The sequence below is a fragment of the Bactrocera oleae genome, chromosome 4, assembly GCF_042242935.1.
Source record: "Bactrocera oleae isolate idBacOlea1 chromosome 4, idBacOlea1, whole genome shotgun sequence".
NCBI lineage: Eukaryota > Metazoa > Arthropoda > Insecta > Diptera > Tephritidae > Bactrocera > Bactrocera oleae.
In genome coordinates this window covers 42,738,730-42,810,818 of record NC_091538.1, presented here as the reverse complement: position 1 = coordinate 42,810,818, position 72,089 = coordinate 42,738,730, and the positions used below count along the sequence as shown (strand labels likewise).

The 72,089-nt window shown below is 33.8% G+C and overlaps 3 protein-coding genes across 3 annotated transcripts; all 3 read left to right on the top strand.

Annotated features, from left to right (window-relative positions):
- The first annotated feature begins 15,919 nt into the window (after positions 1-15,919).
- LOC106615720 (MIT domain-containing protein 1) lies at positions 15,920-17,805 on the top strand. Its single transcript, XM_014232048.3, has 2 exons — positions 15,920-16,675; positions 17,074-17,805. Exons 1-2 carry the CDS (start codon positions 16,140-16,142, stop codon positions 17,681-17,683), a joined length of 1,146 nt encoding a protein of 381 aa, XP_014087523.2. The 5' UTR covers positions 15,920-16,139; the 3' UTR covers positions 17,684-17,805.
- Positions 17,806-28,452: 10,647 nt separating this feature from the next.
- On the top strand, positions 28,453-40,921 carry Lst (Limostatin). Its single transcript, XM_014232046.3, has 2 exons — positions 28,453-28,879; positions 39,795-40,921. Exons 1-2 carry the CDS (start codon positions 28,859-28,861, stop codon positions 40,221-40,223), a joined length of 450 nt encoding a protein of 149 aa, XP_014087521.2. The 5' UTR covers positions 28,453-28,858; the 3' UTR covers positions 40,224-40,921.
- Positions 40,922-47,092: 6,171 nt separating this feature from the next.
- Positions 47,093-48,220, top strand: LOC106615722 (fibrinogen-like protein 1). The gene is made up of 2 exons (XM_014232049.3): positions 47,093-47,817; positions 47,877-48,220. Exons 1-2 carry the CDS (start codon positions 47,108-47,110, stop codon positions 48,013-48,015), a joined length of 849 nt encoding a protein of 282 aa, XP_014087524.2. The 5' UTR covers positions 47,093-47,107; the 3' UTR covers positions 48,016-48,220.
- Positions 48,221-72,089: the final 23,869 nt, after the last annotated feature.

Below are 72,089 nucleotides of genomic sequence, written 5' to 3'. Positions count from 1 at the left end.
TTTATATCTTTGCTTTCGGCTTGGTTATGGCAGTTTATAGGTTATCGATTAATGGCGTTATAGGGGCATGGCAGTGCTCCGACTACGCCCGTATACAATATCATCCTCCGATTCGACCAAGGAACACCGCTTGCACAGACAGACAGACGGACAGACAGTCAACCGGATTTCAAATCATTTCTTCCCCTAAAACATTTATCGTATGTACAAGTATATACTTGTATCGGGTATTTTCGAGGTATAGAACTTTAAGGCATTACTGTTCAAGATGGTGACCGATTTAACAGCTGTCAAGTTATTTATTCTCTATTTGGTTTGGCAATTCATCATGAATAGACTCACGCCTGAACAACGCTTGCAAATTGTGCAATTTTATTTCGAAAATAATGGTTCTGTGCGGAATACGTATCGCGCATTACGTTCATTTTATCGTCGGCTATGTCAACAAACAAAACTGGCGCATTTAGAGTGATGCTAATCCTCAAGTGTATGTCGAAACACCGTTACATCCAGAAAAACTGACTGTTTGGTGCGCTTTATGGGCTGGTGGTATCATTTCAATTGTGCTCGGTAGAGAGCCATGATTACTAACTTTTTCATTCCTAAATTGAACATCCATGATGTCATGGAGCTGTGGTTCCATCAAGACGGCGCAACATGTCACACAGCTCATGCCACAATCGATTTATTGAAAGACACGTTTGGTGACCGCCTAATTTCACGTTTTGGACCTGTGAATTAACCTCCAAGATCTTGTGATTTAACACCGCTAGACTACTTTCTGTGGAGTTATGCAAAGTCATTGGTCTATGCGCATAAATCACAAACGCTTAACCATTTAGATGACAACATTCGTCGTGTTATTGCCGATATACGGCCACAAATGATGGAAAAAGTCATCGAAAATTGGACGTCCAGATTGGACTACATCCGAACCAGCCGTGGCGGTCATATGCCATAAATCATATTTAAAATGTAATGCCACAAGATTATCTTTGGGATAAATAAAATTCATATCAATCGACCTCTAAATAAACACCCGTTATAACTTCATATCTATCTTGATTATTTTGAGGAGATACAAACAACTGTTAAGTAAACAAAACTATTAAATTCGTTGTTGTTACATATTGCGAAAGTATAAAAACGATTTATTAGAAAGTTAATACAAAAATTTTGTATATTTTCTTTTGAGAGGTAATCGAAATGACTTGACAACTCAGTTAGCGACTGGTAAAGTTTCCACAAGCACACAGTGAATACCACTACTAATTCACAAACTTAACGCACAATGAAAGTACTTAGTAACTCATCAAGAATTAAGTAAAGCAACAGTGCGCTGTCGCTGATTTAAAATGATTTGCATTTTATAGAATCGTTTATTTACAACAAATGTACGATAGCAGCAGACGGTAGCCAGTAATAGCCGCGGACGATAAACACTAAGCCAATAAACAACTAAGGGAGCATTATATTAATACAACAAAAAAAGAACTCTTTGAATACCCGCATAGAAATAATGATAAGGAATAGACTCAGCGAAAAAGTGCTCAAAAGCGCTGCCTAGAATGAAGTAGAAAAATAGAAAAATCTAATATTCGCACGCAGAAAATCGATACAATGGACTATTTTATGGATGGAAATTTTTGCAAAGCTAGCCCAGACGATTAAATGTAAATATTATATTAATAATAAAATGATAATAAATAACAAATTATTTATATTTATTCTAAAATTTAAATAAGTGCGTGAAAATAGCTGTGGCTGAAAAAAGATTGTGCTATGTTGAGAAAATTGGTAAGTAAATAAACAAGTCTAAATTTTTTTCAGCTTATCAAAGTAGAATGTGAGGGAAGTGCGTAGTAAAAAAAAAAGTATTGTAGTATATCTTTTTGTATGAAAAACTCCTTGCAAATCTATTTTAATTCAGGTAAAGAAGATAAGAGGGAGTCTAAAAAAGAAAAAAAAACACAGACCAAAAGCTAATAGTGCTATCTTAAATATAGCCGAGGCTGGGAACTCTAAAGAGAAAGGGAAATCTGACTTTAAGAGATATGTTGGGAAAATTGAATAATTATTGAAAACACAAAGTATCGAATATGAACTACTTTCAATTTTTAAGGCACATTTTCAAAACGGTTCTAACTGAGAATATGCACCGCTGTCACATTGGGTTTCTTTCTGAATAGAATATTTTGGAGTGCCTCGACAAAGTAAACAGTATACTTCTTTTTATATTTGTTTACAGAATATTGGATCTCACTGGATTTCAATCCTTTGTACTTTTCAATTTAATATAATTTGATTAATTTAATTTTTGAATTCCAGATTTTACTCAAATTCTGTTACCGTTTATCTAAGGCAAGGCTCAACACATTTTTGTGACGAGTAGTGGGTTTATGAATATGAGATGGAAACTGTCCAACAATATAGTGAATGGCGCTCCAAAAAGGGAGTCGGAACCGAAAAACAAAAATTGAAGTGAGAAAAATTGAGGATCATCGTTTTCTTTTAGGCGTGAAGAACGTCTAAGTAAACGACAGGATTTGTGGGCAGAAAACTCATGAATAATTCCCAGTTACAGTTTTGCATTATCGTGGCTGACTTTTTGGCTAAACACGAAACGAGTCAGCGCCCCGTATTCGATGAATTTGGCTCCCTGAGACTTTTTAGTGTTTCCGAAACAAAAAAATGCGCTTCAGAGAACACAACATGAATCCAATGAATATCGTTCGCCAAAGGTGGATCAAGCGATGGCATGCTTGTATTGGCAGAAAAATAGCTTATTTGAGAACGATAATAAAAATTTTTATTTAAATACGTAAAAATTGTTTTTTTGTCGGGTTAAATTATATCAGATGATAAATGGTGCTCAATTCAAAAAAATGCTTTTAAATGACTTATTAAACAACACAAAACTAAGGTTTGCCCTAATCTATTATATGAAAGACCTTAGCCACAATTTGGCAATATGTAGGTTAGCTAATCATCGAGTCTCCAGTGAGGTTGAATAAGAAAGAACAAAATTTGGACATCTATAAATTTATGAAAAGAAATTAACCACATCTCTAGTGAATACTCTTTATGAAAGATGTGTTTGTTTCCTGTTGTGAAATACTGCTGGGATGTGCAGACAATATATTGCTCTGGAAGCATTTAGTTATGTGTGTAAAGGTGTATATGTAAGTTGTTGAAATAACATTTTTCACGCCTCACCGGCATGAATGAGTACTTATTAATAACAACTACAAGCGAAAATTAATAATTCAAACAAAGTAAGTAAACAAATTGATATGATTTCTGCAGATATATTACTCATTAAATTTCGCCAATATTTTTACTATGCAATTGATTACTTTTTGGCGAAATATTTATTTAACTCTTACCATTTTCTCTTCTACTAGAGAGAGTAACTCTATAAAAAATTTTCCCCTAAAGGTTTTTATTTCTTGAGTTTGCATTTTTGGGTTGTTTGCTTACTGCACCGAATTGTTATTGTTTTCACAGCAGTTTAACACTTTCACGCTAAGCGCGCTTACTTTTCACTGTTTTGTACAGTTCATCAGCACCGTTGGAATGTGTTGCGATCAAAGAGAAAAAGGGGGTGGATGCATGGTATGGAAGCATTTTGCAATCCAAAAGCTTTTACTAAAAGTCACGTTTTTGTTTTTTTTTTAAGGTGGTTCAAGCGAGTTAAACCAATTTTGATTCGAACAAACAAAAGACTTAAGCAGCGAACTTGTTGCAGCGAGATAAATATAATATTTACAGATTACCAAAGCGAGCGGAAACCAATCAAAAACTGTTGACACATCAAAGGAATATTTTATTTTGCTACAACAACATATTACACATATATACAATATTATATATATTCACCAATAATAAATTAAAAATAAATATTAAGGGATTTCCGTAAGCCCCATGTAGCACAGAGTTTTCCTTAAGGTCGTGCGTTAAAACATAAAATTCATCAAGATAGATATAGGTTGATATTGTAACTTTTACCTTATTTGCTTACGAAATCTCATATCTTAGCAACTACTGGACCAGTTCCATCCAAATTTTGTAAGTAAGATTCCCTTAACATCCTTATGTTACAGCTTGAAAATGGGCTCCATCAAGTTCTTGCACTTTATGGTGAAGTGGTATTTTCCTTCCTACAATGTGGCTTGCTGCTAAAATTGAATAAAATCGGTTCAGTACTTCCCTTAGCCTCCATATACTTAATATGTTGATTTTCCAGCTTTCGGTTGACTGTCTATCATATATTATGTATCGATCAAGGTGTAAGATATGTTAACAGAATTAGCTCTTCGTATTATCACTAATATGCTGCATTTTTGAAAAGGATATGAGCGAAGTCGGACCATATAATAATTTAAATGAACATGTTTTTCGACCAGTACTCTAGAATAGATGATGATCCTGTGCGGTTCTTGGGATTAAACAGGTTTCGTTTTTATTTTTAATCCCATATTTTGGACGGAAATTTTAGAGATTTTGAATTTTTAATGCATTACTTGCAACCCTGATACAAACTGCAATGATTGGGTTATACTTTTCAGCCTAACGGTATTTTCAAAGTCGGTCGGAAAATTTTCTCCAAAAATGACTTCTTTTTGGGAAGCCGCTATATTGTCAAAAAGTTAGACTAGTCCTTCGTTCATTACCTGTATTTATCTATAATAATAATATTTCCTTAGGTTTCTGGATTGCAGATAATTCTAAGCAGAAAAATCTTACTCACCGCTAGACACCTTTCTTTGGAGATCCTCCAAATATTTGCTATAGAGATCTGATTTTAACAATTTTTTCAAAGATTACATTGTTGGCTTAAAAAATAATCCATGCCAAATTGCGTGAAGATATTACGTCAAATAAATAAGTTTCCCATCTAAGAACTTGATTCCGATTATTCAGTTTGTATGACAGCTATATGCTATAGTGGTCCGTTCCGACAAATGAGCAGCTTTTTAGGGAGAAAAGGACGGGTGCAAAATTTTAGATCGATAGCTTAAAACTGAGGGGCTAGTTCGTATATATACAGACATACAGACGGACAGACAGACGGACATGGTTAAATCAACTCAGCTCATCATGCTGATCATATATGTCTATAATAGGGTCTCCGGCGTTTCCTTTTTGTTGTTACAAACTTGTCTAGTAGATTCGGAGATATATGATTTCACCTAAATGTAAGCGGTGCCATTTCCATCTTCCAATTTTGACCCCGGCTCGAATAAAGCCCTCTTTTATCATCTTGTGTGTAAAATTTAATGTCCCTGGCGCATTAAGTTATTGATTTATCGCGCATTTAGTAGTTTTTTCCAAACCCGTATAGGGGAGAGGGAGGGGTTATAATCCGATTTCATCCACTTTCACACTGTCGGTAGGGCGTTTTTGGGCGTGGTCCGACTACGCCCATCTACAATACCAACCTCCTTATGGTGCTAAAGATGATGTGTACCAAGTCTCTCGGTCGGACAGTCACTCGGATTTCAACTCGTCTCGTCATCCTGATCATTTATATATATAGATATACCTATATCTATCTCGACTAGTTTTAGATAATAAAAATTACCGTGAGGTAAACAAAACTATTATACTCTGCAGCAACATGTAGCAAGAGTACAAAAATTCTTTCGTCTTAATGCAGAGCATGTGCGGAAATTTACCGATACGTTAGGTTTACTGATACGTTAGGTCACGCATATTAGCTTTGTGAATACCTAGCCTTTAGTCGGTTGAGGCGGGCAATTGAAATTTAAGAAATTTCATCGCCGATTTGTAGCTTTGTGCTTAATGGAGACTCAGTTAAGAGCAAACTGAGCCTAGGGGTGGCCTAGTTTTGAATCCAACTAACTCATATTATGCCATTTGTTACTAAGTAGAAGTTTTCAAAAACTCATAATCTAATTTTTTAGCCCAATTCCCATTTTATGAATAGCACCCATTGGTGTTCTCAATAGAACATTTTCACAAAAATAATAATTTAAATGGAATTTTTGTCAAGGGAACGGCTTTTTCATAACTCTTAAAGTTGCTATACTTTTATTTGTTTAGCGAATTTCCTAATCGAAACAAAAACAAAGCGCAAAGGAACTTTTCCATATTAATTAGTAGCTCTGACGACGCGTTGAGGCACTAATTAAATTAGAGTAACGAAAGTAAAAACAACAACTCGCTGGTTGACAAATTTTCCGTTGACAAACAATCAGAGCCAGAAAACATTAGCTAACATAAAATTTTTTGAATAAACATGCCGTCAGACTAATATTATGTATTTACTCAAGTGCTGACTCGCAAGGTCGTTGCCGGCTTGAGTAATCTGCGCTTCAACCGAATTTAACTATGAATATTTATATTTATTTATATTTTCGCCAGCAATTTGCGTATATTAATTGCTTATTACAATAAAAAAAAAATTTTAATAATAATCACAATTATCGTAAACAACAAATAGCTGTTATGAGTGTAATGCACATTTTTAACCTCTCTTTTGAAATTGGCGAAAACAAATGTTAGATTTCAATACGAATTGTAGCACACACATATACAGATATATGTATATACAAACATGTGTATGCCCATTAATGTACATCACTTGAGGTGTACCTGCTTGCGGACATGTTGGGTGGCGGGCGTTCACATATTTTGCTCTCATTTAGAATAAATACGGCATTTGAGCAGCTGCAGCAACAACGCAAATAATTGTAGGAAAAAAGGAATTGCTAACACTTCACAGCAATACGCGAATAAAAGCGCTTACTTAATGGAACTTATATACTTGTACACACATTAATACAAACATACACATAGTATAGCGGTGATTGGCTTTTGCTTTCGTTTGTTTATGAGTATTTAACTCGGGTGTACTGCTATGCTAGTGGGTATATAAAGAAAAATATGCGTTGGTGGACTATTAATCAGAACGCATTTGGTTATCAAAGCACATCAAACTCAGTGAAATAAAAACAATTTTAGAACTCTGCGAAATCGCGAAATTATTCTAACTAACTTGTGATTTGAAGTTCCGAAATCTATCAGTGAAATCCTTGTGTTTAAAGAACGCTGCTTTCAGAATATAATTACATTTTGATCATGAATTTTAAAGTGAGTTGAAAGTTGGATTAAATGATACAAAGTTTTTAGAAATCAAATATTTGAGTGTTATGTTTCTATAAAATCACAAAAATATTGTTTTGATTTTGAATAATAGAAAACAAGGATTTGAAAATTATATTCTATAACTCAAAAAAGTTTCATTCGCTAAATTTGACAATATAAAAATGGTTTCATAAAAATATAGTATGTACTTTTATTGAAAAAAGTATTAAAATCTGTTGATTTAAATCAATCGATCTCAATATTTTTATAAATATAATAAAAGCTGCATGGATTACGGTATAAAATAATTGTTTGAAAAAAGTATGCGCATCAAGTGATTAAAATTTAAGAATCTGAATATTTATTTCACTAGAAATAAATAAAAGAAGAAATATATCTATTAATATATCCATATATGCTGAATTCACAGAAAGCTAATACCATATTTTCACCATTTCAGATATTATACGCGCGAGCTTGCCTCACTTTTCTGCTCATTTGTGCCAGCAATTACATTACCGTTGCGGATGGCAAGGCCACTGTAACTTACTTGGACGGCTATCTGGATACGATAGAGCACGACTATATAGTACCCTATCAACAACCGATTACCGACTATCATCTGAGTCGCTTGCGTCGTGGCTACTACTACGTTGAGGACGGTTATATAACAGCCATACCCGAGTCTCTCCTGTACGCAAATAGACGTGTGGATACCGTGTCGTCTAACAGTGATGGCGTAACGCCGAGTGCTGCTAAAAACAAGCGTACGAATGGCAAGCGAAAGAAGTTATTTGTGCCAAATTTATTCGGTTGAGGAATTAGTGGAAGATGCTAAGAGAAAGAGAGAGCATTGCCGTAAATATAGCGGAAAGTTTGCAGCTAAATTATTTATTACACCCTAATGAGAATAAACGATGCCAATGGTGGCTCCTGCTCGTGGCTATCTTATTTCCCCGCTGCATTTTTTCGCTTGGCACTTTGAGATGATAGACTGAAGTATATTTTAATAGTTTTTTTATTATAAAATATTTTTTGATTGTTAAAATTTATATTTCGTTGTTGGACAATATTTAGTTTTAAAAGCATATGCACCTGATTGTATTAAGTTCACTTATTTATAGCAATATCAATAGTATTATATATATTATCTCTTAATATTTTAGTGTACAATTGAAGCTATATTGACTTCTTTATTGGGAATGTAAAATACCCATTTAATCTAAAAATAAAAATATATTATTTATACACTTATAATTGGTGTATTATTATTAGAACATACTGTAGTATAGTATAACAGTTCTTCTTTCCTAATTGAGTTATGTAGCAGACTGTAGACTGCCCGAATATCTTTTGCAAAAGCTTTATTAAATTCGATAAATGTGGTTTCGAACGTGTTTTGTGATATTTTTCACAAGATAACTTTTCTCGATAGCTGGCAGCTCTGTAAAAAAATGTTAAACTTAAATCGCTTTTTAAATGTCTTTTGACTGAACCCAGTTTGTAATATGTTTACTTTTGGTTAGGAGTCACCTCTGCTCGAAAATATTTTTTTAAATTACAGCTTCTCCAAATACTAATACCTTATATTTAACTTTGATTTATGTTCACTATGTTTGGACAAATTTTCAAATATTTGGTTCAGTTTTTATTTTGTCAACTGGTGATTGATTTCAAGGTTTTCCTAATTGAAGACTTTCCGAACACTTGTTTTATTAAACCTCAAAGTTAGCAACTCTCTTCCAAAGTATCATAGGCTTTAAAAATGCATTAAATACATCCAGAAAGAGATGTATCCCTTAAAGTAAGTTGTACTTTAAGCGGCAACTCTATTCCTCTATTCGTCCAGCATTACACTTCATATTTTAAAATTTTCTTGAATACTTACCAAACAATAATTCTTATTAGTAAATATGTTTTATGTTTTACGTAAGCACAGGAAGTTATTATTCAATCATTTCGCTATTACTAAATAATAAATAACGCAAATATAATTTCTTATGCAAAACAAGCTTCGCTTAACGTCAAATTAACACTTCCGTAATCTAACAACAGTTCTATTTACTATCCACGGGCTTGTAAGCTTTAACTTTATGCCTTATAATATAATTTAGAATAAAATTTACAAACGATGTGGTTTACAAGTAAATTGGTCGATAAAGTATTATAAACAATATTTGTTAATGCCTTCATTCTAAACTAGGCGAAATGGTAAATCGATTGTTTGTAGTACCAAATTATGCTAAGCTATTGAGTAGATATGGTGGAAGGACAGAAGTCATACTCAAGAGAGTGACTAATAATCAATGTATAATAGTGATACCGATGCCATTATGTACGATCAAATCGCACATAGAAACTAAATTCAGTAGGTGAACGAAATAAAGTTTGGCTATTTTGGGTTCCGGAACGCTCAGGAAACGATATAGCAGAAAAAGTTGTGAAAGAAGCCGCCTCGGTTTCCCCGATGGGACTAGAGCCCTTCTTCCCAGTATCAATCCTTCACGAATGTTAGGTTTTCTAACGGCTTAAGGATAAAATGAAATAATGAGAAAGTATCAGTGGGCATAATATACCTAGGGTCGCGGTGCATATCCTCCCCCTTTATCTATCTAAGCTATTTAGTTTTATTTTTAAATTGAGTCTGGATTTTTGTTAGTTGAAAGACCTCCGCTTAACTTCAATTAGGTATCTTAATAATTGATTGGTATTTGGAATCAGTCGTAGGCAAAAAGCCTCTCACAATCGGTGTATGCTCCGAACAGGCTGTTAGTTGCCACAGATTAGAGGTACTATTTGTACTAAGTGTTATTTCGGTATTTTCATAAATGTTTGACTTATAACATGTTAAATCGAAATAATCTATACTTCGTTAAAATATCTTCTTAATATAAGAATTATTAAAAAGTCAAGTTGTTTGGCCGATATCAATATAATTGGTATATGGGAATTAGGGACAAATTATAATAATATTTAACTTGTATCCTTATTTCCACACCACCATTCAAGTATATTAGGCAACATATTCTCAAAATATTTTATTAAGATATCTTACATAACTACCAATATATATGGATATGTAATATAATAAGCAAATCACAGTTTAGCAAAATGTCTGTTTACCCACCGATATCTACCACATAGAGAAACTAAATAGAACAAAAAGCAATTTATTCGATAAACTCGATATTCGATAATGTAAATTTAGTACCAAGTCAGAGTAGGTTAGTTGTATCTAATTATTTCGATTTTGTTTTTTTTTCAGTTCTACATAAATACCATAATATTACTGAGGTATCCCACAAATAACCAGTCTGTGTTATCCAAAATAACTTGAGGACCTATTTCATCCACTTTTCACACGAAACAATATTATGATACGATATAAAGTCATCCGGAAGAATAGAGATATTCATATTCAATATAAAGACTCCAGCAGATTGTGTTGTCCGTAAAATTTGTTCAAATCGAAATGTCATACCTGAAAACCTAAAATTGTACACCAAAATAATTTTTCAATCTTTTATATAGGATACTTTTTGACTCAAAAGATAGCCAACGGATATGAAGTCTCTTGTTGAAAAATTGGTCAGCTCTACCGATATACATTTTATGTAACTTTTAATTTTTGTAACGTTGTAAATGCGAGTATTTGTTTATGCCAGAATACTTCGTCTTATTCCAAAGAATAGATTTTACAGGTATTATGTTTTTCAACCCCTTCTTTTTCTGTACTAAATTACAGATATAAATCTTAATTTCTTCTTAGTTATGTCGTTGGCATTTTGAGAGCGTGGCAATGGTCCGATTCCGCCCATTTAAAATACCAACCTCCCTTGGGTGCCAAGGAATATGTGTACCAGGTTTCATCGAGATATCTCAATTCTTACTCAAGTTATCGCCTGCACGGACAACGGATAGACATTTTTAAAATATGGAAATGGCTTAGGAGGTGGGGTTTAGGTTTAGGTTTAAGGAACGCATCTCTCTGAGAATAATGTGAAGTCGGATGATAACCCCGCCCACTCCTCATTTAACGCTTTTGTTGAAATCTATTAAAAGCGCGTTAACTTACTAAATAAATATGTCTAAAAAACTAAATTTCGCATCCTATATAACACAGAAGCGCATCATAGGATCCAGTATCAAAATAGAACTATTGGCGAAATCCTATAAATCAATAACTACTCAACAAATTGGTTACAATCACGCCTGAGAAATATCGCAATTTTAAATTGCATATGATTCTTTCACTTTACAGTAAATAAATTTAGACCCAAAGATGATAACGATTTTTGCACGAATACTTCATTCAAGCTATTCCATCTCACTTCTAATTATTGTTAAAATTGGATTTAAACTTTTGGGTAAAATCATGTCAGTACTACCCCTAGGTCCCATATTCCTAATATAAGACTTAAAAACTCCCGGCGGGCTTAATACCGTGCATATTGGTTAGTATGTCAGGTAATTTAGCAAAATTGTATTATATTTCTGTATATATGCACTTTAGCATATATCTGCCATACAAACTGAACAAATTGTTCAGATCGGACCCCTCTAGCATATAGCTGCTATGAAAATGGACCGATCAAAATCAAGATGAAGGCTTTGTTCCTTGCAAATTGTGAGAGTGTAAAATGTTTCTACCTAAAATTAAGTATTTTTTTTATTTGCAGCTTTTCGTTCCAAGGTGTTACTTTTAAATCAACCTCTATTGTCCCCTCACTCCTCCCTGCCGTTTGATAAAAAATGTAATAAAAATTCTATGAGGGAATGCCAAAACTCTTACTCATATCAGTAAAAACAAATTAAATTGTTTATTGTCTTCTTTTGTTTGCACTTTTCAAAAAAAAGTGCAAAAACACTTCCGATTTGAAATTATGCGTCTACAAATACATATGTACATATTTGCAAATGTATAAGTAAATATAAATTTAATTTCACTATTCACTAGTATTTAGTAATGCAAAAAAAAAAAGAAATAAATATCATCGTTTATAAATATGTGACAAGAAAGCAGATGGTTTTAGGCGTACCCCCAAAAGTACTGTAGAGAAGTGCCATAGTAGCAATATAGGCGCCAAAGTATCAGCAAGCAATCATGTCAATGAAAATTTAATTAAATTGTGTTCTTTACGGAGCGGTTATTTATTACTCTTAATAAATAAGAATTGCTTATATACATATATATACGTATTTTCTTTTAAAACTATCTCGGGTTAAACATGTGTTAAAATGTACTCTCTTTTGGTAAAAACTTTCTTGCTTCGCTACTGTTCCTTCCTAATTCAATATTAGTTTACTAATTAATTGCCAATTCGCAATTTTTTTGGTTTAATTGCCATTGTCACATATTTCTGCCAATAATTGAATCCTCACAATACCATCTGTATAGCAACTGAAAAAATTTGTATTGTTGTATTGAAATTAGTTGCCAAAGCCGCTCTTCCCAGCCATGGAAGTCTATAAATTTGTTCCGTCGTCATTGTATTAGCGTACAGGTGTCTCCTCCCGTTCAATTCAACAAACAAGTAACATAGAATAATAAAAACTAACAGTTAATTATTTATACAAATTTTAAATTAAAAAAAAGCTCTTCGATCAGGCTCAAGTTTTTCATGTTTTCGAAAAGCTGTATATATTAGCCGAGCGGTTTTCGAACTACAGAGAGCACTAGTTCAAAAAACACAGTATTGAGAACGTATTTGAAGATTTACACGAACGTTAATGAGCGCCCGAGAACCCTTTGCCAATTATCGACCACTGACTAACAAAATTGAAAGACGAGGAAATATGTCTAAGAGCTATTCATACGATTTATTGACACATTTATTTTTACTGAAGCCAGAAGTTGCCAAAGACATGGGGAGGGATATGTTACGATGCTCATTGTCGATAGCTCATAGCTCTACCTCTTTGAATACTATGCAATTTTTGGGAGCATGCAAAGTTCTTGGTAATGACATGGACCAGCAACTTGCAGCTAAATTCGATCCTTTAGGTCATGGGGACAGTAAAATAGTAATCTGGGGTGTTATCAGGGTGGCTACCTTTAGGTAGTCGATGCAGATCAAAGCTCCCAGAGAGCGGTGAACATCACTTTTCCGGGTATAAGACAGTATTATCTTTCTTAGAATTATCAGTATTATCTTGTTTCAATTAACTTTGCCTTAGTCGCAATCATCATCAATTTCGCATCAAAAATCGAAAAATTGAAACCTGTTAAACCAATTTTTGACAGTCGCGCTCTTTGAATTCAATTTTCGGTATTTTCCTTCAACAAGCTAGAATCAAATCACTGTTAGATATTGATCTTTTCCATTTTCTTTATAAAATTCCGCGGAAACAGCCGCTACCACAAGCGATCAACCCAAAAGTAAAGGTCCGCGTCAGTTATCGTCAGTCGTCCGAGAATGTACTGCACTATAGTTTCTTTGACGATATAGCGTCCATCAGCTGGGTAGGCTAAGTACTTCGTATTAATTTCGTATTACCAAGGAACTCGATATTCTATAAGTATAAACTGGCATCATTAAACAATGAATGTAGAAACTTTGCAATCGATTGCTGGTAATTGTAATTAAAACCTTGTTTGATAATAGGGTAGTGCGGAGATCGGCTGAAACCGACTTTTCTTTGAAAGTTTTTGCTGGTTGTTGTGACCACTCAATTAATTATTAGCAGTAACAAATTAGGGCTGATTTGTCGGGTGAGATCATAAGGAGAGCACATGAAGAAAGGAGCAGAGCATATATTTTTATGTTGGAATCAAGTCTGGATAAGTAGGATGAAATGTGTAATATATGAAACGCAAACAACTTTATAGATAATTCACGGAAATCATCTTAGATTGTGTGTGTCTTGAGTTCGCGAAAATATTCCAGCAGCTATTGCTGAGAGTTGGTAGGCACCTTGAAAAGAAACATGTAGACCTTGTTGCGTAAGTCAAGTTCAGAGGAAATTAAGGCATCTGCACCCTGCAAGCTTCTGTCGACTATACCGGTGTTTCTTGGCATATAATCGTCCACCCTATGGCCTAATATAAAATTTAAGTATTTGCTCTCAGTACTTTGGTCGCGGTTGCATTCATATGGGTTAGTATTTTAAGTGCAGATGTAGGCTATCGGAAGCGACATTTCAATTGTACCGTTCACTTAATTTACGAATTACATGTGAATGAATTAATATTTTTAGATTCCATTACCTTAATTTAGAAAGGTGAAATGTAAGAAAAATGTCACTGTTAGAATATTTGTTTATTTAATGTGAATACAGTTGACTACCAAGTGAGTATGCAAAAAAAGGGTTGGATATTAAGTGAGCAAATATAATTAATAACTAGTAGGAGAGGGCTAAGCTCGGGTGTAACTGAACATTTTATACTCTTCCAACTTGCAAGAACCAAAGCCGGCTACCGTTATATATCAAAGCTCGAGAATCATTCAATTAGGTATATGGGAGCTAAGAGAAGTATTGCCCAATTAAATCAGTTTTTGACATACAGACATATTATTATCAGGAAATACTTCTCTCCGAATTCCAATTATATATCTCATACATTGAGCGATAATTTCGGTAAAAAGCCAACCATCGACACTGGGATTCATATTTTCTATATACGGGGCTTGAACAGTTGTGGCCCGATTTTGACAACTTTTATTCTTAAGATGGCATATCTTAAAGGCACTCTTATTGCAAGGTTTTATTTTAAAAGATTTATTAGTGCTTGATTTGAATACTGGAATGTTAGAGTCATATGAAATTTTAATTTGTGCTATAGGGGAAGAAGGCGTGGTTGTAATCCGATTTCGCCTATTTACACTGTAATATACACATATTCAGATAATGTTACTTATAAAATTTGGTTGAAACCAAATGGGTGGTACCACTCATCGTTAAATTTTGGTATTGTCTCCTATACCATTCAAAGTCTCTGATTTGTTTATTTATTGAGTTATCGTACTTTTAGCAGTTTAACCGTTATATAGGGAGTAGGCGGGGTTATCACCCGATTGCACCCATTTTTACACTGTGGGTTGGGCTGAATGAATTTGGTTATTATAGGTTTAGAAGATATGCACATCAAGATCAGAAGATATTCATATTTGTGTTTGATTAATGGCGTTTTGTGGGCGTGGCAATTGTCCGATTACGCCCATCTACAATACCAACCTACATGTACATGTGTACCAAGTTTCATAAAGATATCTCAAATTTTACTCAAGTTATTGCTTGTACGGATAGACGGATGGACAGACATACAGTCACTTGGAATTCAACTCCTCTTGTCATCCTGATCATTTATACAAGTATATACGTATATAACTCCATATCTATCTCGATTAGTTTTAGGTGATACAAACAACCGTAATGTGAAAACTACTCTGTGAAACACGTTGCGAGGGTATAAAAACCAAAAAACATAAGCAAAATCGGTTAGAAATCTGCGTATACCACTGTGCGACAATTTTATGACAACACAAACCTTTCCAAGCTGGAAGAAATTTTTTGTGAAGTTTCGATGGGCGCTATTTCGGCGAACAATTAATTCACCAAACTAAAATAGTCATTTTGAGCACTAATTGCAAAAATTATTAAAAGGTAATATAGACTTTTTTGTTTATAAATATATAGATCTTTAATTTTAGTGGGCTAAGTTAAAGTTAAAAATATCGTTTTAACTTACCGGACATCTTTTTCACAGTCGAAGCTGCTTCTAGCATAAGTCCGACATATTATACTATATTTCAATCATAAATCAGTTCACAATTTTCGAAAATAAAAATTATTTCGCATTCACTTAAATAAGCACATAATGTGAACCCTTTATAAGTCTCAATCCGACATACATATAAAGGAAATTATTTTAATAAATAAAAGAACTGTCAAAGCTTTATTTGAAAATGTAACAAAACAATTTTGGCAAATAATGGTGGAACACAATATTAGAAACTTATTAATAATAAAAAAATATACATAAATTTTTAGAATCAGAGGTTGGTGATCAAAATTTATTTATATACGATATGGATAAAAATAAGGAGACAAAATCGTCGAAAGTTATTAAGGATGTGAAGGAAAAAAAGAGCGAGCAAAGAAGCGAACGGGGTTTAAAGACCGAACATGAAAGTAGGAGAGAACATGATCGCGAAAGCAGAAGTGAGCGTTACCCGAAATCAGATCGCGACAGCCGAAAAGATCGCGACAGGAAATATAATTGTGAGAGTAAAAGTGAACGCAATTCACGCAACGAATTAGCGCATCGAAGAGAGCATGAATCAAAAAGCGAACGCGAAATGAGAAATGTCAAAAGTTTGAGGGATATGAGAGTTGTTAGAAGCGAGCGCGAATCAAGAGATACGAAAAGAAGCAGTGACAACAAAACAAAGAAGTCTGATCACAAAATACTGATGCAAGACATTAAAGAGCTGATAATGCGTGCGCTGGAATGCGAACTAAGCGGTCACACTTTAGAGGCACGAATGCTATACGAAGAAAGTCTTGTAAAACTGAAAATCTGTTCGGCCAACGAACAAAACGAAGATATATTAGATAGTTACAGGTATACATATATATAAATATTATGGCCCTAGTAAATCTTTACATTGGTAAATATTTATTTGCGATCATTCTTTTTGTTTCCCGTTATTGCTGATTTAACCATCTTAGTCTCTTCTGATCTTGCGAGTTGAGAAAGAGAAAGTATTTTCTTCTTGATATGTCCAATAGAAAAACTTTCCCGTTTGCTCTGTTAAATCCAATTGAAAGCTAGAGATTTTTCGAACGACTAGTCAGCTCAGTTCCCGATCTTTACCCCTTTATGTCTTAAAAAATTTCGTACAAAATATAACTATCTTTATATCGTAGAATTTATATCTCATTACTCCCAATCAGAGCTAGATGGTCTTTTATAGTTCTTTTAAATAAAAATATTTTCTTATTTCCAATTTTTACTTTCAGAAAATACCTCAGTAGTTACGAAAAGCACGTGCAGCGTCTGCGTGATCAAATTGAACAGAACATGTTCAGCTGCAAGATAACCGAACATATCGTCATCCCGGAGGGTTCACGCGGTCGAAGCTATGAAAAGCTAATCGGTTGCTATTTGAATGAAAAAGTATCGGTGGTGCATATTTACGAACCATGTCTCACTCAAAGCTCCCATCTGGAACATTTTATTAACTTTGTCGAAGTGCTTGTGAAGAATTGTTCAAATTTGATGTATTTGCGTGTAATTACTCGCGCTAGCCCTAAATCCAGCAATCTGCAAATGGATGTGTTACATGATTTGCGTGAAGAGTTGGACGGTGGCAATATTTCATTCAATTATCAATTCGATGAGCAATTAAAGAAGCCGCGTATTGTCTTCAACACTGGGGTAGTCGTACGCTGTAGGCGTGGTTTACATATTTACAAACCCTTGAATAAGTACTACAAGTTGGGCCTGTACGATTTTGACTTTCGTCGTTGTGAAAGCGCCGAGGTGGATATTTATCAAGGCAAACCATTCTCGGAATCTATTTCGAAGGCGGACAGAACGGATCTAGTGGAGACTTTGTTGCACGCATAACAGTAAAACGAATTGGAATTTTAGAAATTAGTAAAGTGATTCGAAAGAAATTAAAGAAAAAAATAGAAAAGTACAAATAAAAATAAAAATCAAAGTAAGATAAAGAAAGCTGCAACATAGAACTGTGCATAATATTTTATCAATATGACTTCATGAAGTTCTAGCTTTAAGAAATTCGTAAGTATTGAATTGGTTCAAAGTTGTAAATATAAATACAGGACTTCGAACCGATGAGTAACTTTAAAATAGAGGTCGCCCTAACATATTTTGCGCTTCATCAAATTTGCTCAAAAGTTACTAAACGGCGTAAAATTAATGAAGAGAAAAACTTCAAATTTTGAGAGCTATTCTGATATTTAGTATGAGTATACAAATGATATCGATGATGCGGTTGATTGTGTGGCTAAAAAAATACACCCTGCAAAATCTGTAGCTATATCCCACAATGATCCTGCATTTTAAGTTATTTCAGATGCCGTAGAAGATGATGAAGATGTTGGAAAGCTAAAGTAGCCTGACATTTTTGATTCTAGTGATAATTAACGAAAATCTACTTGTTATGTGGAAAAAGCGGTATACCGACGACTATCTAGTCAATACAGATTGAAGCGGTTCCGCAATTGTAATTGAAATAACAAAGCGAAAAAAGGAAAAGCACATAAACTGTATTTTTGAGAATTTCATTCCATCTTTTCAAATATTTGAAATTCCTTATAAAAGAGATAATATAAGCGGCTGGGACTTTTCGTTCCAACCGCGTTGCAAATCCACTCTTTGCCTGGCAAGAAAGTATTATTCAAACGAAGTCGAAGATCAACGGTTGAAGGCTTTATCGAGAATAAATGTTATACTACTAGATAGTATGACAACGAAGTTATAAACTTGAGTTCAAGCTTTGTGTCAATTAGTATAACGAACGGTGGTGGGAAAATAAATCATACTGAAATGCTTTGTCCAACATGGATAGATTAGATTAATTGGATTAAATAATTCAATGTTTCTGATTAAATGGTATATCGCCAGGTTTGTAAAAATCTCTCTCTCTTCTCTAATTCACAAAACGTCTGCAGTTTTTGAAGGAAATGGCTTTCCCCGGCTTCTTCACAACACGCCAAAATTTTTTGGATTTAAGCATTTTCAACGGGATAAGGTTCAGAGAACTGAGTCGGCCAGCTCTTGAACTCAAATTCATTTCGCTGCTAAGTGCTTTATAGATTGTAATAATCACTAAATTAATCAATGCTTGGAGCTTTTGTGAGAAGGCTGGTTAAGCGGAAATTTTGTAATGTGTCATTTTATTTACTTCTGCGTGATTTATAATTTCGTATGGTTAATTAGTATTATTAATTAATTTTAATTAACAACAAACTTTTAAAAACAATGCGTATATTAAGTATAATAATAAAAGGAAAAATTCAGTAATTATATATGGAACAACAAGAAATAACAAAAACAACCAAGAAAACATCCAGAGTACAATCTTTCGTAACTTGTCCGATTTAATAATCACGAAGAGGCGCCAGAAACGCACACCTGAATGTGTCCACAAAATTATTGATTTAGATTCGAAGCTCAATTAACACCTTTGGCTGTGAAAAATTCCAAACTGAAGTGAAAAGTAGCACCTACTGGCTCAACTATATACGAATCCTACTATTAGATAAAATGATGATTTGTCTTTTATTCGCTCGGGTGATGCAGTGTGAACGATTCTCTAGAAAACACAGTGACGCTTGTGATCATTTATGATAGGGCTATCAAAACTACCCTTCTAAATTTCTGATTCATTCTGTAATCACTTCCGATTCATGACTAAGTTCCGTTTTCTCATCCCGTTTGTATTAGTCACCCTGAGTAGTTACCATTATGTCGTGAACATTACTACGTAGTTACGCATACGCATATAGTATTTGCTTTCAATTAACACTTGACTTTTCTATGAATGACGCTGCTCAGGTAGCCAAAGGCCGTAGAAGAGACATCTCATTTATGATGTTTTCTACAAATAATTCTAATTAATGCTGCTTACACCTTGAAAAATAAATAACGGGTTTGGGTATTCCACCGTGGTAGTAAATAATATTTGATTGTAGGATTAACGTTAGGTTATGTTAGGCTCTTGCCCAAAAAATGTTGTCTGTTCAGGACAGTCCCTCGTGAAGCTAGCAAAACTCTTTTAGACATATTAGGCAAAAAAGAAGTGGTAAGATTATTCTCTTTTTTTTTTTGTAATCTGAAGACAAGATAATTGCAGTAAAGAACACATTAAATAAAGTCTTTAATATATTTAACTCACTTACGAAAAGTCTATTTTAAATTTATTTTCAATTCATAAAGTGGGTAAATAAGTTGAAAATAGAAGAGGGTGTCCTCGATGATTTGGGAGAAATGGATCAACATCAGTCGGTGATTTGGTTCTTGTTTTTAAAAGGGAAATCGCGCGCAGATCTCAAACAGCCCTAGGATATAGCATATTCTGAGCCTTCTCTTTTAATGGTGACGTATTTGTTTAACTAGTTTCAACGTTTTCCTACGTTGCTTTTTTATGAGAAAACGATGATTTTCACCAGCGTTTTTAAATCGCACACTCTTGGAGGTCAGGCCATCGGCATACAAAGCGTGATAATGCACTCACCAAAAGTTTCCTCCAATAAAGTTATTCTTTTGTTGGCTGTATAGCATGTAGCTTCGTCCTGTTAGAACCAAAGGTCGTCTTAGTCAACGTCCTCCAATTCAGGTAGGATAAAGTCATTAATCATGGTTCTTTAGCGTTCCCTCTTGACTGTAACACTGGTTTCATTTTGGAAGTACGACCAATGATACAGAGGATACCCATTGAACAAACCAAACATAGACTTTTTGAGGAATTAACGGCGTCTCAACAATGGCTTGTGGATTATCATCACTAGAAATGCGACAATTTTGTTTATTAACGTATCCATTCAACAATAAGTGAGCTTCTAACATTCTTGTGAAATTCGGATCGATGGCTATCTCGTTTTGGGCCCATTCCTCGAACGTGTGACGCACTTGATGATCGTTCGGCTTCAATTCTTGGACGGATTGAATTTTGTAAGTCCGCAAACCAAGATCCTTCCGCAAAATGTTCCATTAACTGAATGGGTTCAGCTCCAATTGTTGTTCGCCATGGCGGATAGACTCATACGGGCCTTCTTCGATACTCTTCTCCACAACAGCAACAGAGTTTTCAGTGTGCACTATGCGGCATCATTGAGGATGCACATTATTCACGAGAGTTAACGTGGTGCGAAATCGATCCATAGTTGCTTTAATTACCGACTCTGCTGGGCGATAATGTCGACCGAATATTGGACGCAGCGCTCAAAGCGAACCGAATCATTAATTTGGTAATAAATTTGGACGATTTAAAATCGTTGATCGGCGGTAAGTTTGGTAAGCAGTCAAAGAACCAACTACAAAAATAGTATTGCCTAATTAAAACCACACGTTTGAAAAAACAACAGTTATTTAGCTCGCTTACGAAGAGCTTTAAATTAGTGAATTAATTGATAATAGAATTTGATGCTTTTAGTGGTTTTAAAAAAAAGAAATAATAAGTATCCGTCGGAAATTGTCTTCGTTTTTTGGAATTCAAAAAGTGTGTTCTACATCGATTAACTAGAGAAGGACAAAACGGTCCCATTTGACGTTTGACATTTGTTGTTTCCTAAGTAATTTCTAAAATATTTGGGCTTTAATTTCCATCGTTTATGTACTATATGCTTATATAATTGGTATTATTGTCGAATATAACGGAACTTTTTGCTATCAATTCATGCGAGCTCGCCGTATGTGACGTCAGTTGAAAATTTATTTAGCAACATTTTAATTTAATAAACGCTTATCGCATACTTCAAAAGTCAAAAACCTAACGGCAGAAATAGTAGTGAGCATTAAAACAACAATTTGCTAATATATTTTAATAAAAAACAAATATTTTGTACGCCCAAAATAAATTGTGCAAATTCTTAACAGTTTTAAAATGTTTTTTTTATTTGCTAACAAAATTATTTTATTAATTTAGAAATTCATTGTTTTATACAGATTTTTATTTGCATAGCGCAATCTAGCCACTGAATGCGCAGCAGTGGATAAATATAAATATTATATTTGCACACAAGGGCGAGTTGAGTGTCTGAAGCCCATGCTAAAGTACATACTTAGCGGGCTGTTGGCGCGAATCCCCTCTTGAGTTCTAATGCGGAAGCGCACAGGCGTTGACTCAGCGTGTGGAGGGCTTGTTTATGACACTTCGAATCCGCAAATATTTGGACGAGCCATGTACAAATCAAATTAATACAATTTGGCTGTGCTGACACAATCAAAATAAATAAACGTCACAGCTTCAGCCGTGGAGAAAGAATAAGTTTGAATCTGCGTCTCATAAAAATCATTTAAAATATCTCTTGGTGGTGAGGTAGTCATTAATGGTTTGAACTGTACCGAGTGGATGAGATAAAAAACACTTTTTTTCAAATAAATATTTGTATGTATGTGTTGTTTTTATTTCAAAAATAATTCAACAATAATTCACAAAATGTAGCGACACTTTAAATCCGCTAAGCTCTTGTGGCGATTGCGGCTGCTCGGGTCGGCGGTGAGTAGCTGGCCCGACAGCTAACGGCACACGGAATCCGCAGCCAAATGAGCTCCACTCTGATAATGGTTTGTGAGCTGCTTAATATGAAAGACATATGTACATACATATATTTATATGCTACAGTTCCATTTAAATATTATTAATAAAACCGTATAGTTTGTAGTTAAGTGTATCATATTCGTATGCTCGCTTTGTTAATTAATTTATATAATTATATTCGACTTTTATGTAAACATACAAAGTATATGGTTCTTCGATGAGCAATTTGTATAAATGAGGTAGGGAAGTGATAAGTATGGGTGCGACTGAACGTTAGTTGCTCTCGCTATATACTTATTGACAAGCAGAAATTGTGGACCGTTTTATTGCTCATTTAGCTTTATTAATTTATCTGCCAATCCTCAACCAGCTAAACTTAAATAAATCGGACTATATCCTTCCAAGCTTGAATTTGATATGATCTTGACATTTCTCTTTATATATCCATCTATCAAACTCAGCCAGCATCCTCCAAGCGGGAGTACTAGGCATATATAAGGCCTGTGGAGTTCTATTAAACAACTACGGGAGCATACAGAAAGCAACCAGCCAGGCAGCATTGCCTTCCTGCCTTGTCGACACTAAAGATTAATTCTAGCGTAGTCAACAATTGCAGGAAGGCTTTATGTTCACTGGCAGGTCAATTAGACTTGTCCATAATTTGCGTTTCTGGTCACGCGAACATTTTTGACAACGAAATAGCAGACGAGCTGGCCAAGCTAAGAGCATATTTAGACGGTTTAGAGGCGAAGTTAATACGATGCCCGCTGGGAACGAGTTTTATACGCAGTTTGAACAAATAGCTCAGAACAGATGGAAATAAATAACAAACTGGAGATAACGAAGCAGATATGACTCAAGTATGACAAGACTAGAACTATAGAGTTATTAAATAGGTACAGGAAAAGTATATAGCATACTTACAGCTACTATAACTGGGCACTGGTCTTGTGGAGAACATGCGCTAAAAATTGGTCAGCCTTACAATAATATATGCTGCAGCTGCAAGCTGGAAGGGAATAAGAAAACTGTTTTTCCATTTCTCTATGAATGTTCAGCTCTATCACAAACCAGTCACAGAATTCTTGGAACCGATCAGGCACCAAACCTTGAACGGCTGTCAACAAATAGCATAACGGATATAAGTAATTCATTGAAACGGTTTGAATGGTACGATGAAACGAGGTACATTGTAAGATTATAAAGGCCTTACGGGAATGCATCAAAATGGTGTGTCTAGCGCTAATTGAACCAGAGGTGGCTGCACTCCTCTTTATATATCTGATCTCGCTACTGTAGGGTCTAAGATAATTTTATTTATTATATGGGGGTTAAAGTACAACAAGAACCGATTCTATCCATTTTCATTTTTAGAACTACGTCATATTATATTAATTGTGATATAATTGTCTTATTTTACCAGCCGGAAAAATGACATCTTTAAAATTAATATCAGGTGGCTAGGATATTATATCAATTTTGATTGGTTTTCTATATGCTGCTGTTAAGGCTGCTGTCCGATCCGTTCATGCCGATTTTTATTCTGAGTCAAAAAGTTGAAAACAGAACTCTGTGTGCTGAATTTCGCCTAAACCGGTAGCACGGGCGTAGTTATGGACCGATGTTGTCCTGTTTCAAACTGTAGCATGATGCCGTAAACTGCAATGCTCCGAAATATTTTAGTAACCAGTAGATTATATAATATATATGACTGTAATCAGTCTATTATTTTTTTCATGCTTTCTAAATTTTGTATGGAAAAATGGAAATAAAGATTTAAACATAAACGAGAGCAAATCGTACATAATCATTGATCGTTTCATGAGCTGTGGGCACAAATATATTCAAAATCGATCTTATATCTGGTATATATCTTATATCCAGGTTAATAGATGGTGTAATCATATCTCCCCTTTGCTTTTTGAAACTTTTACAAATAACCGCTAGATAAACAAAACATTTACACTCTTGTGCAAAATGATGCGATAGTATATAATTCTATAGTTACCACGTGTTTCTCCTGCGTAGCGGCAAAGCGAGTGCGCATGCGTAGAAAAGCGAGTGAGTGTGTACGTGTGGTGCTTATATGTAAATATAAATACATATTTCATTAGAAAAAAACGTGAAACTACTAAAAATGTCATTCGCACGGTTATTGATAGTAAATATTTCCAAGGTTAATAAAATAACTGGAATTTGATAAGAATAAATTTCGGATTTTTATAATAAAAACTTTAAATTAAGAACACCGACAAAGTAATACGTCTAGACTTTTTGCAAATTATGGTAAGATCTAAAAAGAGTTTTCTTTACTCGTCAGAAAATGACAAATTTTCTGAAATGCTGAATCGACTGCTTACGTCCACTATTCCATTACTATCGATTATACAATAGATATTGTGGCATAAAAAGATCTTGCTTTCAAGTTTCTCACACGTCACTTTCAAATCATAATAAAGACACATATTGTTTAAGAATCACTTATGTGGTTGAATATAGTGTATGTGTGCATGTCAACAATAAAAACTGGTCTGCATAAAGCATGAATGACGTTGAGGAATAATAAAAGATATGCAAATTCAATTATTCTAAGACTTGTTTTTCTCCAATGCAAGACTTGTTACCATAGACATAAATAAATATTTGTACTAGTGTGTAGTTTTGGGCTGGGCTTAGGCTACTTTTAGATATCAATATGCAATCGTTTGACCATAACTTTATAAGTGCAGCATTCTTCTTCATTTACAACCAAAAGGTCTTCAGCGTCATATAAGCCAGAATTACCTTAACTCACCACCTTCGCTTCATATTGTCTTATTGAGTTCTTTGAACTGGAAATACCGTCATATTGTTTACAATGAATTCAATTTAGGAACACCTTTACCAAATATTGTACATATTTATTAGAACAAACATTCACTGCTCTACTATATATATAGTATTCTCATAATTCTTAATGCAACTTGTATATTGGAGCTTTTTCCGGTTTCGATTATTGGAATTGAAAATGAATTCAATAAATTATCATCACAAGATGAAATCTAAACCTTACCAAGCGTTTATCAATTATATTAAATAATGTTGACGTCTATTAAATTAGAGAGATAAGAGTAAATGAGACGAATTTGTTAATCAGCCATTTTGAACGACTAATCGTTTATATATATAAACTTTAAAGAAATTGCGCATTATTAGTCATATTTTCTATCATAATGAGTCAAATGTTAAAGTAAACAAAAAATCGAGTAAAAAGTTCTTTTTGCGATCTCGCAACATATTTCACTTGTGTACATTAGCCATTTTTATATAACGGTTGTTTTTAATAAAGTGTCTTTTCTTTTTAATCATGTGATTTTCAAGCATACAATATAATGTTATGGCCAAGAATTTAGCTTTATTATAAAGACAAGAGATTGCCATATATTGAGAGGCCCTATTTTCGAACACTTTTTGCAGCAATTTCGACCGTATGTCAGCTATAATGCGCCGGAAATTCTATTTTAAGGCAACAATCTTCTCGGGGTTATCTTCGTTGCCCATAGAGTATAACAAACAGTGACATTTTGAGTATGGCTTGTGGATTATCATCACTCCAAATATGAAAATTTTGTTTATAACGTTTTCATTCAACCAAAAGTGAGCTTCATTGCTGAAAAAAATTTGCTTGTCTAAATCGGAATCGGTGGCCAGCTCTTTTCAATTCTCGCACGGGTTGGATTTTTTAAGGCCGCAAACCAAGATCCTTCCGCAAACTATACCATTAAGTGCTTTGGTACAGCTCCAATTGTCGCGCGTGATGGCGAATGGACTCATTCGTAATTGCTCGAATTAGCGACATTGCTGGGCAATTATGTCGATCGAATATTGAACACAGCGCGTGATGCGTCTTGCGAACTCAACCATTATTTTAGTAATAAATCAAGTAACAGTTGTCAAAAGACCAATTACGAAACAAGTATTGCCTCATTGAAATCTACACGTCTCAAAAACACTCGTTACCTCGAAAACATCACCGTAGATAATGATATAACTTGTTTCACGACGTCTGTTTTTTCATCTCATCGCACCGATGTTTTCATATCTTTCCGTGGCCCTGGTATATGGAATGTAAACAATTTTGGTCTTAACCTGGGTTAACTATGCTCGATATTCAGGTTGCGTAATTTTTATATCAGTGTTTAAACTTTAATAATTTTGACATCTCTTACATGATCTGCATACATGGCAGAAAATAGACCATAATCTCCTCGAGCTAGTTTTATCTTGTCGAAACAAATCGTGAGATATATGGATGCAGTTTTGTTATATGTAATTTTTCATTAAAGCTCAATCAAATCTTATGTGTGAAACACTATACGAGTATATACAGCAATTTGGGAGAAAAGAGGAATCTTTTTGAGAAAGAGGATCTTACTAGACCTCTAACTCGAAGCTTGCCCTCTTGTAAAAAAGCTTACTAACGCCTTCTCCACTGACTTTTCCTTGCCAATACTGGTCTAAATAATAGAGAATGGATTTAAAGCTTTCAAATATTTCAGAGTTTCTAGACTAACAGTCATCTAATTTAACTTTTGATAGCAACCTTTGCAGTAACACATCTGTCGACAATATTATGTGCATTACACAAATACCGCTATACAGGCTCAATTAAGGTTTCATAGAGTCAATTGACCATTTGGGGTTCGCCTCGATATTTGACCTCTATGAAAGCTTTGACACTTATCAGCAGGCTGAGGTGTTACTATAGGAAGAAGATCAATACATAGATTGATGGCGAAATTACTTCTGGCAGCCTAGGTAGTCACCATGTTGGAATATCTTTTAATTATCTCGTAGAAGGTATCAGCAACTTTAGTTTAACTTCTTCGTCTGCATAGGAATTAACTCAGCAGTTCCTCAAAGTTTGGACCCCTGATATCCGACCACTATAGCATAAAGCTGTCATACAAACAGAACATTCAAAATCAAGTTCTTGTATGGAAAACTTCTTTATTTGTTAAGGGTATTCTAGCTGCGGTAAAATCGAAGTTAACGTTTTTTCTTGTTTTAGTTTCTGCTTGTAGCGGTGCGTGTATTTGTGCATAAATTTTATATAATTTGAATAGGATTATTAAAAATATAAGTTTTAGTAGAATTTTAATTTTGAATTGCTAATACTGGAAGCTTGGTGGCTTGGAACATAGTTGAATGATGTGCAAAATATACAACACCCCTGTTTAGGGGTGTGCAGATTTTTACAATCTGTTATCTTGTAATTATCGCAAAGAGTAAAAAATTTCATCTGATATGTGTATAACTACTAGCTTGTCGGTTGAGTCGCATCCGACTCAGACAACAATGAAGCAGACAAAACGTGCGCCACCGCCCAATGCGAAGTGTTAGCATTCTAATAACAACAGCAACAACAAGCACTGGCAAAATCTAGTAGCGATTCAAGCTGTTAAGCAGCTGTGAGGTGCTAAATCATTGAGCAGTGCAAATAAATAATCGAAAATCAAACATTCTCAGAACATCATAATTATCATTAATATATGTTTTCATAATTCTTGTTAACATAATGGACAAAGAAATAATTAAGTTCATGCTCATACATTCTGAAATATTTCGTGTACATATGTATGCATTAGCAAGAATAATTTGATACCAGTGGCGGTCCCCTCTGCGAATCACAGATCTTCAATTTACTTCATGCTTGGTTAGAGCGACACTTTTGGTGCTCGATGGAGTGAGCAGAGGCTCTGCTGACACCAATGTGGGCTTCGGATGTGTAGGGAGCGACTTTTGTCGACGTCTTCTTTAAACTGCTGGCTGGGCTAGCCAAACCTGTTGGTGGATGCTGCCACTCCGCTCTTGAATTTGTCTCAGCTGCTAGTGTTGTTGTTGCTCTTCTTAGTGGAGTTGTTGTTGCTCTTCTAATATTGTAGTTTTTGTGTTACTTTTTTTTAAATTTAAATATATTTTTTTATTCGTTATTTTCATTGTCAGAGTCGCCGTTGTTGTTATTATTGTTGCTGTATTGTGTTGCTTTTCTTTCGTCACTTCTGATGATGATCACAACAACAATGCGCTTGAAGCGATAAAAATTCATATATAAATGTGAATTTGTCACAACGATTCTTGACAGTAAAATAACAAAATTTGCGCCGAACAGATCGATCGTCCAATGATCGCAAATAATTTGCAAGTCGAACAAAGAGTTTATTATTTTTTTCCTAATAAATATTTGTGCGATAATAATAATTGAAAGTGTGAATCGCAGCCAGTGATTGTTTTTTTCAAAACGAAATCAAGAAGTTAAATAAAAAATTCGCCAACAACGCAAAAAGTGTCAAAGCAATTACTTTCTGTGATAATCAATTGAATCAACCTTGCTGATTTTTTATAAACCAAAAACCAAATATTTAAAAAATAGTTGAAATCATAAACATATGTACTGAACCAAGGTGTGTTTTACATTACATACTAAAAATCGTTTTTGAGTGTCCTCGAAGCTTAAACATTTGCAGCAAAAGCTAATGAAACCAGCAATGGCTAAAGTGAGTATTAAACTAAGAAAATTGTTAGTTCAAAGAAAAGTCAATCGTTGGCTTAATGAGAATATACATATATTAAATTTAGCTTCAGCATGAATGAAAAATTGATTTTTACCTCTGATTTAATATTTGAAAAATGTAGTCTAGGCGAATTTGTTATAAAAGTACCGAAGCAATTATAAATAATTAGAAGTAAGTTAATAAAATTTAATTAAAAAATATTAAATACAAGTCTTTCTGCAAAGTTCTCCATATGAAAATATTCAAAGAGTAAACCGTTAGAAATGTTGTGTTCTTTTAGTTTGTTGAGTTAACATAAGACTCTATAGCGAATATAGTTGACACTAGGCATCCTGGTACCAAACTATACATTTTGCATGGCAAACGGTTACCAATCGCTGGCAACTGAGTGTCTAGCCGCCATTTTTTGTTTATTACCTATTACTACTATCCATAGTCCTAGTACACAGAAATATCAAAAACGTATTACAATATTTTTGGAGGTTGTAAACGTGGAAGAAGGTTACAAGAAAATATGTATTTATTTACTGCTGAAAGTTTTCAATTCAATAATTTACCATCTTTTTCGCACATACTATATAACTTTAATTATTGAATCTAATTGTACATAATATAAAAATTAGACGAACTTAAGGTTGTAGCTGAGCTGGTTTGGTGATACGTTGCTCCTTTCTCTTTAAGCGGGTTTGTTTATGAGGTTGTTGCAAGGTTGTAGGAATACCAAGATTTGTGTGAATATTTTCATACAGTTGAATATCATACATCCAAATCGGCTTTTCACCGCGTTAAATTTGCTGCTTTTGTTTTCGTGTTATTTATTATGCTGGATATATGTATGTTTTCTCCATGTGAGATTTCTGTTCAAGTGAATGTCGCAAGAAATTGATCACAGATCTTTGGCCTTATTGACAATGTAACATGCGTACATTTTAGTTCAATTAAGTGCATTTATTCGCCAGTTGATTAGCCATTCTTCGATCAAACTTAAATGCTCCTCTAGTACGCTTGACGCTCTAATGGGACATTTATTACGACATATTATATTAGGGCAGTGTCATTCGCAAAAGTTGATGCCAATACATTACTAGTTGGAATGTCTGCTGCATATAAGATATATAAAAGTTGGGAGTATCCCTTGATGTACACCAACCTTTACCGGTCGTCCATCTGATATGAAATTAGCTACATCAACAGTAAATTTCCTACTTTTTAAATAAGACTTCAATGTTTTATACAATTCGAAAAAAAGTAATGCTTTAATTTTTATAAAGGCCATATTACCAAAATTAATCTCCCAAAAAGTTGTGTTCTTAAAATTCTTTAAAAAACTCAATATCGTTATTTTTTTTGTTGCGAAACTTTTTAAAGAACTTTCGATGTTTAATAATCTAATATTTACATTTAAAATAATTTTTGCGAAACGCTGCATTTTTTAAGTTGTTAGTTAATAAACTATTTATCAGATCCTTTAAATTAAAAAATTCGAAAAGTAAAATGTAAATTCGATAAATTTCAATGAACGGCCATCTTTTCCAAATTGGAACAATGATGCGAAATGTTTGAAACAGTGCGATTCAAAAATGTACCTAAGCTCATGGTATTTATACGCGTCTTCAACTATACTGGCTCCAGTAGCCATCTGGAAAGCAGTAACATGTTATGGAAAGCAGACCGGCAACTACACTTCAGTAGCCTTACATAATAGAGATAAGTCTAATTTGAAGGACGTAAAAGATGAAGAAGTGGCTCAAAAACTAATTTATTTCATCATACATTAAGATTTTTCTACGCATTTGTAGAACTTCAGCCTTTTCTTTATATTATACGTGATTTGTAACATAGTTTGGTAGCTTTTCCTTTAACAAGATACCGTTTTAGGGATCGATTTCTTGTTAGTGCAAACACTTTTGAAGACTTGAAATTATTAACCGCAATTACACTCTCTACAAAAAGTGTAATTAGGTCTGTTCGCAATAGCATAACTAGTGATGCACAGTACCAAGAACAACAGGGTACAAGATTGCATCACTCTACGTCATAAATGAAACGAACTAACAAGTTTGCATAGTATTTGTAAACTAAGCCGTTACCTCCTTGCCTTTATAGCTTTATAAGCTCATGTATTTAGTTGTCAAACGTACAACGAAAAGTCAAACGTACACCTAAAAATACGGGAACGAAACTTTTTCACCTTTGGCGAAGTAAGGGGAATTGAGGGCTTAATTTTCCACTGAATTCTGGTAAACACTCTTTATGATTGTCATTATAAACTTTATACCATACTATACCAATACTATTCACTAATTATGCAAACTAACCGTATTTATTTGGTTTTACCAACCGTTTTTATAAAATAGAAGCAATACATTACTATATCTAGTACATGGTCTAATAAAAATAAATCCATTCGTTTTCCAAAAGATAGCTTTATTAACAATTATTGAACAAAAACTTCCGCTTAAACCAAAAATAGTGGATTTATTTTAACTAGACTTATATATATATATATATATATATTGTATATAGTATATATATTGTATATAGTTATATATATATATAGTATATATTCTATTGTATATAGTATATATATATATATAAATATTAAATGTGTAAATTTTAGCTTTGGCGTGATAAAGTCCTATTTTCGGAAAACATCAGTGAGGAAAGTAGTCCAAGGGACTTTTCAGGTCTATACCCTCGTTCTGTGGTCTTATGTGATTACATTTATAACAGTGCAACTAATTTTCAGTCTATCCCTCAAGCTGAGAATAAATGTGTAGCGTGTAATTTGGTGATTCTCTTGTTAGAACTCTTGAAATTTTCGGTGTACCATCAGCTTTAAGCTCTTAGTAATAAAAATAAAAATATTCAGCAGCTCTGTAATATCAGTCAGGCCGAGATTAGGTATTGCAAGAAATCAACTAAAGTTATATTTAGCAACCTACTTTCAACAATACAATAGATTAACCATTATCCTCATATTGAGATATATCAATTTCTTGTTTTAGAAAGGCTCAGCCGTACTCATTACACAAAAATCACTGAACTTGATACAAATTTTAAGTTATGAGCAATGCATAATTTATAACAATACATTCTCTTCTAGCCAAGGTCACATCATTGCGATTATATTCTATTTTTTGGTAAATAACGTTTTGTTTACGCCTGCAGCGGTTTACATTGGAATCAAAAGTTACGGTCCAAAGTCTACGTATATATCTATAGAAGAGGCCGTATATTATGAACGAAATTAAATGAGTGTTTGCCTTAAATTGGCGTTGTTTGTATATTTATTGACACGTTTGAAATATCTTCTTTGGCAAAATTATTCGAGAGCGTGTTAGCTCGAATTTAACAGTTAATTTATTATCCAATTACAATCTGCATATTAAAAATGCAAGCCAAATTCGAAGGCAATTTCAAAGCGGATCTTCGTCCGCAATTTTTTGCTGAGTGATTTAAATCATCAAATTTTTATGTCAATTTATAAATTTTTTTGCAATATTTGCCAACCAACATCGGCATTCTAAGTGGATTAATTTGAGTTGGGCGCCCGCAATTAAAATTTATATATTTTATTCTCATTAAGCTTGGCTGGGACACCGTTTTTTTTGTGTAAAGCATTTGCTTTTATTGGTATTTGGATTGTGGTGCGTCTACTGCGTCGATATTAATTTTAATTAAATTGGCACAATGATGTGAAAGAGATATTTTTAATACACTGTAATTATATTTGAGTCAATGGCATGGAAAAATGGAAATTTTAATTTATATCTGTATTTATATAATTTATTTTTTGATTGAATTTAAGTAGTGGTAATCGATTTAGGGTAATTAAAATAGTGAGAAGTAATCAACACAAAAAGGGATCAGCAGCGAAATTAATACTTTGTTCAACTTTGTATGGCTATTAACTTTAAAGTTCTCATCCGATATATTTTAATTCAGTTTTGGATTAAAATTAATTAATTTCATTTCTTTATGCTTCAGTTTCAATGTATGTACTTAAAGCACAATCCCTTAAAATGCTTTGAGCAGAAAAAAGAATGATATATAGTAAGGGTTTTCTTAATTAAGTATTTAAAATGAAAATTAAAATGCGATAGGAAAAATATAAATTTCGGTCAAAACCGTTCAAGTTATATTGTGAAGAGGTATTATGTGTTTTCTTGATCAATACTTTCACTCCTTTCCAATGATAAAAAAAACAAAAACGGTTATTACGCCTGCACTGAAGCTATAATACCTTCTACAGCTACTTTTTTATAACATAAAAAGATCTTAAACTTAATTTTGATAGATCAATTTGTATGACAGCTCTATACTATAGTAGTCCGATCTGAACAATTTCTTCGGATATTGAAACCGTTGTCATGATATCCGTGTCAAATTCCGTAAAGATATCTTATTAAATAAAAATGTTTTCTCTACAAGGACTGGATTTTGATTGACCAGTTTGCAGTTTTTTGCTATAGCAATCCGATATAAAAAATTTGTTTGCAGAAAAGTCGTTTCTTTACAGTATTCTACGCTGAATTTTGGAATTATACCTCGTCAAAAGAAAATGTTTTCCATAGAAGGACATGTATTCGAACGTTCAGTTTGTATGGCAGCTATATGCTATAGTGGTCCGATATCAGCCGTTAGGACAAATAAGCAGCTTCTTGGAGAGAAAAGGATGTGAATTCAGATTGATATCTCAAAAACCGGGGAACTAGTTTGCATATATACAAACATACAAACGGATATGGGTGAATCGACTCATCTCGTCCCGCTGATCATTTATATATATATTTTATAGGGTCTCTGAAGTTTCCTTTGGGCTGATACAAACTTCGTGACAAACCTAATTAGACTTCTGCGTCCCCTACTGTATTTTTTTATATTTTTTTCTGATGTGAGCGGTATTGTTTCTGAAGTAGATCTAATTCAGTTTATACAAAACTTCGACTGCAGCACCACCTGTTGATATTATTATAATATGGAGTAAGTTAAGTACGTACTAGTAAGACCTTGTCACATGCCTGCAAATTTGTTTGAATTTTGTTTAGCAGTTTTGAGGTTAAACTCGAACAACTAGTATATATATTTCTATACATACTTGTATATACATTTATTCATATTAATAAACACCAGTAAACCATTATTTTAAAAAAGATGTGTTGTTTCTCATCACCAAAATAATTATTACACTTTATTAATTTTCATAAGTTGAGAGTAATTTGTTGTTGATATACCGATAGTGAATAGCAAAACCTTTATCATACGTTGCATTCAATTATGCTTCATAATAAATATTGCTATTTGTAAAAATAGCATCAACATTAACATGCAAACTATAATTGAACATTATAAAGAAATAAACGGCAAACTTAAACAAACAAAAAATCGTTACCATAGACCTATCAATTAAAAGCGTGTAATGAACACATTCATATAATATTAAACAATTATTTGTTAAATGATTTTTTGCTCACATGAAAAATGTTGCAATATTTAAATATTAAAATAACAACACTAGCTTGTCAATACTAGCAATACTAGGTATTATAAATTCCATGATGTTGCCACTCTGTCTATGTTGTTGGTATTTTTTCTTGTTTTATGACGTATTTGCTGCACTGTTTTGTTGTAAATTTGTTTACTTTTTTGTTGTTAGGTATGGCAAGTTAGCCAAGAGCTATATATTTATGCGCCATTTAACCCAATTCAAACATACTTATAAATCATATAAGATAATCTGTTGGTTTGTAAAGAGCTACCACTGGGCATTAAGGGAGTTCCTTAGGTTTCCGTAAAAGAACATTTTTAACAAACAAACAATATGCGTGTTGGTCGAAATAAATTACAAACAAACATTTTTTCAAGTTTGTGTTCGAAATTGTTTTAATCATTATTGGATTATTTCGTTTTTGAATATGAATTATACGTAAACTTTACCTTTACTTATTCTTTTTTACCTTTACCTTTAATTATTCGTAACTTTCTGAACTTTTTGATAGTGAATTGGCACACCCTAGTTTCAATAGCTGCACATCCATAATAACCGGTTGCATAAACGAGCTACTATTGCCAGCGCCGCCCTGATTTTTTCTCTTGCTTTAAACTTTTTTTAAACTTAATGCAAACATTTACAATTTGTCACTCGCGCATGTGCATTGTGTTTATGTTTTTATAATTTTGATATGACTTTTTTTATGTCGCTTTTTATCGCTTCGTAGCTGTACTTTGCTATAGATGTAAATTTTTTGCTAATTACTAAATTATTGCTCGTTGTCAACAAGCTCGATAACCGATGTAAGCCAATATTTGTTGGGACCTGAAGATTTGAACCCGAAATATTGAGTCTAAAGCAAGTTCATATGCAAATGGCTGCGATGATATTATGAACCTTTCGTGGGACGGTAAATTTCAGTTGATTTGCTGATTCATAAATATTCATAACATTTTTATACAGGATTTACATGCTTGTGTGACATAGCACTACAAATAAACATAATTTATTTTTAGTATTTAGTATTCAAGTACCGTGTCATTTCTAAAATAATTTATGTACTTTGTGGTTTGAAAATTGCAATCATGGAATATGGAGTATTTCCATACAATAATCGTTATTCCCAGAAAGCTGCCTACCATGAGAAGATGTTATTCTTTAGATATCTACAAATGGCTATTATAATTATAAAAATTATTCCTGTTATGATCGACCTCTTAACCTTACCTAATATTGAGCCTTCGAAGTACAGCAATATTTAAATTTGAATTGCATGAAGAGTGAAATATTATGTGTTAAATATATAGTAAAACAATCTATCAGAAATTTGTCTATATATTCGTATTCATTTATGAGAAGAAGGAAATGGGTTTTAATGTTACTAGTAGTTTTAATGGTATTTCTAGTAGTTTTAATTTTTACAAAATTCTCGGAAGACCATCTACTATAGGTAACAACTTAAAATTTCCTTACATAGACTAATAAGAGTTAATATAATATATTACTGGGCTTGACATATTTTCTTGGCGTTCCGTTGCATAACCCTTTGAATCCATAGCTATCTTTTGTGAATGAAGCCTTCTGATTATGTTTTTAAATGTTTTCGGGCAAATGACTCCCGCGGCTGGCTTGAACAAATGCAGCTCGTATGCCAACAATAACGCGCCGAGTATTATCTTCAAAGGCGTCAATCATCTGGGGTATATATGCGTAGATAAACGACTTCAGATAACCTCACAAAAAAGCAAGATCTTGTACCATATTGGCCACGCCACAGACCCACGACTCGAGGTAATGCGCCCACCAAAAGCTTCCTTCAATAAGCTGATTATTTCATTGGTTTTATGCGCTCACCAAGAGCTTTCTTTAATAAGTTGATTATTTCATTGGCTGTATGGTATGTAGCGCCGTCTTGTTGATTGTTAAAATCAAAGGTTATCCACATAAGCATCCTCCAATTCAGGCACGAAAAAGTCATTAGTCAGGACTCTACATCGTTCCTCACTGTCTGTAACATTATGGACGGATTTATTTTTGAAGAAATATGGATTATAGATTTCCTGTGCCAATGGGGCTTACTAAACAGTGACTACAAATGTGACAATTTTAATATTAACGTACCCATTCAACCAAAAGAAAGACCATTCACCGAACGTGCGCCGCGCTAGATGATCGTTCGGCTTCAATTCTTGCACGAGTTAGATTTTTTAATCCCTCAAACCAAGATCCTTCCGCATAATCTTCCACAATGTGGATAGGAACATGCTGCGCGGGACGGAAGATGGACTTATTCGGGTCTTCTTCGATACTGTGCTCCGCAGCAGCAATAGCGTCTGTGTCAGCTCCAAAAAAAGTATTGCCTCATTGGAAACCACACGTCTAAACAAACATTTGTAATAATAATCAATTAATTATATCATTATTGTTCGGAAAGTTCCTTAGTAATTTATTATGAATGTTAAACAATTTCGCAACCTTCAACCAATTAAATTTGTATACAGTTAGTAGGTGTTGTCGTCTAAGCACTTAACTATTAGTGATAGTCTTCGTGTCCACAGAATGATTACAAGCTAAACTATGCTTCAACACTTCGGGGAAAGCAAATATGATTTATGAAAAAAAATTAATAAAAATAAATTCCTAAGGCGGAATTTTAGCAGCATAAATCTTAGGCAAACATTTATCGACAACTATAATTAAAATTTCGAACAGCTAATTATAAAATCAATGAGTTGCAGATCAAACTGATATGCGGTAATAATAGCACTATACCCAGCCGAGACGAACATAGAACACGCCTGTGGCAATTGAGAGTTCGTGTAGTTGAAGTAGTAATCATTACACTAAGCTTAAATTATTGGTGCGCAGATTAGCATACATTCACTTTAAGTTAGCTTCTTATCATAAATAATGCGAAAATTCTCGTGACTTCTAAGCGCTGATGTTAAGTCTCCATCCGGTGGGTTTGTGGGAATATTATACAACTTGAATGAGTATATCTCAGATCACGTGTCAGTTCCATGCAGTTAAGAGTTTTTCCGAGTGGAGGAAGCGGTGGTGTATGAGTGACTTATGAACAATAATTAAAAATGTCTGAATTTTTCCATTTACTGTCTATTATAGCAATACACACCCAAATTTTCAAACTAAGTTCTAATAATATGTATTAACAGCGTAAAGGTGTTACATGATGAGTTCAACTGTAAATTTTTATGCATAATAAGCATTGATATTTACAAGTTATCGAAATGGCTTAACACATAATAAAAGCTATTGGTTTCTTGAGGTATAACAAGAAGTCATTAGTTTTAATGCTCAGAAGGCAGCTGATTTAAAAGCAGCTCAGTTGACTAAAACTACTTGTTATAATTTAAAGTAAAAAAAAAAACAAAACAAGAAAAACCGCCACTTCGGTTGCACTAAAACTGAGAGACTAGTTATACTCGAATATTCAGAAGGACAGACAAACGACCATGGCTAAATCGACTCAGCCCGTCACGCTGATCTTTTATATATATATTTTATAGGGTCTCCGACGTTTCCTTCTGGCTGTTACAAAAATCGTGGTAAACTTAATTTGCCCTGTTCAGGGTATAAATATTTGTTTATCATGTTAGTTGTTGAAAAAAAATTATTAACATAAAATGAATTTATTTTTCAAAGCTTTACAAAAAATGATTTATAAGCGCTAATCACAATCAATTTATCTATCTTTCGCCATAACAAATTTTAATTTATTCTTGTGTTTTGAAATGTATAAAAATTATTGCCATAAAAATAATTTATTAAAGCTGTCTAGCTAGTCTAACAATGGCGTCCATGAATTCAATACACTAAATTGTTGCTATTTTTAAAGAGCATATTAAAAGCGTAATTTTTTATATTTTTATAGTTTGTTTAATGAGTTTTTGCCAAATCCGCATACGTCATATTAGGAAATTTGATATGTATTTTTTTACGCAACACCCATGAAAATTTCATAATAAAAATAAAACAAAAAACTTTTAATAGTCGATAAAAACAAAGAAATTGTAAATACATATAAAAAGTTATGCAAATATACGTACATAAAACAAACTATGCAATAAAAATTAAAATAATGAACAACATTAACAAAAAACAAAAAAAAAAAAAAAATGGTTGTGGAAACCAGATTTATATTTAACGTCAATAAATCTACAAAATGAAAAAAAAATATTATAAAATCGAGCTACAACCTGTCCGACATCGTGAAATTTATGCAAATATATACCGATTTTTGAAATGCAGACAATCCCGCTTTGTTGGAAACAGCTGCTATTAACTTTGCGATTTCGTAACTTCGTAGGCCCATAGATGTTTAATGAGATTGTGGTCTGGACTCTAAGGAGGATAAGGCCATTATTTAAAGTGAGTTTAGCTGATTATGGAGTTAAATTATTTTTTAATATTGACAAGTAGTCAATTCTTTATATAATTCCTGCAATGAAAACAAAATTACCGACGCAATTTGCTCCCACGGCACTTCTTTTGCTTCCAGTGCACCCCACGCCAAATGCAGCCTTCAACATGCTTGACAGTATTATTTAAATTTTTATCTTTCAGCGCTTATATTTATCTACGCCATACAACCATCAGATCCAAATAAATTCAATTTAGGCTTATCTGCAAAAACTAGTGAATGCCAAAATTCGTTATCATGGTGATTATTCTATTTGAAATCGTAAACGTTTCGCAATAATTCTCTTCAATAAGTGGTGTTTACGTTATAAAATTAGGTGAAACCAAGGAGTTCCGTATAGTTTAAGGCAATGCTAGCTTCTCCCAATGCCTTGGTAGTTACTGATGTTTTGAAAATATGGCCTATTTTGCAAGTACTTTTGCTCTCTTGCCATTATTTGACTACCAGTAAAAAGCTTGTAAATCTTGAGATGTTTGTTTGTTCACGAGTTTTTCTTCCAAAACTACAATCGCACAAAAGAATTCGCTTACCAAATAGTACAGTTTACAAATACGCAAATAATACCAGAAAAAATAACGGTACCTACTAGATAACAACGTGAGTGTACATGTTTTTTTTTTGGTCGCTCAAAAGTGAGAGATTTTAATTTTTTGCAATGGTTAATATCCAAATTGATTCAGTATAAACATTTTTATAAAAAAAAAACGAAAAATAAATAAGATTCACATACTGTTAGTCTTGGTTGCTGCTTAAAATCTGAAATAGTTTAAGATAAAAGTCACTTAAAAGTCAAACATCTCTCTATACAACTGTTTTTTGGTTCACTGCACTCTGTTCAGGATATATAAAAAAACATAATGTGATTAAAAATTAAATTTATGTATATTAGTCCTTTAGCTAATCTTTCATTAAAAGTTTTTAGTTGTAGAACAATAATGAAACTTATTCTCCTCTCTTTTCAGTTCTGCATCGTCGCTTTATGTATTCTGGCGCCGTTGGCCAGCCTCAATCTCGGCGTTCAAGCACAGGAAGGCGTCAACAATTACCTCGACGTGGAGACGCCGAACTTTTTCCAATATAACTCGCCACTGCGACGACCGGAAAGTTTGCGCTCGCCACAATACTTGGATTTCCTCAGCACACTGTATCGCAATGATGCCGCCAAAGCGGATATATTGCGCCCGTACGTGAGATCACGTCGTTCCGTAGCCGATGCGCCGCTCACTGCGCCTTTGGATATGTCGCTTTCGCCGTTAGCTGCCGTTGCAGCGTCTGGCCCTGCGCCACGCGATGAGCGTCCACGTCGTGCCATTGTCTTCCGTCCGCTATTCGTCTACAAACAGCAACAGATTCGCCGGGAGAACCTGTCGAAACATCGCCGTCGTGTGTGAAATGATTGTGTCAAATAGAACAGGGTCAGCGACCGGTTCTTGGTTGCGGATATCTGAAATACACTGCGATCTTATTATATTATTTTTTAATGTTTACTCGTATTTTGTATATTTATGAAATTACACTTTGTTGTTGACATCGCTTGCCTATTCTTGCATTCACTATGCACCGACTTCCGTTCGCCATTTCTTCTTTATTGCTTAACATGAAATTGAATCTGTCGTTCACCATTTTCTGTTCTGCACATTTTGTCGCCTTAATTTAAAGAAATCAAAAAATCTAGAATAAGCGAGAACTTCGTCACTAAACATTGGCCATCGAAAATTTCGAAAAACTTTTTTCTGTACATAATTATCTACATGTGCATTTACATATGTACTTAGTAAATTAGAATTACCCATTATTGTCTAAGTATGTCAAAATTAAAAAAGTCCTTAGAATGGAAAGAAGTATAGAGTATTGCTCTATGCAGCCTACTTTTAGGGGCGAATATTTGTTACTAGCAAATGAAACGAGTGTATTTTTAAGGCTTGTTGAGTTGTTAAAAAAAGAATAGAAAGTTAAATAAAAGGAAATTGTTAGAACTAATTCAAGTAGAAGAAAAGAAAGTGCACTAAATCACAATATATGACTTGTAAAATTAATAATATGTATGTAAATAAATAAATAAATAAAATTTTATATCTCAAAAATCTTATATTTTATGACTTTTTTCGTATATTTTTTGAAAAACTTTTACTTTTTAGATCAGGATAGATAATGTTTGAAAGGAAAAAAAATATAGTGGTATGAAACCCATTGGAATCTTTCTTTTCATTTAATAAAAATGAAAAGAACAAGTAAGGAAGGGCTAAGTTCGAATGTAACCGAACATTTTATACTCTCGCAAAATCAAATGGTATACTCGTTTTAGATTTCTTTGTGGACCTCGTCGCCTTTTTCGGTAAAAAGTCAGCTATAGGCACTAGGGTCCACATATTCAGTATCTAGGGGCTTGAACAGTTTTGGTTCGATTTAGACAATTTTTGGTTTCAAGGTGGCATACTTCAAACGTATTATTCACGCAAAGTTTTACGCCAATTTTTTGTACTATCAGAATGTAGAGATTTCAACGAAAAAAACCCTTACAAACTTTTAAAAAGCAGATATGTATATACATATACATCTCTATGGTCAGTTTTCTGCATTCATAAAATGCAAAAAAGACCCTACCAAACTATTTAAACTTGTTTTTTTTATTTTATCTACCTTATATTTCGTAGTAGCACAGAAAATACACTCAAAATATTTTAGTTTAAGGAAATAGCTTAAACTAAAATATTTTGAGTGCAAAATGTATCTGATTTTCGATTCTGTTTCTATTGATTTTAAAACTGATGATTTACTCAAGAAAGCTACTGTTCTGTAGTGCTTAGGTTTTTGCGTATAATTTGATATTTTTATCTAGCGAGTATATACCCGCAAAATGCTGTTGTTTCAACCTATTATCATCCATTACCTTGAATGTTTCTACCATAAAAGGGAACTATGTATGTATGTAAAATATCGCCAGTGGACTGAAACTATAACAGTGAAAAGGGTAGAAAATCATCTAAATTATTAAGACTGAAACCAACTTTGAAGCAGCAGTCAACTCGGCACAGACTCAATCTTCGAGTAATTTCATTTTTGACATTGCTCTATTCTGCAGATTATAGATTAGATTGCGTTTGACCGTGGAAATCTACAAACGATCTTGCCTATATCTGAGTAATAATAAGACGCATCTCTTACTAATTTGATCTATTTTGTCAGGCCCATTCTACTCGGGATATTATATACCTATACATATACATTATAGAATTTAGTTAAGAAAACCCCATACAAATGTGAAGAAGTAACAGTTAGTAGATAGTTAGCAGTATTTTTGTTACTTTGAACACTTGAATGTCTGTGACTCATTTAATAATTAGTAATGAATAAAATTATTTTAAGCACAAGTTACACTACTATTAATCTACCACACAATTTGAGCTTTCGCATCTAGCTTTTATGCTCAATTTGAACACAATATGCTTAGCGACATATCTACCATACATAAGTCGTATGCCAGTTATAATTGATGAAATTAAATTTTGAAGTTCGTGCCGAAAATTAGAAATATCTGCATAAAGAATAAATAAAGCGTTTAATACGATTTCGAATAAAAAACAGGATGAGCATCACGTTGGAAAAAAAAATCATATTTTGCATAATACATATAAATAATAATAAATCTAATAAATTGCTGATATATTTTTCTTTATTTTGCGGTATTGAGACTTTGGATTTTCTCGCACCAGAGAAAAATAAAAATATTCACTGGAATTGGCTAGTTAAGAACAATGGATGGAGTTCGAGATTCGTAAGGTGTGTGCTACCTTGACCTTGTGAAAATTTTATATCAAGCCTTATAAATTAGGAATCGAAATTTAGTAAGCTAGAGGGTACCAATAAAAATTTTTTGAAATAACGTCATTGGATTTAAGTGATTCCTGCACATAAGTGCGATTAAGGTTTTGACCAATATAAAAGAAGATTATTGTTTTCTTCTCCGACAAAGATGAAGAATGTCACTGAAAAAAATCTGATTAATGACTAATTCTTTCATTAATGGGTTTATATACAGTTAGAAGGTCGAATAAAAGTGAATTTTACAGAAGTTTTTCTGAGAAAACTTTTAAATTGATTGATCCACAAATTTATACACATGTTAACGTATCATTTAACTATATCTTAAAACTTAGTACTAGTAAAAATATTTATTTGAATAAGAGCTACAGCTGAACTCCGGGAGCTCCTGTAAAAAAGACATTTTGCGTTGATCACTATATCTCTGAACTGGATCATCTGAAATTAAAAAACCAATTAGATTTCGTTAAAGTATATATATAGCTATAACAGCGTCAAATATAATGTAGAAAAATAAACGCCTTGAGTCAACGTACAAAGCTTTGAACCCTAGATTACAGCATCTATTTGCAAACAGAATCATATCTAATTTGTATGCAGTCTAAGTTATAAATAGTATGGAAAATTCAGGCCATGTTGATGAAATACTGAGGTTAAAAATTTGTTGAAACATCACTTTTAAAAGTATTTCTGTATTAAAAAATAAGAAGACTATCGAAATCTTTTCGTTCGAAATATTTTCGCATATCTTGCGAATAAATTTTTTAACAAACTAATTTTTCGGCAAATAGTTAACAAAATATCACAATACCACATAATATTTTTGTGAAGTACAAGTTTAAAACACCATGTTTAGAATTTGCAGTGTCCATTGGTTGATTGATTTTTGATGCAAATAAATCGAGTAGCCTTAAATTCCGTTTGCTTCAATTTCCCACTGGGCTTTTACTAATAAACATTATTTTAGAATATTTTTAGGCGTAGTAAGAACTTTTATGATAAACAGCCTTCAGAGTGGGCTAATATAATTAAATAATATTATATTACCATTCCCTGTATGTTTAGTTGTTAAGAGCTTTTTGGAATCATAGCTCTGAGATGCAGATATACATATGTATATGTATGTATGATATAAGTCAGTTCAGTACATGGGGCTATGTGAACTAATGACTCGATTGTACCCATTTTTACCACCAGGATTATTTATTATTACCAAGTTTAATTGTTACATCTTAGAGATTGACTGCTATTTACTAAGTTATTATGAGACATTTTAAGATATTTTAATGATATTAAATGTAGGAACTAAACATAAAATTGGTCCATACGTTCCCATTACCCCAATATACTCAATATAGTGCCTCGAAGTCAAAAATGGATGAAACTGTTCATATTATATATTTTCATTTCCCTCTCATGCTTAATATACTGAATTCAATCGCTTCGTATGACTTTATTTCATTTTATATTTAAAATATATAAAATTACATTAGCAATATGCGACTCGGTTGTAATAATTCAAAAATTCAACTTGATCTCAGCAATAGTTTCGGAGATACAGCCTTGAAAAGTTGCGCGCTTGAGTTCACTTACAACTTTAAACGTGTTTTTCTCGAAACTGTGTTTTCAAAGTCGGTCGGTGATCAGAATTAATAATTATATCTTATTGAAACTAGAAAAACGGCAAAAAAGTGAGAAAAAAAAGCAAAAGTTTGTAGACGGGCCTAACTGGATCACTTCCACGCCCAAAAAACACCATTAATCGAAAACGTATAAAATGCCATAACTAAGCCGTAAATCAAGATACCGAAGTCAAATTTGGCACAACGAATCTTTAATGTATGTTATAGGGCATCTGCGGTTTGCAAATCTTTAAAAAATGGGTATGTACTGCCCCCTAATAAGTTTAATGGAGATATCTTCCAAACAAATAAAGCAATATCATCTAAATTTGCAGAGGTTACATTTTGTAACCCTTCTTACGATAGTGTGAAAATGGGTGATAACCCTACCTACTCTCCATATAACGGTTTTGTTAATAATTAATAAAAGTGTGATAATTCAATAAACAAATTGTCAGAGACATAATATTTTTCATCTAGTATGACACAAGGAAGCTTCATAGGAGCCGGCGTAAAAATAGGGCGATGGGCTTGGCCCCGCCCACTTTTAGGTGAAATAACATATCTCAGGATATGCTCAACCAATTTCAACCAAATTCAATACATAACATTTTTCTGATATTCCTATGCTACAGTGCGGAAATGGGGGAAATCGGACAACTTCCCATATAACACTACTTTAAATTCCATCGGATTCTTTCACATTTCAGTATGTACGAATAGTGCCTTTAAAGTGTGCCATTTATGACCAAAAATTGTTCAAATTAAACCAAAACTGTTCAAGCCTAGATACCGAATATGTGGACCCCAGTGCCCATAGTTGACTTTATATTGAAAATATTGGTCAATGTGTAAGATATACAATTGAAATTCGGAAAGAGTCCTTTACTGATAATAGTAAGTCTGAATGTCAAAAATGGGTTGAACCGGGTCAATAATTTTTTTAGCCCCCATATACTTAATATAAATATTTTTGAACTTCCGGGTGACTTTATATCGCATATATCAGCCAAGATGAGAGTTATCTTGACAAAAATGAGAGAGCGTGTTTTTCTAATTACAGTGTATCTTTGTGTCTAAGATGGATAAATTGGGTGAAAACTTGTCCTATCCCTTATATAATATAACTAATATCTGAATCATGATATGTGAGGTACCTTAATGAAACCCAGGGAGCATTTGTGCCATGTTAGTAGTTTGTGGTATTGGTAAAAATAGATAAACATCGGGTCAATACTATCCCCAACTCCTATATACTATATATACTGATTTTCTTATTTCTAACAAGTTTTATGGCGATTATGTCGTTAAGTGCGTAAGTTATATATTTCAAAAGTTGCTTGAAAATTCGTTCTCAAGTATACCTGAGCAATGTCCAAATTATTGCAATCAGTTCATAAAATAGACTTTAAATCGTTCAGGTAGGCCAAAATGTATTATTTAAATTAAATTAAATGCACAAGTTCTCTTAAAAATTATGTGGTTTATCGCTGAATTAGGATGGAACTGGTCTATACCTTGGTTTACACCTCATATCTCTAATATAATGAATTCCGATTCTGTAGTTGACGTTTTCCACATCAACTCAATATATATTGAATTTAACTTCTTTGGTTGAGTTGATATCATATATGGTATATCTCGTTTGAAGATGTTTTCAATATAATTTTAGCTGACACGAACTAAAATTTGGCAATAAAATTAAGTTTAAGTTAATGATCTATTAACGATTTCTTCGAATAATAAATGTTTAATTCTTTTGCAGCATTTTTTATTTAATATAAAGTTTTGTCAGTACTGGAGGCATTTGATTCTTACAAGTTACAAGAGTATAAATTTACGTTATCCGGGACTACCGGAAATGACGTCGTAATGAGCAAGTTTTGAATATTTTAATTTGAAAATTTCTTAAAATCTCGGTAAAATATGTATCTTTGGGATAATAGAAAATTTGAGTAAAATAATTCATTTTTTATATGAAAAAAATTTTTAAAATAGGCCGTTTTTTGTGCGGCGAAACCCATGTAAATCCTTAAAACAAGAAAAAAAAACACGTAAACTTCGACTGCACCGAAGCTATAATACCCTTCACAGGTGCCTTTTTTTATCATAGAAGGGTCTATAAATATCTTTATTAACTTTTTGATTGATCAATTTGAATGACAGTTTTAAGCTATAGTGATCCGATCTGAACTGTAACATTCAAATATGCTACTTTTGCAAACTGTGAGAGTATTTAACATTTAGCTGCGCACGAATTTTGCTTCTCCTTATTTCATTGAAATAATAATCGAGAGATAAGTATGCACATTGTACAGAAATGTGCATTATACGAAAAAGGGGCGTATAGTAAAGAATATTTATAATAAAATTACTTTACATTATCACATAAACAATTAAAAGTAAGAATACAAACAAACATTCTCTCCGGAATTTCAGGAAAAAATACTATTATACATTTGGAAACGGTTCTCAAATTGCAACACTTGCCCGAGTAGAAAAAATGTGAAACATATATATTTTATTGGCTAAAAAATACGTTGTAGTAAATGGTTTAACTTTTTGCGTAAAAATATTAAAATTCCTTCCGCAGATTGGAGGGAAAGTGAACTTTTGCAGCCGCTCGCCTTCCCTTTTGTTTAGATCAAATATTTTAAATAATAATATTGTTTCATCTTCTTTTCGACAAATATGTAATTAATCGAATTATTAAAGAACAATAATAAACATTCCTAGTACCAATTGTACTTATTTATCCGGTTGGTTGGTTAGTTATACCTAATGTTGCTTATAATTTTGAGTCACTGCCACTCTCTGTTTGACCACACAAAATGAGAGCAAGTAATATAAATAACACACACGAAAATAACGGACCCAGCATTTTGTCACAATCCATCACAGAGATGTTTCGCCAGTGTGCAATTCTTATGACGTTTGCTTTATTGACGTTTTGTCAATTTAAGAACGCAACTGGAACTACTACACAGTATCTATCGACGAGTTGTGCTGAAGCAGTCCATTTCTCTGGCCGTACACCCTCCAGCGGCATATATCAATTACGTGCACAGTTGCCTAATCGGGGTGACATATCATTTTACGTTTATTGTTTACTCGATCCAAACGGTGGCGAAGCCTGGACGGTTATACAGAGACGGCAGGATAAGAGCTTACACTTTAATCGTAACTGGAGAGACTATAAATACGGATTTGGCAACTTGAATACAAATTTCTTCATTGGTCTTGATAAATTACACGCTCTCACGGCACCGAAACTGCACGAATTATGGATTCAATTAAAGGATTTCGACGATGTCGAGAAGAATGCTACATATGATAGTTTTGCTATAGGCAGTGAGGAAGAGAAGTACGCATTAACGGTACTGGGCGCTTACTCAGGCACAGCTGGTGATGCCTTGACTGGTTGGCACGACGGTTTTAAGTTCAGTACGTACGATGAGAAAAATAGCGAGAGAGATTTAAACTGTGCAGAAAAGTACAAGGGTGGTTGGTGGTTTAGCGAAGGCAGTTATTGCCACAAGAGGTAACGTTAGACACCATGAAGGCACATGGAGAGATCTAATTGCTATTTTTAACTTTCAGCCATTTAAACGGTGCCTATAAGAATACGTCTCTCACAGCTGATGGTGAAGGTCTGATTTGGTCATCTTGGCGCGGACGTAAATACTCTTTAAAGTATGTACATATGGCTATAAGGCCTAAGTATAATTCATTTGTATAAACAGGTTAATGGGTTATATTTGTGAATAAATATCAATGTTTAAAAAAATAGTAGTGACATCAACATTACATTTGTCGACGACTGTTACGGTAGTATATATACTATAAATCAAAGAGTTTTTAACAAAAAAAGATTATGTAAGGATCAAATGTGAAGATTAGTGTTTGCACGACATTGTAATAAAATATGTTGCATGTGAATTCAACATTCGCTATTTAACGAAATTTGTAATCAAATTAGAAGGGAAGGGTTAGAGAAAAACAATGAACATTTGCAAAAATTTTAGGACCCGAATAATATAATCATACTCTCGCAACAAGTTCTTACAGAGTACACTAGTTTTGTTCACCTAACGGTTGCTTGTATCTACTAAAACTTATCGAGATATTTATAGAGTTATATATATGATCAAATGACGAGACGAGTTGAAATCCGAGTGATACTCTGTTCTTCCGTCTGTCCGTGTAAGAAATAATTTGAGTAAAAATTGAGATATTTTGATGAAACCCGTCGGATTACTTCCACGCCCACAAAACGCTATTAAACGAAAACCTATAGTGTACCATAACTAAACATTAAATTAAGATACTTAACTGTATTTTTGGCACAGGGGATCACAGTGATAAGGGATACTTGTTAGCTAAAAAATTAAAAAAAATGTTAAAATTGGGCCCTTTCAAAGTGCTGTAGAGACGGGCTTATAGGAGCAGGAATAAAAACTGGTCTATGGGCGTGGCACCGCAGTATATCTTAGGAACTACTTGACCAATTTAAATAAATTTTGCAAAAACAGTGCCCTAAATTTAATCTAATGCGCAAAAATTGTGGATATCTGACTACAAATTTTCATAGATCCCGACGCCATATATGTGAACCTCAGTGCATATGGCTGTTTTTTTCTAACATTTCGGTCAATCTGTTAGTTCTAGTACTGAAATTTGTGGAGAATATTTTTGTGATTGCAGCATGCTCTTGTGGTCAATTGGATCAATACTTCCCTTAGCTCGCATATATGCACCTAATATAAAGACCTTCGAAGTTTCGGTTGATTTTATACCGCTATTTTCAGTATTTAGTCAGCTATACGAGTATGGTGCAGTAATTATTTGGTCTACAAAAGAAAAACTAACATTTTGTAAAAACTATAACTTATTTCTCAGTTGAATCTCCTTTTAGCTCGATATGGAATGACAATTTCAAGCTTTAAAACAAACAGAAAGCGTACGGTGTCAAATATGGAGAATACGGTGGAAGGGGTAGCCGGGCATAGCCTAATTTGTTTTTATGTTGGTAAAGCACTTCTGTCATCAAAGGGTATCTACCTCTTGGATCCCGGGAAACTCATGAGACGCTAGAGCATTACCTTCTCGAACCTCACTTGTGAGCACAGTGGGCCTAATGATGCGTTAAGTGCCGCCGATTTCCTGTTCCTTTCTTTTCAACCAACCAAGAATAAAGACGCTTTGTATAAGCTAACTTTAATTTTGTTTATTAAGTTCAACAAGCAACAAAAAAATAATTCGCGAAAATAGATTAATTGCAGTTCGCTGTGTTGATAAAATATTCTAGATATTTTAGTGGTTAGTCCCAAGTAAACCAGTTGTATCAGTCTATATTCAATATAGATTTTAATTAATTTCTTTTTATGAATCTACAGAAGTATAGAAATGGAAATTAGATGTTTCAGATATAAGCAGATATAAGGGTGATTTGGGGAAAGATTCACAAAATATTTTGGATAGAAATAATGATGTGAGGACAAGAAAAACGCTCACTAATATATGTGCTCTAATGCAGTCTTTACCCTTTTTAACTGATAATGAATAAAGGCAAAAACACTCGAATATGTAACACGGTCTGTTAAGACTTCACTTACATTAAAAAATAATTCATATGTTTGAAAACTGGGTATATCCGAGCGTAAGACTGTAGTCGTTTCTGATCAGCTTGCCATGAAGTCCACTATAATAAAATAAAAAAAGGATACATTTTAATTGGAAATACTCGTACAAGAAGGCTTCGTATCATTTCCATGTCTCGATACGGAGTCGTATGAATGCGAAGAATTTTATTGCTTGCTTTAGATTAATTTAAATACCAGATTGTTTTAATAAAGACATATTCAACTGCTTGTTATTCAAAATATAAACTATTCTTGATGGCTATAAGCTCTTTCAAAGAAGTTCATCATTTTATTTTTTACATAGCACATAGCTGCAATATTGACCGATATATACAGTAAAAAGTTCACCAGAGGGGGGAATTTAATATATATTCAATATATTGGATATAAAGCAACGAGATGACCTGCTATAACGACCCAATTGGTAGAAATATATTCTATTACGAGTATAAGGTAAATATTCTCACAATAACCAGTAAAGAAAAGCAAAGTTTGGTGTCATAAATAAATCTCACAAATTTTCGCTATAAAGACCGAATTGCGCCATTTATTGGTAAAAAATACTTTGAAACCTTGTACCGAAAGTTTTTATATTCTGTGTGTAACTGTATTTAGTCAGTGATATGGTCTTTCAAGGGAAAGCTGAAGAGAGTCTAGGGCCCTGACTGGTCCGAACACATTATTACACCGATTTTCCATTTTAACTATTAAACCAATAAAATAATGTTTATAGGACCCTTAAGTGTACCTAAAACCACAAAATAACCACATTTTTTAAATTCTAGGATGGCCTACTAATCGACAGTTATAGTAATATCTTGCTACCACCTGAAAACACCTTTATATTTACATTTATATATACCTGCACATGTAGATGTTGCATGCAATTCAATTACTTGCTGACAGCTTATTAACTTAAACCATGCTCAGCACAGTCATTTGCTCCCTCCTATGCAAAAGCTAATTTCGTATTCATATGCATATTTATTGTATAATATTAGCCGAAACGACATCTTCGTTTTGCATTTTTGCACACATTTCCCAATATTTATTTTTCACTATTCACCTTTTACTATACTACTACATATATATATATATTATATGCATACCGATGCAGGATATCCATGTGTTTATCAGTCGCTTCAGCTAATGACAAAATTACTATGCAAAACTGCAAACAAACCGCAAAGCTCGTATAACTGTATTTACACCGCTCCTTTAATGCTTTGCAGCTCGGTGTGTTCGCTTTCCCCCTCGATGTTCTGCAGCCATCGAATGCAACATTTGTTAATAGTGAGGGCACGTACGTTTGTGTGTGTGCATCTAAACCGAAGCTCATTTGTACTTGGCGCAGTTAGTTGTTAGCCATTTTTGAGTTGTCAGTTGCAGCATTTGCTATCTTTTAACATTTTTCACCTTCCTTTCGATACGCTTTGTTTTCCGTTTGTTTCTCCATCTTTATTTGTGTACATTATTTCTTCATATATTTGACAACTTCATTAGCATTGACAGGTGAACGTGTTGCACGCACGTTTGGCTTTGGTCCTAACACGTGACTTGGTAAATGCAGTATTTTTCATAGTTTTGGGTATAGTAAGGGCTCTTAAAATTTGTAGAATTTCAATCTTTAATTATTGCTTAAAGTGTGTTTAAGCTGTGCTGAAGAACTCAATTACTGTTACACAAAAAAAAAGAGGTCGAAATCGTTAGTATACAATTATAAAATATATTATAATTGTAGCTTAATAAGCCGAATTTATTCGAGTTTAGGCAGTCTAACTGCTGCCAGCTGTAAATTTCAGCGGTACTTCTTAGTGGGTAATGAGTACTTGTCTTTTCCATAGGTTGTGTTTTCTAAACAGTGTTCGAACTAGAAAAAACTTTCTAATATTCAAAAAACATCTCGAAAACCCTTTTTATAGGTCATAGTTCCTATAGTTCCCACATGAAGAGAGCCACTGAAATTTTTAACAAAAACACGAATTACTAGCCAAGACAATGCTAAAATATCTGAACAAATTTTTCAGATAGGACTACTTTAGCATATGGCTGCCATATGAACCGACCGATCAAAAACAAGTTCTGGTATGGAAACTTTTTTATTTGTGACGGTATGTGGGTCGATTAACTGTATATATCCTGTATAATAAAACTCTTTTTTCGTCTCAGAGTAAAGTATTGTCTAATATATCACAGAACAGAGCAATTATGTAATTTGGCTTGTAAGGATTGAGTCTAAACAGGTATAAGTGCAACATCCAACAGTATCCAGATCATAACTGGGAAATATTTACGCTAGTCCGGCAAAGTTGCTTAAGCTCTTTATTTGCAATGGTTGGTGCTAGGGCACCATAAGTGGTATTAACTACATATAATAGAGTTCGCAAAGGTTAATTATCACGCTTTGGATGACATTTAGGCCCCATGCCTAGGACATCTCATTTGATATCTAGTTTCGAAAGGTCTCAAATTTTTTGATTAATTGACTTGGCGAAAAGAAAGACAGATCGCATATGAACCTTGGGTCCAAATGATTATCCAAGTTGGAAAAGGTTTTGGTAGACCAGAACTTGTTTACACTAGATGAGGGGTTACATACCGCTGGTGATTAAATAATTTTTTGGTATCGTATAAACCGTTAAAGTTAGCTCAACAAAAGTAGGTGAGAACATTGCAGAAGTATTTCAAAACCTCATGCTATGATGTGATCAATATAAGCAAGTTTAACTTACATATAACGGTATCGTGAAAAATTTTTACCATTCCAATAACTCCATGAGAATTTTGAAATATATACGATGTACTAGTTCGTCATACAAACTGGTTTAAATATTGGCGCAGCTCACTTTTAGTTGAAATTCCATATATTGAGAACTACTCGACCAGTTCTAACTACAATAAATTTTGTATTCCAAATTGCACTCTATTTGGATCTGACTTTCGTATAGTCACAGGAATAAAATTGATCAGAAAGTAATACTGAACTCACAGTTTGGATATGAAAATTTTCAGCAAGTTTGAGAGATATTGTCGGTTAAGTTATTAATGAGTATGGCACGTGCATGTAAATGCATACATATATCTATATATTTTTTATTGACTAAAAAGTAGTAAATCGACTTCGGTATTTTTGACATGTTCATTGTATCTTTATAAATATAATAAGATGTACTGAGATGTGTATATAAATACCGTTACAATAAGGAATCAGTGAGAGCATGCTGGATCAGTGGGAAACTGCAGCAAGAAGGAAGCGATTTACATATGCGTTTTCTTCAGTAAATGTGTTGACTTTAGCAGGAAATAAAGGAAGAAGCTGTGGTATAAGTGAAACGACACACATCCATACATATTATATGTACTTGCGCAGGGTCCAGATGAATGCGCACTGAAGCATATGCATGCCTTCCTGACAAGAGAAAACAAACTGAGAATGGACGCCGTAAATTATGCTAAGTTGATTATTTGCACTAGCAAGTGGAATACACACGCAGAAAAACGGCAGTCAAGCAAACGAAACCGAGATGAAATAAAGCAGCAAAACATAAAAGCGCTTAATTCGGCTATTTTTGCCGCAAACAGAGAAAATTTGTATAAGAAAGTGTTAAAGTAAGGCTAAAGTATGAACCAAGTTATGATTTTGGTTAGAGAGTTTGGTCGGAATTCGGCAAAAAACAAGAACCTGCATAGCATATTCTTTGGTTCAAAGTGTTTTTTTTAATCTGTTTACGGCTTCGCTGCATCCAGATCAGCTAGTTCGTTACCATGAATGCTTTTTGTTGTTGTTATGTAAAACAGTGTAAGTTGTTTACATATTCCTTAAAGTGTATTTTTATGCTGTCCGAAGGAGTCAGCACCGATGAAGTTAATGGCGCGCCAATAGCCGATTGAAGTCGGTGTGGCAAAAGAGAGAGATTTGCATATTTAAGGGGATTTCGTACTGAGTACCGCCAATGTGTTCAAATGTTTCAGTGATTGATTGCAAATTACCTTCGTAAGTGGATTTATGCGCTGACAGTGCATAAATTTATTGGACACTGAAAGTAGAGCACTGAGAGTGTGGGTGGGGAAAGGGAAGTGATTGACAGTTATGTAAATGAGATTGATTTCTTTACAGTTAATGGAGAAATTACTTAAAAAGAAGATGTTTTATTATTTAATTTCTTGAACTTTGATTGGGCTATTGGAAGGCAATTAAGTTGTAAAAGTAAAAGTCTAACAGGTGGACTGAAAAGTTCGAAAATAAAAACAATTTTTTTTGGTAAATCTTATTTTATTATTCAATATAGTATATACCTTAGAATGCGATAAAACGAAATTAGCGGTCATACAATTTTCATACCCTGAACAGAGTATATTAAGTTTGGCACGAAATTTGTAACGCTTAAAAGGAAACCCTATAAAATATATGTCCGATGGATTATTGTCTAAGGCAATAGTGCAATCGCAGAAGAAATTGTTCAGATCGTCCAGTGTTTCATTCATGAGCTTTTAAAACAACTTCATATTTCGAGAATCCAGTAACAATTACTAGAACATTAACCAAGGCAGTTCTACATAAGTGTAAGCTTTCGCGACTTTGACTACAGCTATGTATACCCGAAATATTTTGTTATTATATTGAAAACGTTTCTTCAACGTCAGCTAGCTGGATCAACCTCATCTAAAGTTTTTATCTGATTTTTTCTTAAAAACCAATTTCTGTTGAATACATAGGTCGTACTACAAAACATATGGATTCACTGGTAGTGACGATCTCTCATAGAAACGATCCGATCTTTTCAGCTTGTCTGGTTTTAGTACTTGTAACAAAAATAACTAATTGAGTGAACCTAGGCCTATCAAGAGTCAATACTTGGGTAACGCCAGACAACTGGGAACACACAACTATGGGAACACAAGAAAGTGAACTCAAATCTTAATTTTTGCAAGCAAATCGACTAGAAAGAAGCTGAAATAAATACCCAAACAAACACTTGCGTAAATTCCATGCTGTGATAAGATAATTAAGTAGACAAAATAACTAAGCAAATGAAGATACGTAACGCCCGAAATTCCTAAGCACCCACGTGATCACAGACGCACACACGCTTTCTATTTCTATAACATTTTGAGCTTTATTACTTTCATTATTACCATAGTTGTTGTTTATTGTTGAATTACGTTTAGTGTTAGCGTAAATTGTTGGCGAAGTGGAAAAGAAAACAACAAACATTAAAATTTACAGTTACAATAGCAAAAACGAAAAGCGATGGCAACAATGCAGGGTGTTATTGTAATGTTGGCAATCAAAAGTAGCAGCGGCAGCAGCAGCAGCAGCTATACCAACAACAACAACAATGGGTTTTCGGGCATTTTTTTGTTGTTTTTGTTATTGAAAGTAGTAGCAAGAGCACTCTGTGCAGCAGCATAAACAGAACTTGCAACTAATGATGAAACTAATTGCATCAAAATGTATCGTCGTCTGCATCAACTAACATACACACACACACATATATATATATATATATGACGCAGGCAGGGTAAACTTTGCTCAGTTCATGAAAAATATTCGAAATCCGGCAAAGTACTGAAAAGCACTAAAAAGCTATCAAAACTGCACTTGAGCTCACTTACACTCATGCATATGCATACACGCACACACACAACAGCACTCAGCAGCTGAGCTGCTGGCACTCATGACGGCTGGCGATTGCTTGGTTAAGGTCGAATTTGAAGTTCAAATCGAAGTTTGTTGAGACGGCAAACCACAGCAACACAAACTAACTGCTTATAAAAGTATACACACACATATGTATGTGGCACATAAACATATGTTTGTTTGTTTGTGTGCACATAGTCGTATATATTTATAAATATTCGTTTATGCTGGTATTATTTCTGCTGGTGTTGCTGTTACCAATAATTGCCCATGTTTGCTTATGGCAGTAAATTGGAAAAGTTATACGATTGGCATGCAAATGCCGGAAATAGGAAACCGGCAACCGGAAAGGTAAGTGTGGCTAGAAAATCCACTACTTTTACTGTTCTTTTTTGATAATAACAGAGAATGGAGCAAATTGTGCCTATCCACATTCTCTCACCTAGAAATAAGAACCCAAAACATGTCAGCAGTGACGTAGCGGTGAAAGGGTAGGGCGATCTTGAACACCGCCGAATACCGCCTCTGACTTGGTCTGAATCAGAAGTTGTTTTGCAAAGACGAATCATGAGAGCTTCTACAGATGTTATTGGTTCCTTAATAATTCAAAAGGGTAACTTTGGTGATTTCTGGGACTTACAATGAGCATTATTTGAGGATTATACAAATTCACAATTAATTCTTCTTAGATTAGGTTAGGTTATACTGGCTGGCGGTCTTGCCATACTTAAACCTACAGATCTTTTTTATTGTCAATTGGAGGTTCAGTTTAATATATGCTGAACTTTACGTCGTACAGGATAACAATGCTTTTTGCGAAGTTTAATAGAGACTTGATATCTAATTCTGATACGTTAGCCAGTCCCTTGAACTGCGAAGCTACTAAATATTTAAGCCGATTTATAGATAAAGCTGAACAGAACAGAGACAGTGGAGGTGTTCTATCGTCTTTCTCATGCCTACTTCCCTGCACTTTTAGCATGTGTCATCGATAATAATGCCCACATGGATAGTATGTGATGCCAGTATGCTGTGACCTATGACTAGACCAACAACCGTCGTGCTGTCTTTTCGAGATCGTGTGAGTAAAAAGCATGCGTGTTTTCCTTATGTTCTCTTTCATATGATCTTTGCGATCCTGCATGCTTTTATGGTATACTATTTCATCCTGATCCGTCTGTCAGCCCGTTATCATTTTTAAAGACTTGCGTATTTCTTGAAAGAGCTCGGTAGCCAAGTAAAATAAAAAATGGCACTTTTGGCAATCTTATCGGCTATTTCGTTCCCGGAATACCAGTATACTCGTATATTCTCTTTATTTTGATGCAATTTTTATGTAGTGGAACTTTCTGAGAGCGAGCAACTATTATAATTCTAGACAGTAAAGTTCTTTAGATTAAATCTAAAAATGGGGGTTAATTGAAATACAATAATTTGATCAAAATAAAAAAACTTTACAATTTTACTTTGGGCTATCTTGCTGACAGTGTGCCACGAAGTTTGTAACCCCCAAAAAGAATCGTCCGAGAGTCTATAAAGTATATATGTATATAAATAATCAGCGTGATGAACTAGCCCATCAGTTGTTGAAATCTCGATTTGAAATTTTGCTAACCTCCTTTTCTCCCTAATTTGCCGCTATAGCATATAGCTTCCATACAAATTGAACGATATCCGAAGAAATTGATTAGATCGGACTGCTAAAATATATAGCAGCTATACAAACTGATCGATCAAAATCAAGTTCTTGTAAGAAAATTCGTGAAAGGTATTATAGCTTATCAACCGAAGTTAACGTTTTTTCTTGTTTTATCTCTAAATCAGAACTTTTAATTTCTCTCTTAGTTCAAGGTATCGCCGTTTCCAAACACACATACAATTATATGTTTACAAATACCAAAAATAGAAGAAAAACTCATGAAATGAACAAAAACGCGAGGTGAGTAGATCTAGCTACGCGGTCTGTGTTTTTACTAAATACAAACTAGTCCCTAATACTATGTTCTCACCGACACAAAATTCGTGTTTTCAAAGACAAAAGAGGTTTTCACGCGAAAACTTGTGTTTTCATCCATATAATCGGTGCCTGCTCTAGTTTAATCGATATTATTATAAGACATATTTTGCCAGCCCTAAATGTCAGTTGACAATTTGTTTACATTCCATAATTGGCCTAAACGTACCCTACAAGAAACTGCTGATGGGTTCCCCAATACACTCACATTTGATATGTCAGTACTGTTAATTTACATTTGCATTTTTAAATTCAGAACTATCCACTGATTGGAGAAAGACGTACGCAGAGCTATTGAGAGGACGAGATGGCATCAAGTGAAAATTTATTTTTATATTTTCTTATTTTATTATATTTATTGTTGCATTCCTTTTTATATTTAAGTAAATTATTATAACTAATTTTGATTAAAAGTTTGAAATTTATTAAAGAAATAAAAATAATATTATCTACTGCGCAAAAGAATTTTTCACTTCTGATAGCGTTTCAGTCATAACTGACAATTTTCAGCTATGACGGATTTATGGTCAGCAATGACTCAGAAAAAAACAAAACAAACAAACAAAAAGAAAACAAGGCTCTTAAGAAAATGATAGAAACTTTGTTCTGCGCGCTGACAAAATTTTTTCAGCTATGACTGTCATATTACCCATCAGATGACCGTCACTGTTCTTGTAGGGTACATAACAAATGTAAATAAATAGATGTGTGAACTGTCAATGAAAACTCATCGAAAACACACAATGTCGGTCAGAACGACTTTGGTTCCACAACCCACAAATTGTGTTTTCAAGAAGATTTCAATTCATTGCGAACATAGTATAAGTATTAACGATAGAGAGAGGGAGAGAATACTCCCTCCTCTAGTAAATCACTTACGGTAGACCATTAAATTTCATCCTTCTCGAACTCCAATTGTGGCTACGCTCCTGCCAAACCTACATTTATGTGAAAGTATAGAATTCTACAGCAGTAGTTTCGGTATTATTGCAAGTGTTAAGAGTTTCAAATTCTGAGGAAATATGAACACTTAAAAAATTTTGGCAATTGCGCTCTGAGAAATTTAATGCGCTCTATTAATATTTGGTTTTATTATTGCCAATTTTGAACATAAGTGGCCGTGTGCGTTAAAATTGTGAAAGTTTCCAGTTCACAGCAGTGAAAATCAATACAGTTCTTCGATTATTAGAATATACATAAAATACGAAGTCTGGTATATAATTTGAGGCAGAGCAAACAATTTATTGTATTGTAAAGTATTAAATGAAAACAAGCTAATTAATAATAGCAAAATTAAAGGGATTTATTATACTCTCGCAACATGTTGCTACAGAGTATAATAGTTTTGTTCACCTAACGGTTATTTGTATCACCTAAAACTAATCGAGTTAGATATAGGGTTATGTATATATAAATGATCAGGATGAAGGGACGAGTTGAAATCCGGGTGACTGTCTGTCCGTCCGTCCGTCCGTCCGTGCAAGCTCTAACTTTAGTAAAAATTTAGATATCTTTATGAAACTTGGTAGACATGTTTCTTGGCACCGTGAGACGGTTGGTATTGCAGATGGGCGTAATCAGACCACTGCCACGCCCACAAAACGCCATTAATCAAAAACGAATAAATTGCCATAACAAAGCTCCACAATAAGATACAAGACTGTTATTTGGTATACAGAATCACATTAGAGAGGGGCATCTGCAGATTAAAAGTTTTTTTAAAAGTGGGCGTGGTCCCGCCCTCTAATAGGTTTAATATGCATATCTCCCAAACTCCTAAAGCTATAATAACAAAATTCACTGGGAGCAAATTTTTATCGACGGTCTGAAAATGGGTGAAATCGGGTGACAACTCCGCCCACTCCTCATATAACGGTACTGTTAAAAACTACTAAAAGCGCGATGAATCAAGCACTAAACACGCCAGAGACATTAAAGTTTATCTCAGGGATGGTATGAGATGACTCTATAGGAACCGCGTTAGAAAGTAGACAGTGAGCGTGGCACCGCCCACTTTTAGGTGAAAAACCAAATCGAATTACAACTACGCCTGTTTCCCATATAACACCATTTTAAATTCCATCTGATTCCCTTACTTTCCACTATGTATAATGCGTTTAAAGTATGCCACCTTGTGACTAAAAATTGTCTAAATCGAACCAAAAGTGTTCAAGCCCCTAAGTACTAAATATGTGGACCCCAGTGCCTATAGTTGATCTTCTACCGAAAATATCAGTCAATCCACAAAGAAATCTCACACGAGTATACCATTTGACTTTGCGAGAGTATAAAATGTTCGGTTACATCCGAACTTAGGCCTTCCTTACTTGTTTAATATAGGTTTTGCCACACCTGAAGGAATTTCCTGGATTTTGATTCTTGCGAATTGCAAGAGTACAAAATTCTCGGTTCGGCCTTAGTATCCATTATCGGGGATACGTTATGTAAAAAAATTCCAACTTCCATTTGGCTTTAGATAAACGTAAAATATTAGATATACAATAGTTTAATGCCGAAAATGTGTGAACTCGGTCCACGAATTTTCTAAGCTCACAGTTACTACTTATGGTATAATTTTTTTGTTAATTTGATAATTTAATGAAATTAAATTTACACTTTTTCTTAAAAATAATGTATTGTAGTTTGTCGCTGCATATGAATGAAATTGGTCTAGACCTTTGTTTAATCCTTAAAACCCTAATATACTGATTTCCGCTCATCTGGTACAACAACAACCTCATATACCACATATTAAATCTAACCACTTTGGTTTAGTCTATATCTCATATAGCATGTTTGAGTTAAATAGCTTCTTTTTGTTAAAGCTAATATTTTGGAGAAAAAAAAAGTATTGACACTAAATAAATCTATGATCAATAACATAAGTTAATAATATACCAAATGATATTCGAATAATAAATGTTGAATTCTTTCGCAACATTTTTATACTTTTGCAACATGTTGCAACAGAGTATAGTTTTGTTCACCAAACGGTTATTTGCACCACCTAAAACTAATCGAGATAGACATAGATTTCTATACACAAATATTTCTTCTAATATATAATACATCTAAAATACTATGATATCCAGTAGATATCATATTGAACTTATAACAAGATATACCAGACAACAATGTAAAAAAGTTTCTTAGAGTGGTGGACTTTGTATAGATCGCGTGAAATAAATATACGTAATAGGTAAACTGCGACCATCGGTTTAAATGCTATTGTCTTTTATTTCAGTTTGCGATACATTTTAATATGAAGGTCATGCGTTGAGCTGTAAACTTCAGAAAATTACATTTAAGTACTTTTTGGGATTTACCCAGCGCCGTTGGCAGCTTATGGAAGGTTTAGATATTAAGACAGCAATAAGAAAATCTACATATGTGTATACCATACTTAATTACAAGTATATTTAAGTTATTGTTAATTTAGCCTTCATGAGCAGACGGGGTTTTCTGAGCACCTAATTTCAATACAATGAAATAAACTACTAATTTCTAAAATATAAATATAACTAAATATTATTTTAGTGAATATCTATGTAATATATATGTATACAAAAGTACGTAAGCTGTGTGTACAAAAATATACCTTAACAAAATTATTATACTCTGTAGCAACATGTTGCAAGAGTATAATAAATATCAGTACACTTTGTGTGTAGTTTCAGTTGCACTAGATTTCGTGAACAGAAAAATGGTTTATGCAAACAGTTATAGTATAGTGTTTAAACTATTATTATACAGAGTGGCGAGCAAACACATATACATTTGTGCACAAGTATACTATAGTACATATACACCGAACAGGAAAGGAGTCATATCAAGGATTCAATTACAGTGAAAGAGAGTAGTACATAGGATCCAACTTTTCACACCCGGACGGACTGAATTATATAACTATTACCTTTAAGTATTTTATAAACTAAGCCATTTATTATTAATTAATTATGCCTATGTAGATTAAGTAGAAAATCTGTATTACTAAGTCGTCTTCAGAATAGAAGACGTATAAGAGTTCTTCGTGCAAACTCTTTATATAGAGATAGCAAGCAGTCAGAAAGTACTGTAAGTCACGCTAATCGTAGGTTAGATTCTGTTGTACGTCTGTCCAAACAAATTATCAATACAAATCAACATAGAAACAGGCGGGAAAATCTCAAAATTAAAATACTGTTCAACATAGGGCAAGACGTCTAAATCCCCAAATCCGCACTGAAGAGCAAAGCAGAAATACTCGGGGACATAGATTTCGGCGCGAAAATCACGAGGTTCGATATGTTGAGCAAGTTGCAAATACTGTTCAGCATAGAACAAGGCGGCAAGATCCACAAATTCGCTCTGAAGAGCAAATAAGAAGTACTCGAGGTCATAGATCACGGCGAGAAAATCCCGAAATACGTTATGATGAACAAAGTAGGAGCACTAGGGATCATAGAGAACTTCGCGCAAGAAGTCCTGAGTATAAGAATTTAGAGCGCATTCGTGATCAAATGCAAAGAGAACATGCAAGAAGAAGTTGTGAAATAAGCTGAGAGGAGCGTGATAGAGAAATACAACGTCGACAGCTTAGTAGGAGGGGTATGACAGAAGAAATTTTGAATCAGAGACGTCTTAGACAAAGTCAGGTTCGCCTTAGTAGAGATAACCCGGTCAATAGGTAAATGAAAACCAAAGGCGGTCCCAACGAATTCAAAAACATTTATTTCCAAAACATAAATAAAAGCCCTACTGAAATATGTATTTGCTGCGGCGAATTATGGTTTTCACAAATTGAAAAAAGTTCGCAAATTAAATTTCGAAACTATTGCGCAAGGTCAGCCGAATGCTGTATCCGCCTTCTTTTTAATGCAAAAATTTGCTTCAGAAGATGGAAATTACTATTTTTGTGCTACTTGCAAAAATGCGAATGTTAAAAAGAACTTTCCAAAAATATGTTTAGCTAACGGTCTAGACTTTCCTGAAATACCGGATTGTTTGAAAGATTTAACCCCAATTGAAGAACGTCTCATAATGCCTAGATTGCCTTTTATGACAATCCGTCCGTTAGGATATCAAGGTCAGAGTTTGCTCAAAGGTGCTGTTGTTAATATACCAATTTCTGTTAACAATATTGTGATATCTCTACCAAGGTCCTTTGATGAGGCTCATGTTATACAAATTCACGTAAGAAGGCGTTTGGAATACAATCATGATTACATGATCGATACCATACGCCCCGCAAAGATTATGGAAGCTTTGCAGTTCTTAGTGAATACCCCTCTGTATCGTGAGCACAATATACATATTAATGAAAACTGGATTTCAGAATTTAATAACCAAGAAGAAGTTCCGTCTGTTGCATCTGCAGAGGATTCCCGATTGGTTCAATCTTTTCATGCGGCACAAACTTCTCATGATAATCCCTCAGGTAATAATATTCCCACGGGTATTTTACCTTCAGAGCTAAATCCAGGCGGTCAAGAAACTCTTTTGGACAATATTCCTGTAGAAAACTTAGACTATAACCGTTTAGTTATAGCGCCAGGTGAAGGACAGATACCAATTGACATAATTCAAGATAATAATTCAGAAGAGTTGTCATTTAGAACAATATACGTTGGGCAGAAACGTACATGCTCTGAAACATATAGCAAGATAATACGTTCTGAAATTCGCCGTTTTGACAGAAGAGCGTGTACCATTTCAAAGTTGTTCTATGATTACAAAAAATTAGAACTGCTACAAATTAAGAATAGTACATCCATTTGCCTTAGAAAGTTTTCAGGTCGCAACCGAGTTACGACCCAAAATCTATTAAACGGAAACTTTGTTCAAAACTTGATTCAACACGATGATGGTTACAAGGTTTTGAAAGGCGTTAGGCCTGCGCACTGGGAAGCTGAGAAGAAAAAGGCAATCGCTATGATTCACCAATTTGGGCTTCCAACCTTCTTTATCACTTTAGCGGCTGCAGAATCTCAGTGGGTTGAGCTTTTGGTCATCCTCTCTAAAACTGTTGATTCTAAAGGTATTTCGGAAGAGCAAGCCAACAGTTTAACAACCCAAGATAGATATCACTTAATTCGGTCAGACGCGGTTACTTGTGCTAGATATTTTGACTACCGCTATCGACAAATTCTTAAGATTTTTAAAGATAACGCCGGCATTTTTAAACAGCATTTTGTTACAAATTTCTACTGGAGAGTGGAGTTTCAACAGAGAGGTTCCTCGCATGTACATGGCATGTATTGGCTTAATAATGCTCCCAGGATCAACTTTCAAGATCCTCAGACATTCCCTGATGTCATTAGTTTTATTGACAATTATTTGTATATTTCTACAGATGGTTCGATCAGCCACTTAGAAAATTATTTGGGTTATCAAAAGTATAACCACATCGGTCTAGGGAAATAAGAGGACAACAGTTTTGTCGTTTTGGTATACCATATCCTCTAATGCCTTCAACGCAAATACTGTTACCTCTTATAAAAACAAGTCAAAATTCAGAAAGAGACAAGGAAAGTTTTTTCAAAATTCAAAACGTCTTAAATTCAAATATGACTGCAGAAGAGATTTATAATTTAAGAGATTTTGAACATTTCCTGTCAGAGACTTGTAGTAGAATAAATATGTCTTTTGGTGACTATATGCCTTCAACGCAAATACTGTTACCTCTTATAAAAACAAGTCAAAATTCAGAAAGAGACAAGGAAAGTTTTTTCAAAATTAAAAACGTCTTAAATTCAAATATGACTGCAGAAGAGATTTATAATTTAAGAGATTTTGAACATTTCCTGTCAGATACTTGTAGTAGAATAAATATGTCTTTTGGTGACTATTTGTTAGCCCCTAAATCAAGTTTAACAAAACCCAAAATTTTTCTAAAAAGAAAATTACAGGATCGTTTTATAAACGTTTATAATCCTCTGATTTGGGAACTTTAGAGAGCAAATGTGGATATCCAACATATACTGGATGCATATGCTTGCTGTTCATATATAACTAATTATATTAACAAATCTAACATGGGAATTTCTAGGCTCTTAAATGAAGCTATATCAGAGGTAAATGTTGGAAATTATACTATTAAGCAAAAACTTAAACATATATTTCACAAATTTATATCAGGCACAGAAATATCTGCATATGAAGCAGTATATTGCTGCATTGGGCTCCATCTTTCGGAAGCAAGTAATGCAGAAACATTTATAAATACCTCTCGACCTGAGGAACGTGTTCGAATGGTAAAACCTAGAGCGGAACTTCAGAACCTTCTTTCAGATTCGACTGAAATATTCGTAGCCGGTATTTTAGACCGTTATGTTCAAAGATCCGATCAGTTAGAAACTCTTTGTTTAGCTGATTATGCATCTAGGTATAAATATTTTAAATCAAGTAGAAGAGCACAAGACAGTGATCATGAAGAAGAAGAGATGGAAGACGATAATTTACCAGAAACCGAGGTTGTCATACCTCTTAAAGACGGTAGCGGTTCTGTTAAGAAACGTACCAAACCTTGTATTATTCGGTATAGAAGGTTTAACCCAGATTTGGCCAGAGTTGAGTATTTCCGTGAAATGGTAATGCTTTACTATCCATGGCGGAATGAACAGCAAGATCTCATTGAAAACGATAATGAGCAGACTTGCATAACACATCGTATTCTAATTGAGGAAAATCAAAGAAAATATGAGGTTTTTGTGACAAGAGAACTTGAAAATGTTCTAGAAAGTCTTTCTAATAAAATAGACTTAGAGGAGGGTGCTCAAAATGAACAACCTATTGTGGAAATTGAGTTCAGAGTGTTGGCACTTCCAGAAATAAACCCAAATATAAATTTGCTGGAGTTGCATGGTGAAGATTCAACAGATAATGGCACTGATCTGATGAAAATATTTGAATTATTAAACTACGCCATTTAATTTCAGTTGAGTAATTATTTACTTTAGTTCAAAGTCTAAATACTAAGCAAAAAACCTATTTGACACATTTGACGCACCAGATTAAAACAAATCGCCCATTTTATGGTGGCAGGTGTAGGAAAGAGTCGTCTGCAATATATCAATCTCTTAACCAACACAGTTACTTCATTGCACTCTTGACTTATCGATTTAAAATTAATCATAATTGATGAAATATCGATGGTAGGTGCTTGTATGCTTTGCTTTGTTGATGCGAGATTAAAACAAATTTTCAAAACAGACAGCCCCTTCGGTGGTATACCGATCATAGTGTTTGGTGATTTGAAGCAACTCTCGCCTGTTGGAGATAGTTGGATATTCTCTCCTAACCCAAATACATACAGCGCTTTAGTTGTCATATAAGTAAATACTTTGAATTAACGGAAATAATGAGACAACGGGAGGATCAGGCCCTTGCAATTGCATTAAACCATATGGCTTCTGGTACTATGACAAATGAGGACATATCACTCATTGAAACTCGAGTAGTTAATTTCGAAGAAGTTCCCGATGATGCCATACATTTATTTTGGTCCAATGAAGAGACAAATAATTTCAATTCCCTTAAGCTCAGTTGAACCCCAACCGAAGCTATCCTTTCAATTGCAAACGACTCAGTTGAAGGAGTTGGTATAAATGAAAATGATAATAGTTTGAAAAGAGTTAAACTTTTCAAAACTTCTGAAACGCAGGGACTGCCCTATGAATTGACACTAAAAACATCCGCCAAATATATGATTACAGTGAATATAAACACGTGTGATGGCTTGGTTAATGGGGCAGCTGGACAACTTATGCAAATTGATTGCCATTGTTCTTTTCCAACAATTCTGTGCATTAAATTTTTGGAACCTTCTGTTGGTTTGATAGAATGATCAAAAAAGCCTCGTCCTCTAGAAAGTTCTTGGACACCAATTGAAAAAGTTCTAAAATATTTTTAATATAAAAGAAATAAATAAATTTCAATTGAAAGAAATCAGTTTCCAGTTGTTCCGGCTAAGGGAATAACTATTCATATAAGTCAGGGTGCCAGATATAATAAAGTTGTAGTTCATACTCGACCCAGAATGCCTAGAGCTTCAATATATGTCGCTTGCAGTCGAGCTACTACCGCAGAAGGTCTATTCATCATACGAAATTTTATTCCTCCTAACAAATTTTCTGAATCGGATCCTGTATATAGGGAACTGAGGGAATTGAACACATATAAAGCTCTGACAACAAGTTTCAATTTTTCAACATCAGGACATCAAATTTTATTCCATAATGTTCAGAGTCTTCATGCTCACATTAATGATATAAAAAGCGACTGTTTGATTCTATCTTCACATATTTTATGTTTTGTAGAAACTTGGAGTTATCCTTGCGAAAATTTTGATATACCAGGATTTACTCCCATTAACGAGCTGACGATAGATAGCACGGGAACAAGCAATAGAAATAAACGGGGCATTATAATATATGTAAAGCATAGCATTGCTAGCTCTATAGAACCAAAGGCTGTAAAGAAATTTTATTTTAAATGTTTCAATATTAATATTCTGGTTCTATACAGAAATTCACTTACTCTGTCAGACATTTAATTTTAGAACTTCAGGAAGTCCTTACTTCTGGGTTAGGCAATCAAAATGTGCTAATTGTTGGAGATTTTAACATTTGTTTAATGTCTACAGGTACTACAATAGGAAATCTGCTCCAAGAAAAAAATTTAGTTCCCTGGTTGGTTTAGAATATTCAACTACACCTGCCGGTATACAAATTGATTGGGCATTTTCAAACATGGATCCTTCCCATGTTAATGCAATTACTTTTGAGACAGTACACAGCTATCATGACAGTATTTGTGTCTCAATTTCAAACTAAACTAAATATAATCGAATTAGAATGATATAGAAATTTTGACAATAATTTTTAAAACAATTTTAAGAAAAATATTGTATTGGGTTGGCAACTAATAATTGCGGATTTCACTCATCGATGGCTTCAGTTGAACTTTTAGGTTTGCCGGCGTAGTCCAAATGTAAAACACATTTTGTTATTTGATAGTTGGCAATTCAGCTGTCAATCAGTAAAAAAAAGTTTTTTGATCGGCTGCGTAGTTTTCGTTTGGCGTTCGTTGAAAAATGGAAGATCAAAAGGAAAATTTTCGTCATATTTTGCTTTTTTATTTTCGCAAAGGGAAAAACGCATCGCAAGCTCTCATAAAGTTATGTGCTGTTTATGGCGACGAAACCATAAAAGAACGGCAGTGTATATATGTCTTGACTCTGCACCATCGGATTACTTTTTGTTTCGATCTTTACAAAACTCCTTGAATGGCAAACATTTCAATAATGCTAGTGATGTCAAATCGTACCTGATTCAGTGTTTTGCTAATAAAAACCAGAAGTTTTATGAACGTGGGATTATGATGCTGCCTGAAAGATGGCAAAAGGTCATTGATCAAAATGGGCAACACATTACAGAATAAAGTTATTTAGTTCCATGAAAAAATTGTCTTTGATTTAAAAAAAAAATCCGCAATTACTTAGTTGCCAACCCAATATAAATATATGATAGAAATTAAATAGTATAAGGAGGAAAGAAACATAATTTGGATATTTGTTTAAGAGTCTCTATAAAAATTATTGTTTAATATTGTAAGTATTATATACAAATTAATATAATAATATAATTTTTAAAGTTGTTAACATTTATTATTTTTAAGTTAAACATGTATAATAATATCGATAAAGTAAATAAAATATGTTAATCATGGTCTAAAACCGATTTCTTTTCATACTCCTCAATACAGTTGTAATTCATTCTATATAAAATCAATTATAAGCGTATAAAACAAAACACAGGAACGATTTACAAATGGTTCTAATTAATTTCACTGTGTATATAAATAACAGAAGCAACAGTTCCTACTTCTAATTATTAAAATATATAAGGAAATCTCAAACGAGTATGATATTTGACTATGCGAGAGTATAAAATGTTCGGTTACATCCGAACTTAGCCCTTCCTTACTTGTTTTTATTATATATTTTCTAGTTTTGCTGCTATATTTCGCTATGGCGGAGATTCCTGAAAACAATCAAATAAGAGTACTGGTATTCGTATTAAGTGTCTAGAATATGGATTGTTGTGTCTTCCACTTTCGATAGGAAAATTAGATTAAATATCAAATTTTTTGTTCGTGGTGTATGAATGGAGACCTGGAAGAAATTATAAAACTTAATAGAATGTTTGTAGATTTCCCATGGGACTGAATTCCACTCGAGTTATTCAACTCGTCATAAAAATTCGGGAGAAAGCCTAGCTCAATTGATAGTAATCTAATTTCAATAAAAGATAGAAAAGAGTAATGGTAGAAAATATACGCTTTGTACGCAAAAAGAGAGCATAAGCCATACCTCAAGTGAAGATGATTAAAGTATTACTTAGTCTTATAGCTCAGTCGAGAATTCCTTTTGTTGCTTATTATCGACAAATTATTATTTTGTATTGAGTTCACACGAGTGCCACGAGTGCCACGAGTGCGACAACTTGAGTCGGATAATTTTCTGAATTTCATTCAAATTCTCATATTCTTGGACGCGGATTTGATTACTTAATTTGTATCCTTATTTATCTTTTTCTAAAAAATTTTCATTATATTATGGATATTTACATACCTATTTGCATATAACGTACAAAAAATAAATAATAAAATTCAAATTTCCGAACTAATTTTAATAATTATTTGAAACCGAGCGCGATTGCAACAATTAAAAGTGTTTCAAAATGAAAAAGAATGCCGAAATGCGTAGCATCGAATTATTACGAACAAGGAACAAGAACGCAAAGCGTGCCACCCGAGCACGGTCCTCTTGTCTAGAAAAACCGAGTGGGCAGCAAAAAAAGTCCTGGTGTGAACATACATATATTATTAGAAAAATATGTCAAGTACAAAGACCAATTTTTATACCTCCTCTTCGCCAGTTTCGTGTCTCAGTGTTTTGAGAAGGATACAAATACAGAATAGTCAGGTTATGCACACCCTCAATTACTAATTGGGAATATTGTTCAGGTGAAAGTGAATAATAATCGGAGTAGTATTGAAGAATTTAGGATGATTTGAGCCCTATTTTTTACCATAAATTGTATGATCTTTTGTTAGTCAAGCATCGTTCTGGTACGAGATAGGGCTACCAGAATTCATCATATTTTCTTTTTGGACCTAGACTTCAAAAGATTTACATTTCATACAATGTCGCATATCTACTTCTTGAGATATAATATTATATGGTATTTTAAAAAAGCGTTATGTACAAAACATTAACAAGACCCATAAAAATATTATGAATGACTTAAAAGAACAGAGCGCGCTCACAATAGACAAAAACGCAATAATAGACAAATTTATGATTCTGAGCAGTGTTTGAGCAACAGTATAGGTTTGTATCCGTATGTAAGATGAATCTATCATTTCACTTCCGAGTTCAATCGGCAGCCATCCGAATGGATTGCTTGCGATGAACCAAATCTAAAGCGGCAATACTCGGCATGCAAAGTTATACCGTCCATATTTTGAGATGCCATGGAAAAATTTTCATTGACAAGTTGAAATATTGCTTTAATCGGTCAATCGATGATGCTCTTTCTAGTGATACTCTTTTTATACTCTCGCAACCTGTTGCTACAGAGTATAATAGTTTTGTTCACCTAACGGTTGTTTGTATCACCTAAAACTAATCGAGTTAGATATAGGGTTATATATATATAAATGATCAGGATGAAGAGACGAGTTGAAATCCGGGTGACTGTCTGTCCGTCCGTCCGTCTGTCCGTCTGTCCGTCCGTCCGTGCAAGCTCTAACTTGAGTAAAAATTGAGATATCTTTATGAAACTTGGTAGACATGTTTCATGGTACCGTGAGACGGTTGGTATTGCAGATGGGCGTAATCGGACCACTGCCACGCCCACAAAACGCCATTAATCAAAAACAAATAACTTGCCATAACTAAGCTCCGCAATAAGATACAAGACTGTTATTTGGTACACAGGATCACATTAGGGAGGGGCATCTGCAGTTCAAATTTTTTTTAAAAAAGTGGGCGTGGTCCCGCCTCTAATAGGTTTAATGTGCATATCTCCTAAACCGCTAATACTATAATAACAAAATTCACTGGAAGCAAATATTTTTAGCACTTCTATTGACGGTGTGAAAATAGTTGAAATCGGGTGGCAACTCCGCCCACTCCCCATATAACGGTACTGTTAAAAACTACTAAATGCGCGATAAATCAAGCACTAAACACGCCAGAGTCATTAAATTTTATCTCTGAGATGGTATGAGATGACTTTATAGGAACCGCGTTCAAAATTAGACAGTGGGCGTGGCACAGCCCACTTTTAGGTGAAAACCCATATCTTGAGATCTGCCTAACCGATTTCAACCAAATTCGGTGCATAACGTTCTTTTCATGTTTCTATGTCACAGTGCAAAAATCGGCGAAATCGGACTACAACCACGCCTACTTTCCATATAACACCATTTTAAATTCCATCTGATTATTTCACTTTCCACTATGCAAATCAGGCAACAATGACTGTATCGGGATAAAACTTTGCGTGAATAATGCGATTAAAGTATGCCACCTTGTGGCCAAAAATTGTCTAAATCGAACCAAAACTGTTTAAGCCCCTAAGTACTAAATATGTGGACTCCAGTGCCTATAGTTGACCTTCTACCGAAAATATCAGCCAATCCACAAAGAAATCTCAAACGAGTATACTATTTGACTTTGCGATAGTATAAAATGTTCGGTTACATCCGAACTTAGCCCTTCCTTACTTGTTATATATTCATTTCCTTACTTATTAAGGGGGCATACTTTAAACGTATTATTCACGCAAAGTTTTGCGCTGATATAATCATTGTTGTTTGATTTGCATAGTGGAAAGTGGAAAAATCAGATGGAATTTAAAATGGTGTTATATGAGAAATAGGCGTGGTTGTAATGCGATCATTTTCGCACTATAGCATAGAAATATGAGAGGAATATTATGTACCGAATTTGGTTGAAATCGGTTAAGCAGATCCTAAGATATGGGGTTTCACCTAACCGCTTTTAGTAGTTTTTAACAGTACCGTTATATGGAGAGTGGACGGGGTTGCCACCCGATTTCACCCATTTTCACACCGTAGATAGAGGTGCTAAAAATATTTGTTCTCAGTGGATTTTGTTATTATAGAGATATGCACATTAAACCTATTAGGGGCGGAACCACGCCCACTTTTTAAAAAACATTTTAACCGCAGATGCCTCTCCCTAATGCGACCCTGTGTGCCAAGCCTTGTATCTTATTGTGGCGCTTAGTTATGACAATTTATTCGTTTTTGATTAATGGCGTTTTGTGGGCGTGCTAGTGGTCCGATTATGCCCATCTGCAATACTAACCGTCTTACGGTATCAAGAAACATGTGCACCAAGTTTCATAAAGATATCTCAATTTTTACTCAAGTTACAGCTTGCACGAACGGACGGACGGACGGACTAACTATACCAATTTGGAAGTAAAGACGGCGTGGGTGTG

Excerpts from the sequence above, each read along its gene's own strand:
- LOC106615720 (XM_014232048.3), top strand. The coding sequence starts at position 16,140 with ATGGATAAAAATAAGGAGACAAAATCGTCGAAAGTTATTAAGGATGTG. Across the intron at positions 16,676-17,073 it reads GATATATTAGATAGTTACAG|AAAATACCTCAGTAGTTACG; the intron begins GTATACATATAT and ends TTTTACTTTCAG.
- Lst (XM_014232046.3), top strand. The coding sequence starts at position 28,859 with ATGAAACCAGCAATGGCTAAA. Across the intron at positions 28,880-39,794 it reads TGAAACCAGCAATGGCTAAA|TTCTGCATCGTCGCTTTATG; the intron begins GTGAGTATTAAA and ends CTCTCTTTTCAG.
- LOC106615722 (XM_014232049.3), top strand. The coding sequence starts at position 47,108 with ATGAGAGCAAGTAATATAAATAACACACACGAAAATAACGGACCCAGC. Across the intron at positions 47,818-47,876 it reads GGCAGTTATTGCCACAAGAG|CCATTTAAACGGTGCCTATA; the intron begins GTAACGTTAGAC and ends TTTAACTTTCAG.